Source organism: Podarcis gaigeae, assembly GCF_964106915.1.
Source record: "Podarcis gaigeae genome assembly, chromosome: 11".
NCBI classification, from domain to species: domain Eukaryota; kingdom Metazoa; phylum Chordata; class Lepidosauria; order Squamata; family Lacertidae; genus Podarcis; species Podarcis gaigeae.
In genome coordinates, this window is record NC_139687.1 from 52,431,418 (window position 1) to 52,503,506 (window position 72,089).

The following is a 72,089-nucleotide window of genomic DNA, read 5'->3' on the forward strand; positions in this document are numbered from 1 at the left end:
CAAAACAGAAGAGGAAGGTTCCATAAAAATATGTTAACTATGAAAGGCAGTGCAACTTCAGCAGATGACAGAAGCTGTATAATGAAGATGCTAGACACACTTCTATGTGGAGGGGAAAGCTATCTCCTGGTCTCCCATCCCCATAATTTCTGAAGGTGGCACAACTATCAAGAGAGCCCCCTCCATGAATCTTAACACCCAAGAAGATTTCACAAAATCATAGAATCATAGTTACTGTGATCAGGTTTATCAACATTAAAAAATAATAATAATCATCTGCAAAGACACCGATTTTGATCAAACAAGTGAAGTGGGAGGCGTGTTTAACTCCCCTCATTCTATTTTCTTTATCCAAATGGTGCTGTAATGGACAGGATTAGTGCATAGGGGCTGAGCGATGGATCTCCTTTGATTTCATCCTCTGTGTTCACAGCAACGATCTGTGGTTGAAAGAAACAAAGCCTCTACATTCAGTAGAATCACATGGCACAGTCCCTCTGAGGATGCACCACTTCAGAAAGTATTTGGGGAGGTCACATGATTAAATGCTGTCCTCCATCTTGAAATCCACAAGGCGAGGTGGTTGTGGGTGGCACAGAGGTCATCCCCAGCAAACTTTTCCCACTATATTTTTATATGCAGGGATGGTGCTCAGATTAGGCAGTCTCATTTCCTTTTCAGACAGACATAATTGAGTTTGGTCTAAGCACCCCTCTTCTTTCCCCCTCTTTCCATGTTGTATGTTGTGATCTCTCTCTCTGTCTCTCTCTCTGTCTCTCTCTCATTTAACAGCACCTGCATTCTGAAATGGTACAATTCCAGGAGGATTACACCATGTGGCTCTTCTGAAAGTTCTGGACACCTCATGGTTTCATCACCACCCACCTGTTTCTCTTCAGCTAGAAAGGCAGAAGAAGAACAGATGTTTCCCTCTATCTCTGTCATCTGCCTAGTATAGCTCTCTTGCTGCTTGGCAGGTGCTGCTCATACATGCATTGCTACTTCCTTTCCCTCTAGCAAACTAGATGTCTCACCATTTCGCTGCACCTGGCATTTACTGGTCTATAGTTGCTTCATCACTAAGCCGGTTTCTGTGCAGCTGGAAAGCTCCCATCTCCAGGGCCCAATTGCTGAGAACGTGCAGCCTAATACCAAAATCCACAACTGGAGCTCAGAAAGTTACCTTCCAGAAATGACATTCCACAGAAAACAAGCACTGTGTTGAAACTCAACCTCCAAAGTTTTCTAGCCTCGTAAAAGAGGCTTCTGTATTTCTACTCATTACAATTTCTTTATGATTTTGCACTTACCTTATCAATGCAAAGTGAGTTTCTCCAGTGCTTTACAAGTTCCCTGCCTGACTTTGCTTCCTGATTTGAAAAGGTTCCATGGATGGAGTTACCTATTGATGTTTCCCCCTGGGCTTAAATTGAAGCTCAGGAAGCCACGAAGACTAGTTACCAACTTGCTGACTTTTATTTTTAATGAAAGACTTCCATTTTATGCTAAAATATTGCCAAAAACTTTTTTTTTTGGGGGGTGGATTTCATTAAAAGTACAAAGATTTAGTTCTTTTTTCTTTTAAAGTCACTGACCTGTTGTCAGGAGAATGTCAGTCAGCCTTCACTGTTTCCCGTGCTTACAGGGTAGAATCTACACACATATTAAAAATGCTGTGCTAATGCTTTTTTTAAAACATTTTGAAAAAATACATTGAATTTGCCATAGCTCACTGTTGCCATCTAATAATAATAATAATAATAATAATAATAATAATAATAATAATAATATTTATACCCCGCCCTCCCTGGCCAGAGCCGGGCTCAGGGCGGCTAACACCAATAAAATCACAGTAAAAACATAATAGGGGGAAAGAGAGAGAGAGTGGAAAAAACCCCAATTTAAAATAGAGGTTAAAATGCAATTTAAAATGCAGCCTCATTTTAAAGTAGCTGATAAATCAAGACCATAAGGGGCATAGCTGTCAACTTTTCCCTTTTCTTGCAAGGAATCCTATTCGGAATAAGGGAATTTCCCTTAAAAAAGGGAAATGTTGACAGCTATGATAAGGGGAAGGAAACATAAGGGTCAGACTGAGTCCAAACCAAAGGCCAGGCAGAACAGCTCTGTCTTGCAGGCCCTGTGGAAAGATGACAAGTCCCGCAGGGCCCTAGTCTCTTGTGACAGAGCGTTCCACCAAGTCGGGGCCAGTACTGAAAAGGCCCTGGCCCTAGTTAAGACTAATCTAACCACCTTGCGACCTGGGATCTCATTGTGGACCTTAAGGTCCTCCGCGGGGCATAGTGTCACATTTGTATATTGCACTTTACAACACACTTAAAACATTTTATTTGCAGCTGTGTAGCTGGGCAGGTGGACGCGGGTGACGCTGTGGGTTAAACCACAGAGCCTAGGACTTGCCAATCAGTAGGTCAGCGGTTCGAATCCCTGCGACAGGGTGAGCTCCCATTGTTCGGTCCCTGCTCCTGCCAACCTAGCAGTTTGAAAGCACATCAAATTGCAAGTAGATAAATAGGTACCACTCCGGCGGGAAGGTAAACGGCGTTTCCGTGTGCTGCTTTGGTTCGCCACATGACCCAGAAGCTGTATGCCGGCTCCCTCGGCCAGTAAAGCGAGATGAGCGCCGCAACCCCAGAGTCGGTCACAACTGGACCTAATGGTCAGGGGTCCCTTTACCTTTATCTTTTTCTGAGTGGGCTTTGAGCTTCGAGTGGGGAGGCAGAACAGGAAGCAGCAGGAACCGACAAGGATCCTGAACAGGAAGGTGCAGTCTTTTCACCCAGAGCCAGGAGCTGCTGGGCAACTCCTGGCTCCCCAGATGTTGATGAACTACAACTCCCATCATTCCTGATAATTGGCCAAGCTGGCTGGGACTGATGGGAGGGCCACAGGTCCCCCTCCCCATCCCTGCTCTCAGTGTTCCCCTATTCTTTGCTGCACTGGAACTGCAGCTGTTGTTATGGCCTTATTTAACTGTCATTCGCGGCAAATTGGCAAGAACCATGGCAAAGCTTTCAATGGCGTGTGTTTCTCTGGGCTCCTTTCCCCTCCAAGACAATTCATTCTGCAATACATTTCCCTCACGCTGGTGTACAGAGCACTTTGGCTCTTGCGTTGTGAAGCCAGGCAGCTAACTTTACCTCAGGATTTAGGTCCCCAATAACGTCCGCAGGAGTATATGAATTAGCTTACTAGGTCAGAACAGTGGTTCACATCAAGTAATCTAATATCCCATCTTTGGCAGGTTATTACATGCGGCTTCAGATAATAGTGAAAGATAATGCTTTGTTGGTGAATAATCTTTCTCTAGGCAAAAGCTTCTCGGCTATAAATGTGATTTTCTTTTTCCAGGGTTGTGTTTTGTGAGATAGGAACAATATATTTGGGGGTGAGGGTGTGGATCGGTGAGATCAAATATCTTCATAGTTTCATATTAGCCAGGCTCCATAGAAATCTTTGCATTTGCAGTGGGGTAGCCATTGTTGACTTAGAATTAACCAAGGAGTTTGATTCTGTTTGTCTAAGTTTGATTTGAGACGATCGCTTCCGGTGCCACTACATATGTTAGTTAACATAACAAAGCAGAGATGATTGAGTTGTATCGCTTACTGCTGTTGCTTTTCCATTTTTTTGTTCTAATTTATATTTTAATCAACTCTGGGTTTTTTTTTGTTTTTGTTTTTTTAATGTTTTTACTGTATTTATATTCAGTGTTAGCTGCCCTGAGCCTGGTCTTAGCCGGGGAGGGCGGGGTATAAATAAGTTGTTGTTGTTATTTTAAATCACGTATACATTCCAAAACATAATAATTTTTTCTTTGGTTTTTTCCAACTTCCCCTCTCGTTTTCCATGGTGTTTTTAATTCCTCCCCCCCCTTGCTGCACCTTATATTCCCTCTTTTATATCACAACCACCATACAATAATCTTTAATTCCTTCTCTTGCTCATGGTTCAAATCCTGATCGCCAAGTCATCATGCTAACATTTCCTGCTGTTGCAGGTGGTCATTAAGGTTTTTCATAGAATTGTCAGACTGCATTTCTTCATCTGTCACCCCTTTTTGGCTTGTTTTCCCTTCCTACCCCCCCTCCCACAGTTGTGTTTTTTATTTTAAACCATTTGAACATAGCTGTCAACTTTTCCGTTGTCTTGTGAGGAATCCTATTCGGAATAAGGGAATTTCCCTTTAAAAAAAGGGAAACGTGGACAGCTATGCATTTGAAGCCGAAAGCAATTTACAGTGCATCTTTGTCACTGGAGACCCAATTATTCTCTGTGGCCGGGACTGCCTTTTACCAGCTTTGTTTGGTTCACTAGCTACAGCCAGCCATTCCTGAATAGCCTGATCGCAGGTGATGGTAACCCCAAGGCTAGATTGCTGCATACTGCTATTTGCTCTATGTGAGGCTCATACTCTCCAACATTCCTCAGATGAATACAGGGACATTTCTCACCCCCCAACTGACCCTCTGCGACCCCTCATTTTGTGTGTGTCCTCCCCACCCCACAGAGCATTTCATATCAGAAGAAGTGCGAGTGTGGCTGCCACTACACAAATGGGACCCAGCACACATACCTTCCACTGTCCTGGAGGGAAAAACCCACTCCTTAATCCCACTTTTATTTTATTTTATTCTTTGGTAGATCCACAAAAAGAAAAACACACACCAATAAAGCAACGGCAACACAGGGAGGAGAAATAGGGACATTTTGGGATCACATCAGAAGCTGGGGTGGCTTTTTTATTTCTGGGACTGTCCCTGGAAATCTGGGGGCACTTGGAGGGTACGCCACTCTGGGTTAGAATGTGATGGCTGCCATCATCTTTGTCAGCTGGTTCACACCTGCACTTGCAGTGGCGTGTGATCAATAGACTAAAGGTATGAGGCTAGTCCCCCTAAAGTAGGCATGTCCAACTTCAAGTAGGCTGTGATCTACTATCACACTATCAAAAACTGGCAGTGATCTACCGCACTGTCCCATTGTCATTCTTCAACAAGCTTTCCCTTCCCCCACCTCCCCGAAGTCATTTAAGTTTATGAAACAAACAAACACATTTCCATTTCATGGATACAGTTGTTATGTTTAGATATCATCATGATAGAGACAGTTACTAGACGGACAAGTACGGTAACTAAACAAGTGAGAAAAGTCAAACTATATTTTTATATTAGTTTACACCAGGGGTAGGCAACCTAAGGCTTGGGGGCCGGATGTGGCCCAATTGCCTTCTCAATCCAGACCATGGACAGTCTGGGAATCAGCGTGTTTTGACATGAGTAGAATGTGTCCTTTTAATTTAAATGCATCTCTGGCTTATTTGTGGGGCATAGGAATTCGTTCATATATTTTTTCCTTCAAAATATAGTCTGGCCGAACACATGGTCTGAGGGACCGTGGACTGGCTCACAGCTGAAAAAGGTTGCTGACCCCTGGTTTACACAGATCTGAGGAGCCAGTCGGAGCACGCCGGGCTTCTCTCTCTTTCTCTCAACCAAAATCAATCCCGCGATCAACTGGTCTATCACGATCGATGTGTTGGACATCCCTGCCCTAAAGGATCCAAGAGTGTTTCTGCTGCTTTCCCAAAGCCCGCCTGGCTTTTGGGAAGGAGGCAGCAGGGCTCCAGCGTTCTTTCAGAGGTTTGGTGTCTCCTTCCCAAAGTCTGGGAAGCATCTGCCCGGGTTAAGGAGGAAGGCGTGATGCTCACCTGTGCAATGTTGCCCCCACCAATAGCCCTCTCAAGTTGGCGTCTCTGGCCCTCACTGTTCCCCTACGAAAAATTTCACTGCATACAACTGATGTGTGAACTACAAGTCACAGATGAAGAGCAATGAATGGGTTGGCCACAGTTGCATTTCAGTCCACCTGTTTTGGTTGGAATCATTATCAAGAAGTTTTCAATAATCAGTGGAGCTATGTATGATCCAGGCTATGGGTGATCTTGATTTGATTCTTCATATGAAGGCTGATCGCTGAAGAATTGATGCTTTTGAATTATGGTGCTGGAGGAGACTCTTGAGAGTCCCATGGACTGCAAGAAGATCAAACCTCTCCATTCTTAAGGAAATCAGCCCTGAGTGCTCACTGGAAGGACAGATGCTGAAGCTGAGGCTCCACTACTTTGGCCACCTCATGAGAAGAGAAGACTCCCTGGAAAAGACCCTGATGTTGGGAAAGATGGAGGGCCCAAGGAGAAGGGGATGACAGAGGACAAGATGGACAGTGTTCTTGAAACTACTAGCATGAGTTTGACCAAACTGTGGGAGACAGTGGAAGACAGGAGTGCCTGGCGTGCTCTGGTCCATGGGGTCACGAAGAGTCGGACACGACTAAGCAACAACAACAACATGTGTGTCCCTGACTGTGTGTGTGTTTACTGTAGGTGAACAAATCTCTGAACGGAAAAGGAACACCTGGCATTGCATATTGCTTCATCTCTACTGTATTTATCATTTTGAGAAATTAAGTTACATTGTCACTGATAAAAAGCCAATTTTCGTTTCAATAATTATGGTTTATTAGCGGCAGCACACACCGGCTTTCTGATTGAATTAAACTTCACATGACAGGCCAATTCATTAGTTCTGCAATACAGGCAGTCTTAGAACTCCCTTCCTTGTGGAAAGTCTGAGTATACAAATCCCAGAACTTTACCAACGACCTTGCGCAAAAGAAATGTAATTATTATTTGGCACCCAAGTTTGACTTCTGGGGGCACTCGATTACAATATATATTGCGTGTAAGTGATATACTACTTGAAATTTACATTTCAATTATCAAAAGCATGACTCTGCGTTTATTATTTTTAAAAAGGTAATTAAGGGAGGCATTAAAAAAAGTTAAGTGTTTGACAGAGGTCTACAAAAACCATGAGAAGAGAGTAGCTAACCAGGTGATTTCCTTTCCTTTCTCTTTCAGCAGAAACCTTGATCTTGTGCCCAGATACTTTCTTGAGATGTCACCAAGTTTTATTTTTTTTATATAGAAGACTTGAATGGATATACTTTACATCAGGATAGATCTCTGCCTTCATGTAACTCAAATTAGGGTTGTTAATTTTTAACCAACTGGATTATGGGAAGCTCAACTATTGTATACATCAGTGGGGCAGTTTTTTATGGTCCTCAATGCTCTACTCCCAGGATGTCTAAAAGAGAGGTGGATAACCTGTGGTCCTTCAGGTGTTGTTAACCCCATCAGCCCTACCCAGCATGGCCCAGTGGTCAGGGATGATGGGAATTGTAGTCCAGGAATGTCTGGAAAGCCACTGATTCCCCATCCTTGGTCTGGCATGGAACTTTCCCAGCTCTCCAACCTGAAATCTTTTGAATCTGAAATGGAACTGGGGACCCGATACTGTCACAGCATTTGCTCTGCCTCTGATCTAAGGACCCATCACAGTCCTGTCCTTCAAATCCAATAAAGATTTTGTGTGTGTTAACCTTCAGACTTCATTTCCCAGTATTTAATCCTTTTATAAAGATCCAAGCTTATCTTTATTTAGGAATTACGGTAAGGTCTTTGGACTAAAAATGGTTGAGCACCCATGCATAGGTTCTGTTTTGAAGTTCTGATGTTTTTGCTGTCTACCATTCATCTATCATCTCTCTCTCTCTCTCTCTCTCTCTCTCTCTCTCTCTCTCTCTCTATCATCTATCTATCTATCTATCATCTATCTATCTAATCTATCATCTATCTATCTATCTATCTATCTATCTATCTATCTATCTATCATCATCATCTATCTATCATCTATCATCTATCATCTATCTATCTATCTATCTATCATCTATCTATCTATCTATATCTATATCAATCTATATCTATCTATCTATCTACAGATAGGTAGCCGTGTTGGTCTGCCATAGTCAAAACAAAAAAATTCCTTCCAGTAGCACCTTAAAGACCAACTAAGTCAGTTCTTGGTATGAGCTTTCGTGTGCATGCATGTGTATCTGAAGAAGTGTGCATGCACACGAAAGCTCATACCAAGAACTGACTTAGTTGGTCTTTAAGGTGCTACTGGAAGGAATTTTTTTGTTTTATCTATCTAATCTATCTATCTATCATCTCTCTCTCTCTCTCTCTCTCTCTCTCTCTCTCTCTCTTTATCATCTATCTATCTATCTATCTATCTATCTATCATCTATCTATCATCTATCTATCTATATCTATCATCTATCTATCTATCTATCTATCTATCTATCTATCTATCTATCATCATCTATCTATCTATCTATCATCTATCATCTATCATATCTATCATCATCTATCATCTATCATCTATTTATCATCTATCATCTATCTATCTATCTATCTATCTATCTATCTATCTCTATCTATCTATCTATCTATCTATCTATCTATCTATCTATCTATCTATCTCTATCTATCTATCTATCTATCATCTATCTATCATCTATCTATCATCTATCTATCTATCACCTATCAATCTATCTATCATCTATCTATATCTATCTATCATCTATCTATCTATCTATCATCTATCTATCTATCTATCTATCTATCTATCTATCTATCATCTATCATCTATCATCTATCTATCTATCTATCATCTATCTCTATCTATCTATCTATCTATCTATCTATCTATCTATCTATCTATCTATCATCTATCTCTATCTATCTATCTATCTATCTATCTATCTATCTATCTATCTATCATCTATCTATCTATCTATCTATCTATCTATCTATCTATCTAATCTATCTTTCTATCTATCTATCATCTTGCTCAAGGTGGTGTATATGGTTATATCCTCCTCTTCGTTTAATCCCCACAGCAACCGTGTGAGGTAGGCTAGGCTGAGAGACTGAGCCAGTGAGCTCATCCAGTGAGCTTTACGGCCAAGTGGAGATTTGAACCCTGGTCTCCCAGGTCCTGGTCTGACACTCTAACCACTACACCACACTGGCTCATGAGAACCTCGTCCCATCCAGTGAAGATCTGGGTAATGTGCATAGAAGTATATATAGGTCCATTGATCCGTTTAGCCTGCATCCCATTGTCCTGATTGAACCCTGCATCAAGGGACCTACCAATTGGGTGTTGTGGCTATCCAAACGTACCCACCCACAACACAGGGTTAGGTTGCCAGGTGCAACCACAACACAAGCCCTCTTTAAGGGAGGACCCGATTTATAGCCTGGCACAGGAGCAAATCTTATTGAACCCAAGGAGACTTATTTCCAAGTTGACAATTACAGACTCTGTGTAGGCTGGGCTGCTGTAATAAATATCTAGATGGCAGGCAGAAAAGGGAGCAAGAATGGAAGGCTAGGGAAGCAATTATATATACATTTCAGGGGTTTTGGAAACAACTTATGGTTTATATCCCTGCCTCTTTTGAGCCCTGGAAGAAGGTAAGGTTTCAAAAATTCACATGGCATGTTTAATTCTTTTTCTTAAAATATATATATATATATATTTACATCTGAATGTCCAAGGAGTGAGAATCTTTAGTTTCCTGCTAGATAGGTGTCGCTCAACAAAGGAGTCTGAAATTGGATGTTACAGGTCACAGAATAGTATTTATATATCCATTTCATGCTTCAGAAAATCGGTTCCTTAGAATGTATTTCTTGATTACAGAAAAAATGCCACGTATAAAAATAAATAAATAACACCGGAAGCCGCCCCGCCGCCCCCCCACCTCCTTGTAAGCAAGAAAGCGTGACATTCTAAATCAGCGTAGAAAAACACATTTGAAACATTGGAAGCTTTAATAAAACCACCAGCTTACTCCTTAATGGAAATAAATCACAAGCTGGTTTGTAAGTGTGTGTGTGTGTGTGTGTCTGGGTGTGTACACCTAAAGATGCATCATCTACAAAAATATTTGTCCTGCATCTGGCCTGTAGGCAAAGTAGAGGGTCAAAAATCCCCTCCCCTCCTCACCAGACAGTGCCCCTGGGTTGCCACCTAAATTGTCAGATATTTGAGGGTGGAGGGGAAGGCTGCAGTTCAGTGGTAGAGCAACTGCTTTACATGCAGAATGACGCAGGTTCGATCCTGGCATTTCCAGGTAGAACCGGGAAATACCCCTGCTGAAAACCTTGGAGAGATTCTGCCACTCAGTGTAGAATAGGACAGCCAACATGGTGCCCTCTGGATGTTGTTGGATTTTATGCCATTTACCTTCCCACCACAGTGGTACCTAATTATCTACTTGCACTGGCATGCTTTCAAAGTTCTAGGCTGGCAGGGGCTGGGACAGACAAATGGGAGCTCACCCCGTCGCGGGGATTTGAACCGCTGATCTTCTGATCAGCAGGCCCAAGAGGCTCAGTGGTTTAGACCACAGTGCCACCCGTGGCGTTTCTGTGCACTCTGGTTTCTGCCATGGTGTTCCGTTGTGCCAGAAGCCACATGAACCAGAAAGCTGTCTATGGACAGACCTTTTGCCTTTTAATGGAGGCACCATAGTGTTGAATAGGGTGCTGAGATTTCTTAAGAGAAGTCTATTTCCCTTAGAAAGCTACAATTGCAAGAGTTTCCTGCAATGAGGGATTGATTGTTATTCCACTCTGAGAATTGTAGCTCTCGGGGGGGGGGGGGTTAATGTCAGCTGATGGTGTTCCTTTATTTCTTGCTATATTTGCAAATGAAAATTTCTCAAAAAATAAAAGAAATTAACTCAATTGCACATGCATGGATCCATTCAACGTTGCATAGCTGGTGGTCACGCAAAGTCCAATTGCAGTAAATTCCAACAGCTTCTACATATAGTGAGAAACTAGAACCCCTTAAGAAATACTGGAGTGTTCTTAGTGAGTCCTGCATGACCCGAAAGCTTGCTTCCAACATAGTTCATACAGCCACGTGAAAAGATAATTACACGGAATGGTATTCAACTCAGCTTTCCTCAGAGAAAACTCAGTGAAATTAATAGGCATTATCAATTATTATTATTTATTAAATTTGTACAGCACCCTTCACCCAAAGATCACAGGGTGGTTCACATCATAAAAATAAAAATGAGAACCAAAAATACATAACAAAATAAAAACAAAGCAAAAAAACCCCACTCCCACAAACACATTTAAAGCCCCATAGAACATTAATCAGCAAAAGGCCTGGTTATAGAGACACTTTTTTACCTGGTGCCTAAGGATATGTAATGAGCTTAGGCCCATTAATTTCAATGAGTCTACTCTGAGTAAGATTTAGTTGCATGCATTCCACTGCATAAACATAAAGGCAATTTGACTGACATCCTACCCTAGCGTGTCGTTCAGCATAACAGTTAATTGAGCTTTGACATAGTTTCAACAGGAAAGAGTCCATTTGATTTTGGGGTGAATGTGAATAATATCTGCTGTTTCTTCTCCGCCGTGAATGTGAACATTAGACACAGAAGAATGGTTGAACAGGACATGAAATAATGCAGCTGTGATCCAGTAATGACTGGCATTGAATTAAAATTCAACCTCAATTTCCTGGAGGGGAAAGAAAAACATCTTTCAGCCAGTCTCACAATATGAGTTGGCATTAAAAACCCATAGCAGGCTCACTGTCCGGTGATGAAGCGTCTCGCCAGAGAGAAAATATCCTGCTGCCTATTCTCCATGCAGGAGAATGTGCCTCGGTTTCACATTAGCGCCTCCGTTCCTGCAAGAAAGGGGAGACATTGTTCAGCAACATTCTCACTGTCAGAGCCAATGAGCGATATCTTTGTCCCTTTTAATCAGAGACCCCTGTACATTTTTCACTTAGGAAACTAATAGACAGATAACACATTTATATGGGCATATTTTACAGCCGGAGAGGCACACGCAGTAATTTTTTAAAAAGCAATTCCAGCAGGCCCCTTGTCCTAGAGCCTGCCAAAAGAATAATCAGGGAACAAGAAGTTCCTCTCAAAACCTCTCTGATCCCAATCTGCAGAAACTGCAGACAAGTACAGGCTGCCCAGATCTATTTGCAGCGCCGTTTATTAGCGGATGTCATCGCTAGGCAGAGAGAGCTGCTCCGAAGTGCTGAACAGGACATTCAGAAGGTGCATTTAAACTCTCTGCCCCTGCCCCAAGACCAGGGAAAGAGAACCTATGGCCCTCCACAACTTGGGGTTGGGTAGTTAAAGCTATGGTTTTCCCAGGAGTGATGTATGGAAGTGAGAGCTGGACCATAAAGAAGGCTGATCGCCGAAGAATTGATGCTTTTGAATTATGGTGCTGGAGGAGACTCTTGAGAGTCCCACGGACTGCAAGAAGATCAAACCTATCCATTCTTAAGGAAATCAGCCCTGAGTGCTCACTGGAAGGACAGATCCTGAAGCTGAGGCTCCAATACTTTGGCCACCTCATGAGAAGAGAAGACTCCCTGGAAAAGATGTTGGGAAAGATGAAGGGCACATGGAGAAGGGGACGACAGAGGACAAGATGGTTGGATAGTGTTCTCAAAGCTAACAGCATGAGTTTGACCAAATTGCAGGAGGCAGTGGAAGACAGGAGTGCCTGGCATGCTCTGGTCCATGGGGTCACGAAAAGTTGGACACGACTAAACGACATAACAACAATAACAATAACAACAATAACAACAATAACAACAACAATAACAACAATAACAACATGTTTAGAAATGAGGAGACAGAGAAGAGATATGATAGCCACCTTCAAATATCTCAAAGGCTGTCACATGGAAGAGGGAGCAAGCTTGTTTTTCTCCTGTTCTGGAGGGTAGGACCTGAACTAATGGCTTCAAGTTACAAAAAAGGTGATTGTGACTAAAAATCAGGGGAAACTTTTTGACAGTAAAAGTTATTCAACAGTGGAATGGTCTCCCTCAGAAGGTGGTGGACTCTCCTTCCTTGGAGGTTTTGAAGCACAGGTTGGGTGGTCATCTGCCATGGATGCTTTAGCTGAGATTCCTAGATGAACCTCAGGATTCCTTCCAACTCTATGATCCTGTGATTCTATGAGTTGTTGGAATTCCAATTTCCATAACCCCAGCCTTGCTCAGGGATGGGATTTCAGTTTAGCAACATCTGAAGAGTCCCAAATCCTTTTCAAAGTCACCCAGGGTACAAATTCCCTTTAGCATCTTTCCACTTCTTCACATTTTGAATAATTTTTCGGAGCATTTGTTTGCAGCCCATTCACAACTTTGACATACGATCTGCACATATGATGTATCCTTGTCATAGATGACAAATTTGCATGGAAGGAGCTGCTTGCAATGGGCTTTAGGTTTGGAAGCTTTCCTCCAAATTAAAGCAACAGTGTCAAGAAGGACGCAACGCTGCCAGTTCAGTGCTTGGAATTTTGATTTCTGGACCTACTGCTTGATGCTGAGCCTGTATCTCTGTTAGTCTGAATAAAGATCTCTTCCTTTACTTTCGAGTAAGAGTCACTGTCATTGTGCTTTGGGAAAGAAGCCTGACAGTCACCAACTCAGATAGCTTTCAAAGGCGGTCAAATAAATTAATGGAGGATAAGATTATCAATGGCTACAAGTATACTCTGGGATAGCTCAGTTGATACCACATGAGGCTCTTATGGTTGTGGGTTCAAGCTCCATATTGGGCAAAAGATTCCCTTATGGTCCCTGTGGCGTCCATACAGAGCCCCCAGTCGTTTCACAGACTATTAACCTGTACACCACTGCTTTATTCTTCCGCTGCCACCAACCAGGTTTCTTCAGGTGAAATACTGAGTCTCGGTCAGGTTGTAAAGTCAACAACAAAGATTAAAGTTTGTTGAAGAACAAACAAGTTTTAAAGATGTTCAGAACGGTTTCTCAAATGCGTGCCCTTAACTAGATGTGGCACTATCTCACACTGTCACACTCTTCTCTCTCAGTTCTATCCCTGTCTCTCACTCTAACTTTCACAACCACTATGGCTGACTTTTTCTGCCTCTGTCTGACCCTCACTCCTCTGTCTCCCCATGGTAAATCCCTGGGCTGATCCTCAAAACCAGGTAGGCTCCGCCTCTGAGCTTTCTCATTGGTCAATCTACATTAACTATTTCCACCCCCCTGTACAAACATAATCACAAGGAATGAGCAAATGCCACATCCCCTTCCACTCTACAAGTCTGCTCACCCCTCTTGGTGTGGTGGAGTTGCAGGATGGTACTGGTGCCCCAACGAGGGAACTGGAATAGTGGTGCCCTTCCTGGTAGGTGGTGGGGGCTTAAGCCCCCTCCCTATTGGGAACCGTATCCTAGCCTGCACCCTGCTTTGGTGAATGGGGATGCAGGCTGGGGACTCTGGCTGTGCCAGGGGGCAGAGCCAACAGAGCTGGTAGGCTTCCCTCGGATCCACCCCTTGCCCCATTGAAGCTGCCCACACCTGGGGCACTACCTGTTTGTTCCTTCACCAGGTTTAAGCTGACAGTCAATGACTTTGCTGTGGCTATGGTGGTCACCACTCTTTATGGGGCCAGGTAGGAATTTGCCCACTGGGCTAATTGGCACTGATCCAGTGGTTTTGCCTACCTCATAGCAATCGTCACAACTGGTTGGGCATTGTGGCAATCCTGTGTTTTGGACGGGGGGTGTTGTAGTCTCTGCTTGCCCCTCCAAACTCTGGGTATCCTGTTAAAGTGATCTGGGGGGAGTGGCCATGTCCATGTGCCCATGGGGGGGGGCAGGGCCCTGCGGGCAGGGGTCACCCTATTTGATATAAGTCTTAGGAACCCCCGCCAGAAGTATTTGGATTGCCCCATGCCCAAGCCAAACCTCTTTCATCTGTATTCAATAAAGTTGTGGCTTGTTTTGACCCAAAACTAGTCTTATTGGTCTCTTATTTGCATGGGTTGGGGTATGGGGAGCCCGACGCCTAGACCTGCAAGTCCACGATTCTATGATTCTAAGTCATGGTGGCATTCCAGTTGCTGCAGAACGCAAGTGGGAGAGTGTTATCACCCTCATGTCCTACTTGTGGACATCTCCAGGAAGTGGGTGGCCACCGTGGATGATGGACTAGTTGGCCTTTGGTCTGCTTTTCTTATGCTAGTATTAGCAGTAGCCTGTCATGGGATGAAATCACTAGCCAGGTCTGTCTGCATGTAAACCTGGAATTAATTAACAGCCGCACTGAATGATAACAAACACTGTTTTGATTCTGCTATATTAGGGAATGAAAAAGGGGACAAAGTATTTTCAAAGGTCTGCCCTCCTAATAACAAGTCGTTGTTAGTTGTTTATTAAACTGCAAATTATCTAAACAATTAAATTGCAAGTTATCTTGAGTATTACCGGGGCTTTCGACATTCATATGAAGAAATGCAAGTTACACATTCTACCCGGAGCAGTAAATCTGTGGGAGCACAAGAGGCTTTGCCATATACTTCCAAAGTTCAGTGCTGGAAAGAATGCATTTACTTTATTCAATATCTCTATTAACTTTATTCCGGCAACAGAACTAAAAAGCAATTAATTCTGATCAACATTCCAATGAGAACACAAAATTAAATTAGAGCTGAAGCATTTCATGCGCGCAGGCACACACACACACACAAATATCAAGAAGACTACTGCTATGTTAATAGCATACATGACTTTAAACGAGCTCACTCCTCTGGTGGTATAAAAACAATGCAGTTTAACTGCCTTGCATTGCAGTTGAGATAGGCTCATTTATTTAATTTAAAAATAGTCCCACAACCTTTCTGAGCTTAACTGATAGACTGCACATATTTAGATATTATGTTCCTCTTCATCTGCGTTAGAGAGCAGAGTGTAAACTATGGCAGCTGTGGTCGGATGTTAGGAACACCTGCCTTAGACAGAAAAGTGATGCTCAGGCATCATACATCATGTTAAATCTGTTAGTATTTTGTTTTCAGCTTAGAATAATTAAGCACATTTTTAATATGCTAGATGAAAAACCAAGTGTCACCTTCCTCAGAGGATTAGTTGGGGCAGCTGGCCAGGCAGGCAGAGAGATAGTCCCTCACCACTGCAGTTTCTCATTGGCCTAGTGCCTACAGCCTAACACTACAAATCACATTCAGCCATTGCTGGCAGTGGCATGAGAAGAGAGGTATGCATAACTAGAGAGCAGCAGCCAGAAAATAATAATCATACTGTAATAATGAGATGCGGCAGCCTTTGGGCAGGAGCAATCAAACTGAGCAGTGAGATCTCAGTGTTTCTGAAGCGGTCCCCTGAAACTTTAAAGCATAAAGGTTGTATGTGGTGATCTGTAGACAGGGACGGAGACAGCTGGAGACCCAAACACAGAGAATGATAATGTTGCTTTGGTGAAGTCCTAGACAGACCTTGAAGTATTTCTACTCCTTCCAGGTCACGGGAATCAAGTGGGCAAAATCATCTGGAACCTAGGAACCTTTTACTGTCTGAGTTAAAATCTAGCCTGGATTCTTAGTGGTTACAGAAATTGCTTCCTAGTTGAAGTTCCTGTGGTTCCTCACAGAACAGCACCTCATGATCCATGGTACAAGTTTATGGGAGGGCAATTAATTAGCACAGAAATGGCTCGTTACACACTTGGCTTGTATGTGCAAGGGTACAGGGCAGAAACTATTCACTGTGGTACCCACAGTTTGGAGTGTGCCATCTACCTCCATATCTGCATATCGTAGGCAAGGAACGGCACTTTTATTTATGAATGCATGATTCTCTACATCCTCATATGTCTGTTGGAAGTTTGGGTTGCTATTCAAACTAGCGTTGCATTTCTGGCTTCTGGACCTGCGTGGCACTGTTTCAAAAATACGTTATCTAAGGGTCTGGCAACCCAATATGTTAAAGAAAATATCAAGCACAAAGACAAACAAGGCGATATTACTTCTGAAAGTGAACTATTTTGGATACATTTTCTGATCTGAGTTCATTAGGCATGCGCTGAATTGTTGAGGTTCTAAATGATTGCATATAACAGGCACTTCGAAATGTAGACATTTCTGTAGCACTCAAAATAACTGCAGTATTTTCATTTTGATAATCTAATTTTTGAAAAGAACTTACACTTAAATCAAATTATAGATGACAAGAAGACATCAAAGATTTGCTATTTGTCCTTGCCTCTGAAAATTTGCCTTGAATGTAACACACAACTTTACAGCCATTTGATTGAAAGCGACTTGCATGGCAATAGTTGTTTTTGCCTGTTTATTTTGTCATCTTTTCAGCTGAATTTATTTCTCTCCACTTCTTCCTTGTCTCAGCACCAAACTAAATATTGTATAAGTTTTGTCTCTAAGCTCCCTTCCCCTCTGCCCCACAACCATATTAGTGGCTTCTGTGGGCTTGTGACAGAGATGTGGGGGCCTGTGCCCCACTCCCTGCACAGTTCCTGGACTGTAACTCCCATCATCCATGATGCTGGCTGGGGCTGATGGGAATTGGAGTCCAACAACATTTGAAAAACAGCAGGTTCCCCATATCAATTTGATTGGGCCCATTTTTAACCCTTTTATTTGGCATCCTTGGATCTAGGTCTAAGTGGTGGGGGCAGAAAACGACAGCTGAATCCATCTGCTAAGTTCTTCCTAAGTTTCCAACTTTTTGGAAGGAAGGCTTCTGCCCATGCTTGTAGCTTCCATCGCAGGAAGGAGGCTTATTCTCATGTTACACTGAACACAGGTAAAAACTGCTCTACACAAAACCGCTTTTGTGAAAGAGGACACACTTGTTGATTTGTGCAGCCCAACCTTTTGTGTACGCGTGGTCATTGTAACAAGTCTCGTAAGTGCTGGTTTTGACCTGTACAACTCTATGCAGCTTGGGGTCTCAATATGTGATGGAATGAACCCTCCAGTAGATACCTACAGTGGTACCTCGGGTTACATACGCTTCAGGTTACATACGCTTCAGGTTACAGAGTCTGCTAACCCAGAAACAGTGCTTCAGGTTAAGTACTTTGCTTCAGGATGAGAACAGAAATCATGCTCTGGCGGCACGGCGGCAGCAGGAGGCCCCATTAGCTAAAGTGGTGCTTCAGGTTAAGAACAGTTTCAGGTTAAGTACAGACCTCCAGAATGAATTAAGTACTTAACCCGAGGTACCACTGTACTAGCACCTTGAAATCACCTGTGGAGGTTCTTCTCTGTGTCTTCTCTCCACAATCTGGAAAGGAACTTTTTAGTCATGGCTCCACAGCTATGGAATGTTATCCCCAGGGAAGCTTAAGAGATCCCTACATTGTTCTGCTTAAGACATTTGATCTGTATAGAGTGAGCACATGCTATTTGAACACATGTGCATATATTTGCTAAATTTATTATTATTATGATGGTCATAGGAAATGGCACTGTAACATCAGCCCCTGAAAAGTTGAAATCCATTGCAACTCCTTTCTTCACCATTCTGAGCTTCAACTGGGTATTTTCAACTCAAGTCTATTTTTGCATCTATAGGGACTAGAAACTTGCTGAGAATAAAGATGTCGAATTATATGTCCTATACAAGATTGCGTACCTGCGCACTGTCATGAAACACACAGAGCCTGTCTCTAATCTGAGCACTGGAACTTCAGGGTTAATTTGCTGTCAAATAAATAGCCGGTTCAGCTCAGCAATTGTATCATCCCATAACCCTCATATCATAACCTTTGCTTTCTTGCATCTCAAGACTGATCTTTGGTGATTCTGTAAGTTATAGGTTTCTGAACAAGACTGAGTGATGCAGCAGACTATATTTCATATAACCTCCTCTCTGAGTCGGCTGTGTGAATTTTCCGGCTATGATTTCAGGAAGCATAAAGCAGTCTTTAGATGGCAAAATAAGTTGTTTTATGGCATGCTCTGTGAAACTACCCCAATTGGTAGTATATATTTCAGCTAGACTGCAAATAGCAAATAAATAAATTTCTTCCCTTTCACTGCTGGAGCAAAACATCTCACATAGTTTTGCTAGACACTTAGAAGCATTCTGAGATCCCTGTGTCTTGCATTTAAAGTGGATAGAGAGCAGTAGTTGTGATTATTAATTAATTGATGGTAGCTGCAGTGATGGTGACATTTTAACCTAATCCTTCAGCCAAGGTGTTTTCACTGGTGCATCAGCTGTCCTCCAGGAAAGTCGGCCAGCAATTATTGATAAGATGTAACAAAAATGTAGGGTTCTGTGAAACATGTCTGGAAAAGCTGAGCTGAAGTGCATGTAGTGATGGGGAATAAATGCAATCTGGTTAGCCTTTAAACATGAACTCCCCTAATTCACACTTTCTAAAACAATGGGTGAACCAAAACACCGCCATCTTTTGAAATTTTCACTTCTCCGAATTTTGCAATGCAATTCTCCCACTGTTTAATGTGTAGAAAAATGCTTATACAATGATAATGTATCAATGAAAATAACATACAGAGTGCATCGCATTTTGGAAATTAGATAGGAAAAAAATGTGTACATTATGATACATTTGCATGAAAAATGTTGAATTCTTGTGAGGAGTAAAAAAAATTGCATCTCAATGTGGAAATATGTAGAATGGAACTTAAGATTGGGGGGGGGGATGAGAAATTAAGTGATCTACACCATGCACTTAAAGCACATCCAACATTTGAAATACTTGACTTTCCCCAAAGAATCCTGGAAACTGTAGCTCCCCTTTCACAGAGCTACAAATATCCGGAACCCTTAACCAATCACATCTCCCAGGATTTTGGGGGGATGTATGGTAATTAAATGTGTAATGGGTATGCTTTTAAAGTATGCTGTGGTTCCGCCCTGAGAGAAACTGAAATGGACAGGGTCACCCATCCCTAATTGAATGATACCTACAATCTATCTGGTTCATAGAATCATAGAATTGTAGAGTTCTGCAGTCCAACCTCCTGCAATGCAGGAATCTCAGCTAAAGCATCCATGGCAGATGGCCATCCAACCTCTGCTTACAAACCTCCAAGGAAGGAGAACCCACCACCTTCCAAGGGAATTCGAACAGCTCTTACTGTCAGAAAGTTCCTCCTGATGTTTAGTCGGAATTTCCTTTCTTGTAACTTGAAGCCATTGGTTCAAGTCCTACCTTCCAGAGCACATACATGGCGAGGAGCTAGAGTGCACCATGCTTCCCCTCCCCCCAAAATATGGCAGCACATCAACCCTTCCACAGACTGCCACATGAGAGGATAACATTTTCACAATGCCTGCCTGCACAAAATCTAACACATGCCCTGTCAATCCTGTAATTTTATTTGCAATTCCAACTGTGCAACCCAGGAACACGTGTTCGAGTGGGTGGAAATAGCCCCTGTTCAAATGTTACACCCCAAAGAAACTGACATATACTGAGTCAAACCATGGGTAGACCTTCAACATGGTGCCTTCCAGCTGTTACTGAACTACAGCTCCCATCAGTCCCTGCTGACAAAGCCAAGGATCGGGAATGATGGGAGTAATAATAATAATAATAATAATAATAATAATAATAATAATAAAAGGAAAGGTAAAGGACCCCTGGATGGTTAAGTCCAGTCAAAGGCGACTATGGGGTTGCGGCGATCATCTCGCTTTTGGGTTGAGGGAGCCAAGTGTTTGTCCACAGACAGCTTTCCAGGTCATGTGGCCAGCATGACTAAACTGCTTCAGGTGCAACAGGACACCATGATGGAAACCAGAGTGCATGGAAACGTTTATCTTCCCGCCATAGTTGTACCTATTCATCTACTTCCACTGGCGTACTTTTGAACTACTAGGTTGGCAAGAGCTGGGATAGAGCAACAGGAGCTCACCCCGTTGTGGGGATTCAAACTGCCGACCTTCTGATCGGCAAGCCCAAGAGGCTCAGTGGTTTAGACCACAGTGCCACATGTGTCCCTGGTGCCTCCATTAATGTTTAATTGATAAGTGCAGAATTCAGTGAGGTTCAGTGAGAAAAGATTGTGCTGTTACTTGATTGGCAGCCCCGTAAGTAATGTCAAAGTAGTAGCAAGAATTTCTATGCTGCATAAAAAGAAGTTAGATTTTGTGAACGAAAAACTATTGAGCTTCACTCAGTAGTTTTAATTCGACTTTTTAAATCCTTGACTCAAGTATCTTGAAGAACAAGCTAAGCAGAAAATTAGGCTATTATATAGCCAAAGAACTGTCCATAGTCTTTGCCAGAACTGTTTATTACGAAATGTACTATTGCATTCGCTTTGGATTTGTGGAGACAACCACAAGTTTGAAGCTGCGCATGGCGCATTATCCTTCACTAAAGTGTGAGCTCCAGCTGAATAATCACATTTAGTGTTAAGAGTTCACCGCCAGAACATTTGTCAAAAGAGTACAGCAAAATAAAGTTATCACACAGTACAACTCATTCCCTCCGGGATCCAAGTCTCCTTGCAGTTGCTTTGCACAACATGTTAACAAGCAAGATCTTCTAATCTTCTAGCATTTTATGTCCTAGCTATATTTAAAATGCACTGATACCAAGGCTTATGGATCTGTAGAATTTTATCTCTCTTTTATATAAATTTATACACTACCCTTCAATTAATAATGCCCCCGTGTTCACCCCCCCAAAAAAACCCCTAAAATTACAGCACGATGCTATGTGCATTTACTTGGAAACAAGTTCCACTTTGTTCAATGGTGTTTATTCACTGGTGAGCCTTTTCCCCATCTGCCCAAACCCTGAGATCCCTTATTTGAGGGAGATTCAGAGGGGGCAGGGAAGAGAGAACAGAGCTTTTCTGCAGTAGCCAACTTTGTTATCAGATTGGTGACAGGCTAAGAGAGTTGCAGGTCTCAGAAATCCTTAACAAACCACAGTGCCTAAAATTCTTGGAGTGGGGGGTTGTTCAAGGTATAGTTTTCATGCAGCCCCAGCTTAAAGAGCTCAGCACTCTTGCAATTCAGAAGAAGAACAGCACACATGCCACTGCAGTAGTAGTATGAGTCAGCTTTGTCTCTGAAAGTGCCTAAAAGCATATGCAACTGCTTTATGCAGAGCCAGACCACTCATCCATCTAGCTCAATATAGTCTACACCAACTGGCAGGGTGTCAGGGACTGTGCTGAGGATGGCTGCACTGAGGAAGAGTGGTGGGAGCTACCCCCTCCTCTTGATCCTGATCCTGAATCTTCCCAGGAGCAGGAGGACAGTATAGATTTGGAAGAGTGGTTTGCAGAGGGGCATAGTTCAGAAGGCAGAAGCTGGGAAACACTGGATGGGGAACAGCTAGGAGAAGAAACACTGGAAGAGAGAGAGTTATCAGATTCACAGTTTGTGGATAGTATTCACCCCCCTTCTCCAAAGTCACAGAGAGCTCGGAAAGTGTTAGAACAGAAAACGCAGAGGGCACAAACTCAGATTACAAGATGTAGGAGTGACGTAGATTAACAGGAATGGCGGGAGAGTAAGCCTTAATTGGGAGCACCGCCATTTCTCAGTAGAAGTGTTCTTTTGTCTCTCACTGTGATTATTAAAGCATCTAACTGGGCTTTAATGGGGGAGGAAGCTGATTCCCCAAAGCCTGACCCAGGGGCTCTTGGGGTTTCAGAGAAGGGTCATATCTACCTGGAGATGCCAGAGGTTGAATCTGGGACCTTCTGCATGCAACCCAGATGCTATATTGCTGAATCGTGGCCCTTTCTACAAGACTGCAGCCTTCTCTGCACCAGCAGCAAGGGTGGCCAATGGAGGCAGTCTCCTCCTGTCTGCTGCTGGCAGCACAGATTGCAAAGCGACACAGCCTCTAGGATTTTAAACTGGCCCAGGCAGGTGGTGTTCCCTGCAACTGGCTAAAAAGCACACACACACACACACACACACACACACACACACACACACAAACACAAACACACACAAACAATGGGTTGTTATTTTTTCATCTCCAGGGGCAACTCCAATTGCCATTACCATCTCTATTTGGGGTCTCAGTCTACTTTCCACCATGGGCAAATGCACGTGCTAAAATTCACCAGAAATAAAAGAATAGCCCCCAACTTCCTCTTTTGTTTTTTTCCTGCCCCATTTTGGGGTTTCTTATGCTTTTTTTGAAACCGATGTTCAAGCTTCTAGCTGCGAGAAAGCCCTCAAGCAGTACATCTCCCCTCTCTGACAAGTTGCTGAGCAACTAAAAGCTGTTTTTGCTATATTTAAAGGTATCTCGGGGTCTTTATTCAAAATTAAATCCAAGCAGTGCTGCAGCCTTTCTGTCAAGCATAGAAAAGGCAAAACCCGCACATTCCTATATCGTGTAAAGTTTGATCTTCCCATGTCAAGTTGGCTGCTCTTTGGTACAAAGTCCTGTGCAAAATAACAACAAATAGCTTTCATATTTGAACATTCTGTGGTGGTGACTGGAAGGTACTGTAAATGAAATAAAATGTGTGTGATTTTTACCCACTTTATGAACAAGCAGGTGGCAAATGAAGGTGGTCAAATGTGGAGAAAGTGAATAGGGATTTTTTCTTCTTCTCCCTCTCTCAAAATATTCGAACACGTGGACATTTGGGACAGAGAAAAGAAAGTACTTCTTTTGTTCTCTTCTGAAAGAAAATTATACAAAAATAATGCATAGATGATATATAACACCAGTACAGATAGCAAAAAATGTATAAAATGGGGTCAAACACATGTTGGAAATGTAAAGAAAAGGAAGGGACTTTTTATCATATGTGGTGGGAATGCAGAGAAATTTAAAAATTCAGGGAAATGATATATAATGAGTTGAAGAAGTTGTTCAAAATAACATTTATAAAAAAACTGGAGGCATTTTTGTTAGGGATTGTAGGACACGACCTGCCAAGGAAAAGAAAGAACTTATTTAATAAGTTAATAAGAATATGCAAAAATGAATTGATAATGGATGAAAATATAGAGTTATAATATGTTAAGATATAGAGTTAAGATAAATGAAAGAGGGCAAGGATTTGCTGATTTGGTTATGTAAAGGGGAATACAAAAAGGGGAGGTGTGAGGAGGTCAAGGAAACAAGCTAATAAGTTTAAAGCTATAAAAAATGGATTTGTTTTTAATTCTTTTTATCTATTTGTTTTTTGTATTTTGTATTTTTCTTTTTCTTTTTTCATGTATTTTGTATGTTTTCTTTTTCTATTTTTTCTTTTCATATGGTTTTTTTTCTTTGTATTTTGTAAACCTATGTCTTTGTAAAATCTCAATAAATATTCTATAAAAAAAAGAAAGAAAGAACTTATTTATGTATGCAACAATAGCGGCAAGAGTCTTGATTGCACAAGGATAGAAGAATGAAGAAACCCCGACAAAAGAACAGTGGCAAGAGAAACTAATGAACTATGGAGAACTGGCGAAACTGACATGCAGACTACAAGACAAGGACAACTGTGACTTTAAAGAAGAATGGGAAGAATGACTCCTTGGCAGGTTTTGAATAAACATACACAAATTTACTGAGGGTTAATATAGTAGATAGATAATATAAGGATGTATACAATTTTATAATATGCAGAAGTTAAAATTGGTTGAGAAATCAGAGAGAGGAGATGAGGGAAGTCATAGGGGGGAGGGAGGGAGGGCTTGTCGGGGAGGTGGGAGGAGGAAATGGGGGTAAAATAATGAAGATGATTTGTTTGAATAATTTGTTATGTGAAAACTGTTAATAAAAAACTTTTAGAAAGAAAGAAAGAAAGAAAGAAAGAAAGAAAGAAAGAAAGAAAGAAAGAAAGAAAGAACTTCTTTACACGCCACATAGTTAAACTTTGGAACTCGCTGCCACAAGAGGCAGTGACGGCCAACAATTTGGATGGCTTTTTTTTAAAAAGGATTTGACAAACTTATGGAGGATCCAGGTATAAATGGTGGTTGGTCACACTAGAATAAAGAGCAAGATTTCAATGAATTAAATAAATAGTAATGAGATGACCACCCCCTTGCCCCTCTTCCCTCTCGGAGGCACACAGAGTGTGCCCTAAAATAGAAAATCTCAGGGATTGGACTCAAAGGGATGAGATAGAAGAGGAATGGTGATCACCCCCTGCCCTGTTCCCCTGATGCTGCAGGAGAAGAGGAATGCCACAACACACATGTAAGTAAAGTAACACAACATTATATATAATAAAACTGTAGTCTGATCATCATATCAAAAAATTGCAAAGCACTATTCCTGATGGCAATAACATATCATGTTACTATTAACCTTCTGTATGTTTTCATTGCCATAAAGTCCAAGGATAGTCAAGTCCAAAGATTGTCAAGTCCAACAATTACAACGTACAGTTCCTGTTGGCAATGCCATTTCATACTGATATCTTCCTTCTGCATCGTCCTATGTCTTAAAAGTGTAGCAAACAAACTTGCCTTCTGCAATCTTTGGACTTTGCAAATTTTTGATATGACAGTTAGATTACAGTTTTATTATATATAAAGTGGTACCTCGGGTTAAGAACTTAATTCGTTCCGGAGGTCTGTACTTAACCTGAAGCACCACTTTAGCTAATGGGGCCTCCCGCTGCCGCTGCATCGCCAGAGCACAATTTTTGTTCTCATCCTGAAGCAAAGTTCTTAACTTGAAGCACTATTTCTGGGTTAGCGGAGTCTATAACCTGAAGCGTATGTAACCTGAAGCATATGTAACCCGAGGTACCACTGTAATGTTATGTTACTTTACAGCCAGTTACATGTGTGTTGTGGTATTCTGAACATGTTTTACGTAATGAGGCAATTGGAGAAGAGGAATGCAGCATTGATTTACAGCAGGGGTTTGACGGGTTTGAGGAAGGTCACAGCTCAGAGATAGACAAACAGAAGAGTTGGGAAGTGTTAGAATAAGAGGGCAAGAGACAGAAGCAGGGCAGCCAGCTGACACATTGCCACTGGAGAGTATTTGTGATCCCCCTTCTCCCAGAACTTGGTGTTCGTTAAGAGCACAGGAACAAAGGACTCAGAGACAATTGGCCTTGGCCATGAGTGGCCACCATAAGGGGAGATGCTGTTGCTAGGAAGGAAGGAAGGAAGGAAGGAAGGAAGGAAGGAAGGAAGGAAGGAAGGAAGGAAAGAGAAGCTCAGTTGGAGTGACACCATGGTCCGGGCTTGCTGCGTTCTTTTGTCTCTCGCTATTATGAATGAATAAACTCATTAAAAAGGACTCTACCTTGTTTTCTCTGCTCTTGCTGCAACCGGGGGAGGAAGAGCTTTGCCGAAGCCTTGAAAGAAAACCAGGATGCTTGAAGAGCCTGGAAACCAAGTCCAATGAGGAATAATTGGCAGAGCTGGTTATGCTTAGCCAGGAGAAGAGGTTATTAAGGGTGGAAAAGAGGGGGGCAGCAGCTGTCAGAGAGAAGGTGGCTTGTCCTCTGGTGTTCCAGAGTGCAGGATTAGAGCTTCGGCATTGCAGAAAAGTCGAGTTTGGCTAATCCTTAAGGGAGAGTAGAAGAGAGAGCACTGGGAATTGCTGATCTCTCCTTCACCACAGGTGCTTGAACAGAGGCTTTCAGGGCTGCTGTAGTTGCTGAAACATTCATGCACTGAGCAGGGGTGACTGCAAGGTCCCTCTAATCTCTCTATTCTTTAAAAAAATATCTTGGTGAGCCCCCTTCAACCCTGGTGCCCCAAGCCAGTTCCAGGGGTGCTTGCCCCCAAATCAGTCCCTGAATACTTAAACTGAAGTTCACATTCAGGCCTCCTGCTTTTCTTAGTGCTCTCCTTGGCAAAAACCCCACAAAAAAACTTGTCTCACTTTTGCCGGAAGGTCCCTATTAGTCTTGCTGGAAATTGCCCTTCCTCTGCTTGATTTAAACGAGAGCTGTGGCTAATTGTTCATCAGTATTGCAAACCGACTCGTTAAAGTTCATGAGTTGTCTGCCATTTGTCACCAGGCGTGCTCTTCATCATGATCCTGAATTTGCCCATTAGGCGTACTGTTAGAAATGAGCCTAAAACAACCATCAGAAATGTCATTCTCTCCCCCCCCCCCCCGCTTTCCCCTAACAGGCAGGAAATGATTAAGCAAACAGATCTGCCGATTAATGAGAGACAAAAGGGGATATGCCAGAGTCAGAAGTGATGAGTGGCGGAGAATGCACAGGGGAGGGGAGGAGATAAAAATGTGAGGTCATTGAGCAGGTAGAGTTGGCTGCACATCTTATCAAGGTTAATTGGATGATCTCAGCATGGTGGTACTGACTGAGCTCACATCTAATATCACCTGAGTCACCCAGTGCTCAGGTCAGCCTTTGTCAACCTATCGTCCTCCAGATGTTTGGGACTGTTTATTTAGTTATTTTATTTAGGAGTAGCTTCCCACACAGCACCCTGAAGTGAATTACAATATAAATACAGTGGTACCTTGGGTTACAGACGCTTCAGGTTACAGACTCTGCTAACCCAGAAATATTACCTCGGGTTAAGAACTTTGCTTCAGGATGAGAACAGAAATCATGCAGCGGCGGCACAGTGGCAGCAGGAGGCCCCATTAGCTAAAGTGGTGCTTCAGGTTAAGAACAGTTTCAGGTTAAGAACGGACCTCCAGAACGAATTAAGTACTTAACCTGACTTACCACTGTATAATAAAAACACATGGAAAAGCAGTTACCTATACAAAAAACTTCTATATACCTGTTGTTTTTGTCCATGGAGTTTTTTTGGCAGGGATACTGGAGTGGCTTGCTGGTTCCTGCTCCAGGTGGATCACGTTTGGTCAAAACTCTCCACTATGACCTGTCCATCTTGGGTGGCCCTGCATGGCATAGCTCATAGCTTCTCTGAGTTATTCAAGCCCCTTCACCATGACAAGGCAGTGAAGGAGAAAACTTCTATATGCCTGTTGTTTTTGTCCATGGAGTTTTTTTTGGCAGGGATACTGGAGTGGCTTGCCAGTTCCTGCTCCAGGTGGATCATGTTTAGTCAAAACTCTCCACTTTGGCTACCTCGTGAAAAGAGAAGACTCCCTGGAAAAGACCCTGATGTTGGGAAAGATTGAGGGCACAAGAAGGGGACGACAGAGGATGAGATGGTTGAACAGTGTTCTTGAAGCTACTAACATGAGTTTGACCAAACTGTGGGAGGCAGTGGAAGACAGGAGTGCCTGGTGTGCTCTGGTCCATGGGGTCACGAAGGGTCAGACACGACAAATATAAAATACAGTTAAAACAATTACATATTTAAAATTTATTAACACCCACCCGCACATATAGTTTAAAGCAGGGCTCCCCAAACTTTTCATGTCACCACCCACTTTGTTTCATGAACTGCTCCCCAGTGCCCCCTACCCTATAAAAAGCACTATGCAGAATTCCAGCATCCTTCTGTCTTGAGAGACAATGGAATGCACCTCCAGGGGTGAAGTCAAACTGCAGTGTTTGCTGCACTGAAGTGACCTCCCTGGGGCGCAAGCCTGGGCAGTGGTTATGGAGGTCCTTGCCCCGATGACAAGACCCACTTCTCAGCCTTGCTGATGTGGTCCAAAAGAAAGCAGAGCAATATGTTTGGCACCAGCTTGGCTCCAGCTGTTTCTTCCATTGAAGGTACATTTCACTCACACTGAATCTGCCAGTCACTCTTCTTCCCCTGTTGCTCCAATCATCTGAAAAACCCACCCATGTCTTCCTACTCTGTCTTTTGGTCAGTGAGTGCTGATTCATGTCTTTTCCTCCAAGAGCCTCTAGAGCATCTAAATATAGAAGGAACACACCAGTTTCAGCCGATGAAGCAGAAGATTGATCTGTTATATAATGCAAACTCTTTGCCAGACAATAAATGTTGGAAATGTAAGGAAAATGAAGGAACATTCTTTCACCTCTGGTGGACTTGTCCCAGGGTGAAGGCCTTCTGGGAAATGATATATAATGAGCTGAAAAAGGTATTTAAGTATACCTTCCTTAAGAAACCAGAGGCCTTCCTCTTGGGCATTGTCGGCCAGATGGTGCCAAAGAAGGATCGAACATTCTTTTTGTACGCAACAGCAGCAGCAAGGATACTTATCGCTAAGAAGTGGAAAACTCAAGATCTACCCACGCTGGAAGAATGGCAGATGCAGCTGATGGACTATATGCAACTGGCTGAGATGACTGGCAGAATTCGAGACCTGGGAGAAGAGAGGGTTGAAGAAGATTGGAGGAAATTTAAGACTTATTTACAAAAATATTGTGATTTGGTGGAAAGTTAAGTAGGATGTTTGATCATAAATAATTGGCCACCACAAAATCGGATTGGAATGGGATGTAAAGCGAGATTAAGAGAAATAAATTTGCAGAGGACTATATTTAAATAAGCGGTTATAAAATTTGCAAACTAGATGATAAATTGCATGGAAAAAATTTATGATGATGAAAATGGCAGCGGGAGATGTGAGGAAGTCCAAAGAAGTTATGAAACTCTGTTGAGATAAAAGTAAGGTTGTTTATTGTCTTTGTACTCTATTCTGTAAAAACCCCTAATAAAAATTTTATTAAAAAAAAAAATATAATGCAAACTCTTAAACATCAGAGGACTCAGGTGAACACATGAGACGGTACAAATGCCTCTTGTCAAACGAGAGCACATTATCTCTGCTCCTCTTGTCCTACAGGAAATTAATTTCCAGACCACTTTGGTCAACGAGCAATTTGCAATGGATTGGTTTTGCCTGAATGTTCATGCCTGCCACAGCGTTTATGTGCAGAACGGGAGGCGGAGGGGTAAACAGTATCTGAATGACGAGAGAAGGAGGACACCTTTGGCAAATTGGTTTGGCCAGTTGCTTGGCTTCAGGTTTGCAAAACTGTTGTTTTGCAGCATTTAAATGTGACTCATCTGCAGTGTCTGGTTAAAAAATATAGGGTTGGGTCTAGCAAAATAGTTATGCAAGCAGGAGCCAGTGCAATGAATAATAGAATCATTTTTACAATTAGATTTATATACCATCCTCAACCTGAGGATCACAGCATGGTTTACTGTGGAAAAGAAAACACCCCACAAAATGCATAATAACAAACAAAACAATAACACTCCCCTTAAACTGTTTAATTAGCCAAACAACTAGGAGAAGAAGAATATTTTCGCTGGGCACCTAAAGCTATGTAATTAAGGCACCAGGCAAGGTTACCTGGGAGAGAGCATTCCACAAATTAAGTGCAGAGCTGGAAGGGACCCAAAGATCATCAAGTCCAACCCCCTACAATGCAGGAATCATGTCCTGCTAACACAACAGGGTTTCCCACCATCCCCCACAACCCTCCCAAATTGGCTTGAGGAGACTCAAGAGAACCCAGAACAGTTTGCAGAGGAAGAGGAGATCATTCCACCATGCAAGCAGAAATGTTTGTGCTGATGGTAAAGTAAAGCTAAAGGACACCTGGACGGTTAAGTCCAGTCAAATTTGACTATGTCACTATGGGGTTGAATAGTCATCTCTGCAATCATCTCCACTTTCAGGCCAAGGGAGCCGGCGTTTGTCCACAGACAACTTTCCAGGTCATGTGGCCAGCATGACTAAACCACTTCTGGTGCAACGGGACACCGTGACAGAAACCAGAGTGCACAGAATCACCATTTACCTTTCCGCCACAGCGGTATCTATTTATCTACTTGCACTGGTATGCTTTCAAATTGCTAAGTTGGCAGAAACTGGGACAGAGCAATGGGAGCTCACTCCATCGCGGGGATTCAAACCTCTGACCTTCCAATCGGCAAGCCCAAGAGGCTCAGTGGTTTAGACCACAGCGCCACCCGCGTTCTCCCTGGCTGACAGAACAATCCGATTAGCATGACATTGAATTCCACCCTATTGGTATCAAACAGCAGAGTAAAAAGATGTATCAGTGTGTGCGTGTTTAATTTCTTTTATAGGAGCAAAATAATGTATTCATTCTGCATGTTCATTTGAGATCAGAATGGATTTTGTATATAGGGCAATAAGTCCAGCACCAGCACCAGGAACATCTAGAAGGCTGGCAAAAAGAACTCACCTTCCTAGGGCTCCCCTTTTGCTGCTTTCAGACTCTGGAGGAGAGATGAGAGAGCCAGCTATGGGAGAGAGCCATCTAGCTTGGTGAGAAGGCCCCTTCAATTGTACTGAAGCTCCTTTGCATGCACTAGACAGGGGTCATCAAACTTTTTCAGCAGGGGGCTGTGCCACTGTCCTTCAGACCTTGTGGGGGGGGCAGACTATATCTTGGGGGGGGGGGAATGGACAAATTCCAATGCCCCACAGAGACCCAGAGATGCATTTTAAATAAATGGACACATTCTACTCATGTAAAAACACGCTGATTCCTGGACCGTCCGCAGGCCAGATTGAGAAGGCGATAGGGCCAGATCCAGCCCCCGGGCCTTAGTTTGCCTACCCATGCACTACCACCAGGAACTTTATTTATTGGCCAGTAACTTTCTATTTTGCTCCGTGCTTATGCATTTAAAGCTATATTATTACTATTTTGCAATATTTATTTTATTCTGTGTTGGCTCAGTTGTAAGTTTTTGTATGATTTGAAGGTATTGATATGTTTTGTAAGCAGCTTTCTCCCTCCACCCCTTGCCCAGTTTCTTGCATTTTGATATTAAGTGGATGTTTGCTGTAAGCAGCTTTAGGCACTCTGCAAAGCTAGCTTATAAATAACCCCAATCAATCAATATGCACCATTGGATATACAGCTAGATTATTTGTATGTACTTTCCTGCACTGAAATTGTTATTATTACTATTTTACAAAAAAAAACACCCAAATTGTGCAGCTTGGGAATTTAAACTCATTGAATGAGACACGTTCTTTATTCAAACTAAAATAGAACAGCATGTTTGAATTCAGCCCAGCCACCTAGGCAACTTTCTGCTTCGTATGACCGATCTGAACCAAGAACAATTTCTCTAATAGAAAGTCAAGAGGGGCTTTTAAACGAAGATGTTATGAGCCTAAAGCTAACCTCTGATCCACAGCATAGCAAATGCAAAACAGTGTTCAAGTTACTGAGGGCAGCACCTTAGCTCTAGCCTTGCTCATCTCTACGCACATATTATTGAATATGTCAATTGTGATTGCTCCCAGTTTCTCCATTTTCCAGTCTCAAATTTCAGTTCTCCACATTTCTATGCCAGTGTGCATTTTTGAAAAATAGTCCTCATGAAATTTCACCAGCATTTTAGTGCAAATTTGTCATAATTCATACATTCATTAGTTTAAGTTCAGCAATATTATGACACATCTTCCACACCATGTCTGTCTTGGCTCTGAATAGAGAGAGAAATTTTCTCTCATATAAAGCTGCCTCAAGCTACTTGTCCATCAGGTCCTGTATTATAATTTGACTAGAGTGTTTTTTTCCATGGTTATCTGACACTATGGTCAGACATTGTGCCCATGAGTAAGTAGAATAGATGAGCAGGAAGGAGTGGGGATGAGTGTCCTAGTTTTGCCCCCTAGTTGCCATCTCCCCTTCCACTACTTGGAGGGTGACCATCTGCAGTGGGGAGCCAGCTGTGCTTGAAGGGCAAGAGATATAGCTCTGTGGTAGAGCATCTATTTTGCATGCAGAAGGTCCCAGGTCCAAACCCATCCCCACAGCTTCTTTTGGAGAGCATCTACCAGTCAGAATACTAAGCTAGGTGGACCAATGGTCTGACTAAGAACAAGGCAGCTTTCACTATTCCTTTGGAGACATCCCTCAAGTAATGCAGGAACCTGATTTTCAAGGGTTCCACATCACACAAAGATCCTACTTTAGTAGAGCAGGCTTCCTGTTGAAGATGGTAATGCTCCAACTCAGACTGGGGACTGGGACTGGCCACCTGGACCATATAACACCGGTCCTAAAATATCTGCATTGGCTCCCAGTAAGTTTCTGAGCACAATTCAAAGTGTTGGTGCTGACTTTTAAAGCCCTTAATGGCTTCAGCCTTATATACCTGAAGGAGCATCTCCATCCCCATCGTTCAGCCCAGACACTGAGGTCCAGCTCCAATGGCTTTCTGGTGGTTCTCTCACTGTGAGAAGTGAGGTTACAGGGAACCAGGCAGAGGGCCTTCTTGGTAGTGGTGCCTGCCCTGTAGATTGCCCTCCCATCATATGTCAAAGAAATAAACAACTACCAGACTTTCGGAGAACATCTATCTGAAGGCAGCCCTGTATAGGGAAGTTTTAAATGTTTGATGTTTTACTGGGCTAATGTGTTTAATTTGTTGGAAGGCAAATAATAATAATAATAATAATAATAATAATAATAGATGGTGATGGGACCGGTAGTCCAGCTACTTACTGATCAACCTAACAACTAAGTTGGACTAGCCAGATTAGAGGACCTCCCCATCACTTGACCAGTTTAACTGGAGATACCAGGGACTGAATCTGAGACCTTCTGTCTGCAAACTCTGTGTTCTACCACCAAGCAAAAGTCCTCCTGATCCTACTACTTTGCCTTTAATTCAAGCAAACTTCATTAAAACAACGATAATAAAAATAACACTATCAAACCAAAGCAAGTCCTCTAGATATGAGGGTGGGAATCTTCAGCACACAGGCAAGACAGTGGCGGCGGCTGCACACTAGAACCGGTAGGGTAGTAGTAGTAGTAGTAGTAGTAGTAGTAGTAGTAATAATAATAATAATAATAATTGTACCCCACCATCTGGCTGGGTTTCCCCAGCCACTCTGGGTGGCTTCCAACAAAAAATAAAAATACATTAAAATGGCACACATTAAAAACTTCCCTGAACAGGGCTGCCTTCAGATGTCTTCTAAATGTCAGGTAGTTGTTTATCTCTAGGACAGCAAGCAAGGAGCCCAACAGTAGGTGGCGCCAGAGCCAGTTATAGGCAGAGCCAAGTAACTCTAGTTCCATCCCCACTCTGCTGAGTTCTGCAAGGGCAACACAGAGGCTAAAGAGAAGGAAGCTGATCTGCAGTGCCGACCCCTGGACTAGTAAGAAAGAAGGCAGACAACTGGAGGCTGGTTGACAGGAGACTGAAGTTGGTGGGGCAGTGCCCCCTTCTCCTTACTGAAGCAGCCTCCACTGCTGCAAGATGTCCTTTGAAGTCAATGATACTAAAAAGTGACTAACATTGGCTGGGTCCCACTCTTATTTTTCAAGTTTTTCTAAGGAACAAAAAAAATAAACAGTTAAAACATTTGACACTACAATAAATTGCCGTAGCTTAGTTTCCATGGTTATCTTGCGAGGGACTATTCTTTGGTTAATTATAACGTCAGTGAGCTTATCAAAAGGTTTTGGTGAATCAGACGCTCTGGATGTTCCAGCTAGAGGACTGCAGGACTGACCTTTGGGTCAGAATATTTGTTTCTTTAACAATGCATATCTGATTTGTACCGATAAGTTCCCAAAGGTACTGCACATGGAAGGTTTTGCTGCTTGAAAACCAGCACCACACATTCAACAGGGAAGATGTGGACTTTCTCAAGTTTTGTGGTCCGCAGCAAAGTCATCGGACTTGCAGAATTCACTTTAGCATGCAAAGCCTGGCTTTCCAGTGGCACTTTGTCCATGGAAAAGCATCTCAGACCAGGAGCAAGACTTGTGGGCCTTGCCCTGATTTCCTGTGTTATTGGGGTCACCAGAAGTAAAGGTAAAGGTAAAGGGACCCCTGACCATTAGGTCCAGTCGTGACCGACTCTGGGTTGCGGCGCTCATCTCACTTTATTGGCCGAGGGAGCCAGCGTACAGCTTCTGGGTCATGTGGCCAGCATGACTAAGCCGCTTCTGGTGAACCAGAGCAGTGCACGGAAACGTCGTTTACCTTCCCGCTGGAGTGGTACCTATTGATCTACTTGCAGTTTGACGTGCTTCCGAACTGCTAGGTTGGCAGGAGCAGGGACCGAGCAACGAGAGCTCACCCTGTCGCAGGGATTTGAACTGCCGACCTTCTGATCGGCAAGTTCTAGGCTCTGTGGTTTAACCCACAGCGCCACCCGTGTCCGTGACTGTGGGGTCACCAGAAGCTTGTGCCAATTCAGGCTGCTAGTTAATCTAGTACAGTACTGCCTACACAGACTGGCAGCAGCTTTCTGGGGTTTCAGGCACTCCCTGGAGAGGTTGGGGATTTTACGTGAGATCTGCCACAGCCCTTGTTCAGAGAAGAAGACTTTAAGTAGGGATGGAAGTAATATAAAGCAAATTCAAAACCCAACAAGAAACTGTGGCTTCAGATTGTGAACAAACAACCATTAAGTTGGTGGAAAGGTTTGGATGACGCTTTCATCCAACTGCTTTCATCTGATTACTGTACCACGGACTCAGCTACGTTAGTAAAAATTAAACGTTATAAATGTGTTGTAACACTGTGACACCAGATGGTGCTGTAGAGCTGAAATCAGAGCTCTATGAAATTTAGCATTGTGAGCTTTAAAACTTTTTTTTTTCAGAGCGTTTTTTATAGCTGTGTAGATGCAGCCCACGACTGGGTTTGCTTCTGTTATATTTCCCCTTTGTTGTGATGGCTCTGTACCTGGACCTGTTGTTGTGACTGTTGATATTATTCTTTGTTCTCGTCTCTCCTTCTTTATATCTAATTCATTTGTAACTGAAAATCAGTAAAACACAAATTAAAACAGCAACAACACATGGCTTAGTGCTTGGTGCAAACCAGGCCTTTAACAACCACCCCCAAATGTTCACATAAACAGTCTGCTTCTTAAGGAAATTTCCCTAACTGAGGTGCTAAATGATCTTCTTGAACTTCCAAACATAATGAAAGATAAGAGGGGAATCTGTCAGAATCTTAACAATGCAAGGAAGTTTGCTACTCATTCTATTATGATGATGATGATTATCAATCAGCCTTTTAAGATCAGCTCCATAAAGAACAAGCGAGCCATTAAAACATGCCGGCTATTTGCTTCCCAGTTCCCAACTTGGCACTGGGTAGCAGCTAGGCCTAGAAACTAACTTGAGGGGCTGTAATTTCTGAATGTCGATTAGGCTTGATACCATTTGGAAAGTGAATTTACGGCTTGGACGAGTTGTGAGATCAATATACCCTTTGGAGTTATGGGCTGGGCAGCCATGCCAGAGAAATTGCTATGCAAAGCCAAGGGGCAGGTAACTTTTAGAGCACTGAAAAGGGAGAGGTAATTAAGGCTGATCCTGACAAGACCGAAAGACAAATGAGGAGGTGCTATTTCATGTCAACGGGAAAGTTTTCAGATGAAAGCAGTAAGTCTTCTGCAGAAAACCAAATTGGATACTGCTTGAGCGAACAAGGATATTCAGCTTGCTTTGTGTTGCCTAAAACAGATTTTCTGGAGATAATGCCTTGTTTGGCTCTTGGAGTGTCCAAATGTGGCCAACAGTACATCTATCTCACTCCATATCTAGCTATCCATATCTAGCTATCTAAGATGTGATAAACTAACTTATTGGGCAAGGGCCATTGCTCAGTGGTGGAGTGTCTGCTTTCAATGAATATGGTCACAGGTTAGACCCCTGATCTGACTGTAACATCATCATCATCATCATTATTATTATGTGCCTTTAGTAGGAGAAAGGAGCTGAACTACCAATGTTTGTTACTCCTTTTCTGCATTTAAATTAGCAGACCTGTACCTAAGAATGTAGGGACGTGGGTGGTGCTGTGGGTTAAACCACAGAGCCTAGGGCTTGCCTATTAGAAGGTCGGCAGTTCGAATCCCCATGATGGGGTGAGCTCCCGTTGCTCTGTCCCTCCTCCTGTCAACCTAGCAGTTTGAAAGCACGAACTGCAAGTAGACAAATAGGTACTGCTCCAGAGGGAAGGTAACCAGCATTTCTGTGCTGGCCACATGACTGGGAAGCTGTATGCTAGCTCCCTTGGCCAGTAAAGCAAGATGAGTGCCGCAACCCCAGAGTTGTCAGTGACTGGACCTACCTAAGAATATGGAATTTGCCAGGATTTGCAGTCAAAAGCATCTTATAGATGGTTGTGGTGGGGGTCTTTTACCTTTGCAGAAGGGGATAGAGATAACAGCGTCTGCTTAGGCTGGCAGGAAGGGAGATGCATGCTTTCACATGAGACTACTTTAGAAGGGGAAATCGTAGCACATAAGAAAAAGGCAGAGTTGCACCTGGGAACTGCAGTGAGGCAATTGCTAACCCACTGTGGTAATGCTGGTGAATGGATTTTGGAAGAGAATATGTGCAAAGAATGTGGCACAATCCTGTTAGATGGTGAGGGCAAACTTTGGAGCTTGATTGAAGCACTGAGTTTTACAGATTTGTTCTTTGCATCAGTATGTGCTTGTGTCTGAGGAGGAAAACTAGAAACATAGGGAACTGCTATTTTCCCACACGGAACTTTGTGGGCACAGAGAATGAGGTGAGTTGTAGGAAGTTCAATGAAGAGACACCCAAACAGGGTGATTGGTGTTGCCTGGAGAGAGGAGGTATCAACTAGAATCATAGAGTTGGAAGGGACCATGAGGATAATCTAGTTTAGGCATCATCAACCTGCGGCCCATGGGGCAGAAGTGCCCCACACAGGCAGTTTAATCGATCCATGAGCTGCCCCAGAACCGAGCCAGCCGTTTGGCGAGTCCCTGTGCCATGCCGCTAACCGGCGCGGCGTGGGGACTCGCTTCCATGCCATCGGAAATCACGTCTAGATGCTGGAAATTGCGTCTGGGCATGTGCAGACTCATGCAGACTCCAGAAATCAATGGCGCCCACACGCACTCGCTATCCAGCCCACTGAGGGGGCTCTGCAGGACTGATCTGGCCCAGGCAAGGTAAACCTTGCTGACCCCTGATCTAGTTCAACCCCCTGCAATGCAGGAAGATTTTGCCCGCTGTGGGGCTCAAATCCATGACCTTGAGATTAAGAGTCTCATGCTCCACCAACTGAGCTATCTAGGGTGAGTTCAGAGAGCCAGATAGGGAGGCTTTCAGGGCTGCATTTGGCCCATGGGTCTGGGGTTCCTCACCTCTGTCCCACTGCATGGAAAATATATCCAGGCAGAAAATTGTCACATGTGTTGCAGCCTTGAGCTTATTAACTACAAATCGCTTTCCTCCCTAGCCTCATCATCTTCCCCGAGAAGCTCTTCCTTGACATCTTTATGGGGCTTTTATTTGCACAAAAGAATCCCAAGGTCAGGCTTTAAATGTGAAAGATACTCCCTTCCCTGGAACATTTGATCACTCAAAAAACAGGATCGCAGCTGATGTCTTGCCATTCCATCTCTGTAAAGTGCAGCTGTATTTCTTGATGGGACCCATATGGGCATTATAAAGACAATGCAAACTGTTTCTCCCCAATGCTCCAAGCACCAGCTTTCAAATCCAGGTTGTGGTTTTATGGACCCCGTAGATGCAACATGGTAAACTGTGCTTTTGTCTGCCAGGTTTCAGCTGATGCTATGCTTAAATAAAAACAAACCCCCCTCGAGCCAGAAGCAAGATTTGCCAGCTGTTTTCACAATGTTTACTGCACGGGTCTGGGGCCAGGAGTATTTGCATGGCATAATTTATACACATCCAAAGATAAAAAGATAAAACATAGCTGGTAAAAATGGAAGAAGTATCTGAAGAAGTGTGCATGCACACGAAAGCTCATACCAAGAACTGACTTAGTTGGTCTTTAAGGTGCTACTGGAAGGATTTTTGTTTTGTTTTGGTAAAAATGGAGTTTAATATGAAAAGCATATCCATACAGAGATGCCACATAATTCAATTCTGTGCCTCCCTAACAATTTTGAATTCAGTGGCATCTAGAGTTGCCTTGACCAGAGTCAGATGATTCTCCCCTCTCTTACCCATGTGTGTCCCAATGTCCCCAAATCAGCTCCGGAGGATTGGGAGAAGCCCCAGAACAGATTTAGCGATGTGCATGGGTGTATGGGGAAGGGAGTCCCTTTTCACAAGGTGACCATGTTGTCCAGTTAGCACTATGTTAAATTCCACCCAATAATAAAAAATAAAAGAAGCAATAGAAATACAATAGTTCTGGATAAGGGTACACACTCACTGAAGGAGCAAGTATGTAGCTTGGGGCTGTTCCTTGAGCCATCTTGGTCCCTGGAGGTCCGAGTGGCCTTGGTGGCACAGAGTGCCCATCACCAACTTTGTTTTTTGTTTAGTTTTTATTAAATTTTCAATTTTATCAGAATCACAATTCCAATTACATAATTCCATAACCCAAAGCATTGCTCAAACTGAGCACTGACCTCCCCCGTCCCCTTTTCTGACTTCCCAAACATAACTACTTAATTCTTAGCATTTCTATAGCCACTTTTTTACCTTCTCTCTCTCTTTTTGTATTTTCCCTCATTAAATGTAAATCAGTTCCTTATATTCAGATTACAAAACATTTCAACTCAAACCTACAAACGTCTTCAGATGCTTACAGTGTTCTTTCATATATAATATCGGCAGCACATATACTAAAATTGGAACGATACAGAGAAGATTAGCATGGCCCCTGCCCATCACTAACTTTGGATGCAGTGACATCTACACCCATTTCTGAACAGAGAGAACCTGGCTACTGTGGTCCATTGTAACCCTTCAATTTGACTACTGGAATATATTCAATGTGGAGCTTCTCTGTGCTTGGTTCATAAACTACTGCTAGGGTGTTTAGGGACACAAATATGGTGTTGAAATAACTGTACTGGTTACCTATAAGCTATCAAGCCATGTTCAAGGTTTTGCCATTGGTACACAAGGCTCTAAACATGTTGTGATCAAAATATGGAGCTGGCAGCTCAGATCTTCAGAGAAAGCCATGATGGCTACACCCTGATCAGTAGAATTCCATCTTACAATATCTAGGAAGGTTCCTTCTCAGTGATCTAAGGCCCAAGGCCCTCCAAATATCCACAGATATCCATATGCACCAGACAAAGACCTGAAAGGAAGTGTTCTCCATCTAGGAGAAGTAAAACTCTGTTCCTAAACCTCCACTGCTTTGTAGCTTTAACCATACAAGAGAAAGCCTTCAGGAGTAAACCCTGAGGAACAACCTGTATCTGCAGGAGAAGAAAAGGCTAAGGAGTAAATCCTATACAAATCTGGAGTGAAGTCCCTAAGATGGATGGTGCCTTGTATTCCTCCTTCTGGCAACTCCTACAGCCAACCTGGAGTCAAATGTATTGCTTTCCTTTCCTTTGGACCACATCAGCGAGGTCAATGGTCGTCTGGGCAGTCCAGGAGCTCTATGCACACTGTCCAGTCCTGCGCATCATGGAAGGTAATTTCAGTGCTGCTAACGCAGTGGTTTGACTTCACCTCCGGAGGTGCACTCCATTGCCACTCCAGACAAATGGATTCCAACAACAAAAATAAATATGTACTTAATGGCAATTATTTTATTATTATTATTATTTATTAAATTTATACAATGCAGGAGAATGGACAAGGAGGGTGGTGATTAGCCATGTCCTGCAATGCCAAACACTCCCTCCACCAGCTATTTCCTCCCCCAGTCAGGCTTTAACTTCCTTCCGCAGCGCCTGTAAGACAGAACTATTCCACCTGGCTTTCAATATGAATTTAGCCTGTTCTTTTATTCCCCTTTCTTCCCTCCCCCTCCCCTTTTTATGAAGATTACCCGCTCTGGGATCCCACAGCTAATTCTCCCCTGGTTTCCTTGCTGGCCCAAATAGGACTAATTTAGCCAGCTAACCCTGGTGATCATCTAATGTTTATTAGATGGATTTCCCCCCTAAATTGATTTTTGAATTCTGAATTTATTGTTATTCATGTTTTATACTGTATTTTATGCTGTTTTTTTGTTGCATCAATTGTTTTAAATTTGTTGTTAGCCGCCCTGAGCCTGGATTTCTGAACAGGGAAGGGCGGGGTATAAATAAAAAAATATTATTTATTTATTATTATTATTTAAGACTGGAACCAAGCCTGACCTAAGAGATGAAACAGCTATGAGAGTAGGCTATGGGGACAGCTGGCGATTGGTGGTAGGGTTAAGCACGCCCCCGCTACTGACTCCTCCTGCAAATTCTCCCTTGCTTCTGCAATAGCCAGCAAACATAACGGTTTCTTGGCTTCTTCTTTTTCTTGTAATGGGGAGATGTGCACTGCAGAATAATGTGCTGCTCCTTCCTTGGTAGAAGAGAAATGCCGGAGAACGCCAACAAAACAACTGGTGATGAATAGCTGCGAAGGGAAGCAAAGAGGGAGCCTGATTAAAACAAAACAGGGAATGAAAGAGAGAAATAGTCAGAGGGGGGTGAGGGAAACCAGGGACCCTGCAGAGGTTTAGAAGACAGCATGCTACAAAGCAAACCATCAATCCACAAATAGCCCTGTATGGACGCCAGATGCCTGGTCTCTCTCTCTCTCTCTTTCTCTCTCTCTATTTATTCTCACCAGTGGTGCTAACAACTAATAAAAAAAACCCCAGGTGCAAAGTACCCAAGTAAATAGATTCTAGAATGGTCGAGGCAAAAAACAAAAAACAAACAAACCAGGAAATAATATAATAAGCTTCCTGCTAATGCATGTTAGCTCCCGTTGCCCTTTATTGACAAAGCAATCCGATGGCTTGTTTCCACAACCTTCCTCTTCAATGGAGTAAGAACTTCTGGGGTAAAGAATTGATTCATGGGCTCACAGCTGCTCCTTGCAACCCATTCCCCCCAGTCTGAAACAATTTATTTCTCTCTTTCTTTATGACCCCTGTCCCCAGTGCATAATTAGCGGATGGAATTCCTGGCCGCAGGCTTCAATCATTTTTACAAAGGGAGTCAACAGATGTGTGGTGGTGAAGGCTACAGTGGAACTTCCATGTGCAAAGGCAATGAATTGTATTCAGCTAAGTCCTACGCAGAGTAGACCAGTTGAAATTAATGACTGGGACAGTTTAATCCCTGGCATCTCCAGGAAGAACACAGAAAGGATCGTGTCTGAAATCCTGGATAATTGCTGCTACTTATTGTAGACCAGCCTTCCTTGGTCTGGCACTGGTCTACAACTCCTGTAACCACTGGCCATGCTGCTGTGGATAATGGGAACTGTGGTCCAAAACATCTGGAGAAAATCAGGTTGGGGAAGGCTGGTGCAAACAGTTTTGAACTAGGTGGGTCAATGGTGTGACTTGGTATAGCACAGTCCCCTATGAAGCTCCTCAAAGCTCACCTCTTTTATGAAGACCTTCTGGAACTGTCACAACTTACTCTCACCCACTTCTTTTTTCATTAACCCCAACTGTTCTCTATCACTTTCACCCTTAGCCTCCCAAAAGAGTGTTCAGGCTCAATCAATCAACCAGTTATCTCAACAGGAACTGACCTGGATTCTGCAATCATCATCTGAGGTCCTTGTTCATGTGCCTCCTCCACAAGAGGTCCAGACGGTGGCAACAGGAGAAAAGGCCTTTTCTGCAGTGGCTTCCCATTTGTGAAATGCTCACCTGGTGCTTTGGTTACATACCATTAGGCATCAGGCAAAAACAGTCCTCTTCTCCCAGGCTGTTGGCTAATTAAACAATGTATGACTTTTTAAACTGGGGGTGGTATTATTTATGTTTGCAACTATGTTATGTATTTTTGTGTTCTTATATTATAAACCACTTTATGATCCTCAGATGAAGGATGGTACAGAAATTTAATAAATCACCCTCCTCCTCGTCATTTTATATTCCTCTTTCCTTGCTCTTAAAGTCACTTACAGTTAAGATCCTGTGACCTGTGACCCCTTGGGAGGTGACCTGGGGGCTACATTTGTCCCTGGCTCTGAAGTTTCCCATCCGTACCCAGCAGGTAGCCTAAATAAATACTTCTCTCCCCTCCCACCAATCTCCCTCTACATAAGCAGTCCTTTTGGAAAGTTGGCAATTATTATAATAAACGTGAACCCCACATTTCTGCCTTCTGCTCTGCAAAGCAGAGGATTGATTTAAATGAGCGATTCAACAGATATGCAGCCTGCATTCTTTAAAAAAAAATTGAATTAAGCTAAGGAGAATACTTTATTCATTTTCTCTTTCAGTCTCGCTTGCAGGGCTGTCGGGAGGGGGGCGCTGGTGCTGCAGGGAGGTAGTGTACACAACTTGGTAATTACGAAGCCAAGCATGAGGAATTATCTAAATTACAGACAAGACATGTAAGGAATAAAGAACAAAGGGTTCTATGGATGATCATCTTCTAGTAGCTAGCAAGGAATAATGCTGTGAAGTGAGGGAGCGGCAGGGAAGAACTGCAGGAAAATGGGAGAGAGGGAAGGGAAATCCAGTAAAGACATTAAAATGAACATGCCTAGTCAGATCATTGGGTCCATCTAGCTACATGTTGTTTACATTGACTGGGAACAGCTCTGCTTGATTTAAGACAGGGAACATTCCCAATCCAGGGATCGAACCTGAGACCTTCTGCATGCAAAGCAGATCCTCCACCAGCTGAGCTATGGCCCTTCCACTGAACAGGATTCATGCTGATTTTGGATTTCTTCTCATGGGAAACCAGAATGGCTCAAAGGAACCATCAATGTGTATGTTACAGAGTATAAAGGATAAAAAAGGAATTGCTTGAAAAAACACAAATTGAAATATGTTGTTGTTGTTTCGTCGTTTAGTCATGTCCGACTCTTTGTGACCCCATGGACCAGAGCACGCCAGGCACTCCTGTCTTCCACTGCCTCCCGCAGTTTGGTCAAACTCATGCTAGTAGCTTCGAGAACACTGTCCACACACAGTCAGGGACACACACGTTGTTGTTGTTGTTTAGTCGTGTCCGACTCTTCGTGACCCCATGGACCAGAGCACGCCAGGCACTCCTGTCTTCCACTGTCTCCCACAGTTTGGTCAAACTCATGCTAGTAGCTTCGAGAACATTGTCCATCTTGTCCTCTGTCATCCCCTTCTTCTTGGGCCCTCCATCTTTCCCAACATCAGGGTCTTTTCCAGGGAGTCTTCTCTTCTCATGAGGTGGCCAATGTATTGAAGCCTCAGCTTCAGGATCTGTCCTTCCAGTGAGCACTCAGGGCTGATTTCCTTCAGAATGGAGAGGTTTGATCTTCTTGCAGTCCATGGGACTCTCAAGAGTCTTTTCCAGCACCATAATTCAAAAGCATCAATTCTTCAGCATTCAACCTTCTTTATGGTCCAGCTCTCACTTCCATACATCACTACTGGGGAAACCATAGCTTTAACTATAAGGACTTTTGTCGGCAAGGTGATGTCTCTGATTTTTAAGATGCTGTCTAGGTTTGTCATCGCTTTTCTCCCAAGAAGCAGGCGTCTTTTGGAATATGTTGGTATCTAAACAGAAATGTTTGGAAGGCTGAAGACTCCAGGGTTTGGCTCCAGGTCTTCCAGGTCCCCTCCAAAGCCAGGCCAAATAGAAACATCTCAATTCCCTCAAGAAGGAACTTGGCTAGGCTAGCTTCCCAGCAGGTGGGTTATTGTCACTTACTGGAAGGGAGCGAAGGAGAGGCAAGGTGGCAGGGAGCTTGGCACAGTGCAAAGGGGCTGGCAGGAATGCCAAATTAGCTCTGCTGTTGTGTTGCACAGCGCTTACCTCCCTACCACCTCCTCTTCTCCCGGTAAACAACAGTGACCCACCTACCAGGAAGCTAGCACAGTGACTCTGCTTCTGCTTTTAACTCCTGTAGGTTTGCCAAATGTTCTTCTTTAGGTTTGCCTTTAGCAGTGGTTAAAAATGGAGAAACTTGCACGCAAATCTTTTCATGGAACGGTGGTAAGCAGCAGTGGGACAGTCTATCCGTGTGGATATTACATGACCAGTTGCGCTGTCCGCCAATAAGCTCCCAGGCCAGGCTTCCAGGCTTAAGGTTTTGGTGTAGACATATAAAACCATAAACAACTTTGGGACCAGGATACATGAAGGCGAGCATTCAGTTATTCAGAGCATTCTCTGTACCTGGGGTGGGGAATCTTTGTGACGCCACAGGCCAGATCTTTATCAGGAGTAGCCTTATGGTCCACATGGACATCCCTGGTAGCATTTGGTACATCTCGGAAATATAGGAGTCTTTAACTCGTCTCTCCTCCCCACCTCCCTCCCCAACTGATAGAACAAAAAGGTTCAATCTCCAGGTAAATTTGTTGGCAGTCCAGCGAATTCTGTTCTCAGATCACCTCTCTCTGTAACAAAGAGGTGAGATATTATAGTTCTGGACCGTTAATGTTAATGGTCAGATCTTTATCTGTTGCTCCGATTAACTTCCCACAGTGCATTTCCATCACTAGAAATTAGACAGTGTTAAAAAGGCTGTCAGGAACAACAGAAAAATGAAAGGCAAAAGGAAGTTGCAGCCTCCACTATTTCTTATCATGCTTTATGATTCCCCATTCATTCTCTCCAGTTTCTAACTCTGGTCCTTATTTCGTCCACAGACCACCGCTTAAGGTTTGTGTTAAGAATGCAGGCTGCTTTAACAGCCTGTTCTGTGATTCTGAGGAGACAGTTGGTTGGGAAGGAGTTAAAGAGGTAAACAGGAAAAGGGATGTGTATAAACAGTCTGATGAGCTGGCCAAGGTAAAAGAAAAAGAAAAAGCAAATTGAACTGTGCTGCACAGTGATTTATCACTCTGACTCTCACATTTTCCTCCCAAGGAACTCAAAGCATCTTATGCTTATCTCAAGTAGTCTCCCATCTGGACGACTTTTGCAGAATGCCCTGCCCTTGCAGAATGCCAGACAAACCATAAGAATCCAGACAACTTTTATGGAATAGCCTTCTATAGGAATCTCCCTTGGCACTAGCAATTAATCATTTTGGTACCCACTTCCAAGCTACAGCAGGTCTGGTGAGTTTCCCAAGGGGTCCCAAGAGTGGCAAATAGAACACCCCTCAGTTCACAGTTCTTTCTCTAGCCTCTGGCCACTCCTCTTCCTGGTAATGGTGACATCTTCTTCCCTCCCTCCCTCCCTCCCTCCCTCCCTCCCTCCCTCCCTCTCTTTCTTTCTTTCTTTCTTTCTTTCTTTCTTTCTTTCTTTCTTTTTCTAATCAAAGTTGAGAATCTAAGGCTCAACTCTAGTTTGATCCCTAGTATTGGTTTGGCATTACATGTGAATCCAGCACCCTTCCTTTTGGTTGTATGAGTGGCCCACCCCAAACCCTTACCAAACTATGAAATAGCAAAGGCTGGAAACAAATCCAGACTTTGGATAAACAAGGCATGGTTTGTCTGATTGTCTATGGGGCAACTCATGGTTTCTTAAACAAACCACAGCTGAGCATTACACGCAAACCAGGAATCTGAAGAACAGTGAATCTTCACAATGTAAGACAGAGGTTTTTCTTAGCCCTGCTTCCTGCCTAGCCAAGCTTCATGAGAACCTTTAGCTGGAGATGCCAAGATTGAATGTGACCTTCTTACCCTGGAATGTGGAAGCTTTGCTGGAATGCAGAGTCATACCAGGAGGATGCCTACAAAACCATCAGAAGACTGCTTGTAGTTAATTAAATATTTGACTTCTTCCTCCTTCCTGTGCAGGGGTGCCCTTTAAAAATACAAAAATAGCATGTGATAATTTCATTGGAAATGATCATTGTCACTCGATAATGATGATCTCCTGCTGCAAAGACAAATGCCACACATATATATTTTAAAAAGAAAATAAATATTACAGAGATGCTTAGGCATTTTGATTGCAAGGAGAAGGACACCCCCAATTCCAATTTCAGATAGGATGTTAGCTGCCTGCCAAGCCAATTACACCAAAACAATATAAGAATAATTAAAAACCCAATGTGGAACAAGTCTAAGAAGCAGAAAACAAAGCTGGTCATTGTAATGAGTCACTTATATACCAGATGCCGAAAAGTCCACTATCTAGCAAGCTGAAAGGTGCAGAGTGAGGAGGTAAGAGATGTTTTTCTCCCTCTCTGATAATGTTAGAACTTGGAAACACACTACTGAATTAAGAGCATAAGAACACATAAAGAAAGTGGCCAGCATCCTGTTCTCTCAGTGGCCAACCAGGTGTCCGTAAGAAGTAATTCCTTTCCTGCAGTTTCCGACAATTGGTTTTCAGAGAAGCATGCTGCCTCTGCCTGGGTAGGTAGAATATACCCAACAGTAGCCACTGATTAGTCTTAAATCCATAGTCTTTTTAAGACTTCCAAGTTAATGGTCATAACTGCCTCTTGTAGGGATGAATTCCATAAATTTGTACACTGTGAAGAAGCACTTCCCTTTGTCTGTCCTGAATCGCAATGTAACCTGCAACTCAGTCTAAACACATGCAGCAAAAACTCACAAACCACTTCCCTGCTTAACCCTGCCTCCTTTTCCTCCCCCTTCCCCTGTGAAGGGATCCAAAGGTCCCAGGATTCTGCAGTGGAGTTATGATCCACCTGGATTGAATCAGGTGCACCTGCTTTGGAATCCATGTTCTGAGGATTCTCCCCAGATCCCTCACCCTTCCAAAGCCAGCACAAATATAGAGATACATTTGTATTCCCCCCACCAGTCAGAGTGGGTGTCGGAAGCAGAGAAACAATAAGGCACAAGGTGACAGTGAGGTTAATTATTTATTCCAAGAAACAATACAGCTCAGGCCTAGTGAGCTCAGCAACTCTTCCCAGTAGAGACAGTTGCAAGGACTGAAGGTCCATTCCACAGCTGCCTAAGTCTCCTCCCCCAGGTCCTTGCCAAGCAATCTGAGACTCTGCCCCCTTGTCTGTTTCTGCTCTGTCCTCTGCCTACCTCTTCTGGTTCTGGGAGACCAGGGTGGAGGGGAGCTGGTCACAGCAGGAGGGAAGACTCCCTGACTTCTTCAGCATCCTGCTTCATCTCTGCCTCTTGCACCCCTCCTCTCCAGCCTCTGCTTCTGGACTGCTCTCTGCCACAGCCTCTTCCTGCTCACTAAGCCCTGTTCCCTTTTCAAACACCTCCTTCTCCCAGTCTGATCCCTCTTCTTCCTCTGAGCACTCAACACCAACCCCTGGCTTTGAGCCTTATGACACCCCCCATCCCACTGTGTTCATCAAGAACCAAGAAGACAGCTTTAAGCATAAGCGCATGCACCACTGCGCATCTCTTTGTGAACTGCACATTACCTGTTATTATTTCAGCCCCTGGCAGATTTTCTGATCCTATTACTTTGGAAATGACTAAGAGAAACAGTGATATCGGCTGCCCCCCTCCTTTCTGCAGTCCTATTGCCATCAGTAGCCAGCAAGGGAGCAGGCAAAATGGAGGACTCAGAGGAGAGTGGCGTTCTCTGCTTCTCGTCCACTGCAGTCAAGGTGTTTTATATGGTCATTTGTAGTTTGGGCCATAAAAACAATGGAGCATATAATAAGGAGTCTCCGTTTCATTGAACGAGACCTTGAAGCTACTGTGAGGAAGTTCTTTTGGAACATTGCTGTGATGCAGCGATTACTTTTGGTTAAGCGAGTGAGCAATCGGGGAGCAGGGATGGGCTCATTGTCGAAGTGCACCAGTGCCTTTGGCCTACTTTTCTCGGTACTTTGGGCAGCTAAAGATCCCTGCAACTTTCCAAGCTGAAAAGGTTCTTGATAAATGCCACTCTCTTTTCCTCAGCGTGTCAGCAAGTAACACTGTTGTTCCACAGTTTCTCTCTCTTCCTCTTAGCCATCTGCATGTCAGTCGCAGGGTTCAACAGCATAGCACCTGTTGGCATCAATGTGCCTATCCGTTCTTCCTCTGGCAACTTGAGCATGGTTTAACCATGGATGGGTGACTTACAGATAATCAATGGGGATCAGTGCCGGATTTACGTATAAGCTAAACAAGCTATAGCTTAGGGCCCCACTCTCTTGGGGCCCCCAAAAAAAATTTAAAGGAAAAAACCCTGGATGTACATTTCCAAAATATATGATAAAAAAACAGATCAAATAAAACCTACATACATCAACAGTGTTTTGTGTTGTGTCGGCTCCTATGGTGTAAGCCTGTTAGCCTGCTCCCTAAAATATCACTTTGATAAAATACATATTTTGTTATGTGCAAATGGCTTTAGATACCTATTAGGTCCATAAATTATTATGGGACGCGGGTGGTGCTGTGGTCTAAACCACAGAGCCTAGGGCTTGCTGATCAGAAGGTCGGCGGTTTGAATACCCGTGACGGTGTGAGCTCCTACTGCTCTGTTCCTGCTGCTGCCAACCTAGCAGTTTGAAAGCATGTCAAAGTGCAAGTAGATAAATAGGTACTGTTCCGGCGGGAAGGTAAACGGCGTTTCCATGCGCTGCTCTGGTTCGCCAGAAGCTGCTTAGTCATGCTGGCCACATGACCCGGAAGCTGTACACCGGCTCCCTCGGCCAGTAAAGTGAGATGAACGCTGCAACCCCAGAGTCATCCACGACTGAACCTAACGGCTAGGGGTCCCTTTATCTTTAGGTCCATAAATTACCATATAGCACATATTCAACACAAAAAACCGACAATTTGTTGTTGACAAAGGACAGCTGGACATATAAAGGGCCCCATTACCTTCAGTAGCTTAGGGCCTCATCAAATCTAAATCCAGCCCTGATGGGGATGATGATGGCACGATCAGGGAAAATCAACAGACTCTCTCTTTTTTAAAATGTATTTTTATTAAAGATTTTCTTGATTTACAAAGGTATGCGCAATGTCTCTCTCTCATATTCCCCCCCCCCCTGTAACATTTTTTTACAAATCGGTTTCATTTGTTGAGACATTAGGAAGAAAAGGGGGAAAGAGGTGGAGTGGGGGGTGGGGTGGGAGCCTGAAAACCAGCACAGTCCCCTTTGACCTCCACTCTGTAACACTGACCAGATCCCCACAAGCAACTTTCGCATGCAGATCCTGAAGTTCCAGTAGTAGTAGTAGTAGTAGTAGTAATAGTTATATCCCACCCATCTGCCTGAGTTGCATCAGGCACTCTGGGCAACTTCCAACACATATAAAAACAAAATAAAACATCAAACATTAAAAAAACTTCCCTATGCAAGGCTGCCTTCATGTGTCTTTTAAAAGTCGGATAGTTGTTTATTTCCCTAACATCTGAAGGGAGGGCGCCACTGCTAAGAAGGCCCTCTGCCTGGTCCCCTGTGACTTCACTTCTCTCAGTGAGGGAACAGCCAGAAGACCCTCGGGGCTGGACCTCAGTGTCCCCAGTCTCCACCTCCATGATGGGGGTGGAGCAGGTCTTTGACAGAATAAAAATGATCTGTGTAATAAACTCAACCATGTTCCAAAAGAGCTCTTGGTAGAATTAAAACTGTTATATTTCATCTCACAAAGAATCCATTGGAATGAGTCTTGTGGACCTCATTTTGGAGGGGGGAGGTATTCCACAGGGCAACCAACCTGTCCATCTCATGCTGTCATTGAGGCATCTAATCATAAGCCTGCATTTTTTATCAAAGCTTATATATTGCAATCAAGGCTTGTATTTAAAAATGAGCTTAAAAAAAAAAAAAGGATTTTCAAATGTTTCATGCCAGGCAGAAAGAACCTTGGCAAGAGGTTTTTCTCCTAAGACAAGGGGGCCCCATTGATTTATAGTAGAAAAACAATTCTCAAAGTCATAAAAAAGGGAGAATTACATATGCTGCCCCAAGGCTGAAAAAACACAATTAAAGGCAAGGGTAAATAGTAAAATAATACCAATGTGCCTCTCAGTAAAATGAGCCAGATCTTCTTTCCAAGGTTGAAAGGCCAAGAGCAGTGAAAAAGGCAACTGGCTTGGCTAGAAGAAAAGAGAGCATTTTTGGGAAATTTTCTAAAGCTGTTGGGAAGAGCTAATGGGAGAAGCATCTAGCTGGCTGGGAAAGGAGGGGGAAAGGGGGGAGGTGTAAACTGAAGAGGCTTCTTTTTAAAAGCTGTTTTTTACTGAGTTCCTTTTTACTTTACAAAGGCTTTATTCTTTTAAAAGGCTACCTATGATAAGTGAATGAAATATATTAGCTTAAATATATTGGCTTAAATGTAATTATGCAAAGGATTTAAGGAATGCTAGATTCTTATTTCATATGGTTGTAAGAGTTGTATTTATCCTGAAATTAAGTCAGCCACCAGCCTAGCCCCCCTGCTAGACAGAAGACGCCATCCAAGCACTCTTGATATATATGGTTGTCAGGCATTTGTTTAGAAACTTTCAAATGAAGGAAATCTTTCAATATTGATGTGAAACTCAAGATCCTTGACATCTGTTGAACATAAAAATGTAAGATTAAACATTTGTTTTAGAAGGCAATAGGGCAAGGAGGGCAAGAGGTGAGCTGGTAATTAAGATTCCATGTAAGATATATTATTACTTATTTGTCATTTATATATAGCTCTTTGTCTCCCTTATAAGGGCAAGGAAGTGGGTGTATCTTTTGTGGGTGTATCTTTTGTGATTGGTTCTACCAAACAGCCAATAGGAATTTCAACCAGGCTGATTGGACAGAGGCAGCCACAGGAGGAGCAAAGGGGGCTGGATTAAGGGAATATAAGTGCTGGCCAGGATGGCAAGAGGCCAGGCCAGAGCTTGGTAACCATATACCACTGAGCCTCTCATTTATTTGTCTGACAAATAAATTATTATTTTAATTTCTCTATTGCTGCGTTGAATATTTCATTCCAGCTAAGCGTTAACCACAAGCAGGGTGCTACATTTTATGGTGCCACTGTGACTCGGATAAGTGGTCTGCTGGAACGCAGCCCCTTCGCCCTACTGGGCAGGGTACAAGAGAGAGGACCACTGCTTACCCAGCGCGCACTGGTAAATTTTTCCAGGGGGAACGCAGAAGACTCGTCTGTCTGATACCCTGCTCACTGGCGGCGACGGACCGGGGGAAACAGGGAACCAACCAAGGGTAAGTGCACAAAGGGATTTTTGGCCCTCCAATTAATTGGGAGGAAGAGAAGTCTTGATCAAACTTCTGCGTCTCAGTAAGGGGAAACTGAGTACGCTAGGTGGTTGGGTACATCAGATGTTGGTCTGGTGGAGGAAAAGGGAAAATTGGGAGGTAGAGTGTGGTGAAGTATCTAGCGCATTGTATGTGTGAGAAAGTACAGAGCAATCTGTAGCTGACCTGAGTGTGGAGTGGGCAGTACTTCGGTTCCTAGTAAGGCGACTTCACTAGGCAAGGAAACCCACAAAGCGTGTGTGTGAGTGACTGAGTGGATACTTCACAGGGCCATACAATGGGAGTTGGGGGTTCAAAGGGGGAAAATACACCTCTTGAGTGTATGTTAAATAATTTTAAGAAAGCCTTCTCAGGGGCATATGGAGTCAAAATGACGCCAGAGCGCTTGAGAACGTTATGTGAACTAGAATGGCCGAAACAAAATACTGAATGGCCATCTCAGGGAACTTTTGATATAAATTTAGTAAGCAAACTTTGGTCTAATATCGCCAAAGAAACTGGAGGGTGCCCAGAACAATTTCCATATATAGATTCCTGGCTGAGCACATTAAATAAAAATCCTCCATGGATAAGGGAATGCAAAGTCAAACGATGCAAATTATTGGCTGTAAAAGCTGAAGCTAGGAAAGGAATCTTGCCAAATAAACTCAAACCCATTTTTGAGGGACCAGAGGAAGAGGTGCTTCCACCTCCACCCTATGCTCCACATCGAAGGGAGCTTAATTCAAACACTCCGCCAGTTGTAACCCCAAGGCAAGAAAGTGGAATGAATAATGGGAGTGGAGTCACAGAGCTTGATTCCTTGATAGATTATGATAAATATCTTCAGGAGGCATTGGAGTCCTATAATAAAGCCCAAGCAGAAGTGGTTATTCCACCTGTGACTCCTAATAGACCTGCATCTACAGTCTCCTTTAGTGGAACAACTGATTGCCCACCCCAAACCCCTGTACATCCAAGTCCTAGAGAATTATTACAGAAGTTACAGGGAGACCTTAATCGGTCAGCAAGCAATACAGCCAGGCGTATAAAGCTGCTAAAAGAACGCCTTGGGACAAATACCATCCCCTATGATTTGAGGCCCCTAGAGCAAAGCGAAGAGAAAGATCACGTAGTAGCCCCTCTTAGAAGAGTATTTGATGCACTTGAGGAGCCTGCGCTGGTTAACGGGCAACCCGGACCACGGCCACCTCGAACTTCGACCCTGCAATATATTCCATTCACAACTACAGATTTGATGAATTGGAAAACACACACCCCATCTTTTGCAGAAAAACCTCAGGCTATGATGGACTTGGTGACTTCAATAGTAAATACTCATAGCCCTACTTGGACAGATTGTCGCCAGCTCCTAAATACTCTTTTCACCACTGAGGAAAGGAGAGACATAATTGAAAAGGCACAGATATATTTGCGTGAGCAGGCCAGAGTGGGAAATATTTTTAATATTGACCGTCATCTCCAAGATAACTTTCCCTTGGAAGATCCTAATTGGGATCCAAACAATGGAATTCATCTGGCCAGACTTACCACCTACCGCCAGACGCTTGTGCAAGGTATCCGCAGGGCATGCCAGAAGCCCACTAATATGTCTAAAGTCTCAGAAGTAGAACAGAAACCAAATGAGAGTCCAGGAGACTTTTTAGAGAGGCTGCAAGAAGCCTATCGTATATGGACTCCTTTTGACCCTGAAGCCCCTGAAAACAGCAGAATGATTACTGCTACATTTGTGGCCCAGTGCGCTTCTGATATTCGTAAGAAAATTCAGAAATCAGAAGGATGGGAAGGGATGCTGATGAGCCAAATTATGGCCATTGCACGCCGAGTTTATCGGAATAGGGATGAGGCTGAGAAGCAAGAGAAGAAGAAGTGGCAGAAGGAAAAGATGGTAATGCTAGCCACAGCAGTGAAGCAAGACCACCGCCCCTTAAATGGAGGGAGAGGGCGAGGAAGGAATCCACCACTGGGAAGGAATCAATGTGCAAATTGCAAGAAGGAGGGTCATTGGAAGCGGGAGTGTCCTGAACCCCTGAGGTTGGAAGAAGTACGCCCAGGCCCAGGCCCAGGCCCAGGCCCAGGCTCCGGCCCAAGAAACCAGGGACGGGGACGGGGAATGATCCGAAATGGAAGATATCAGAGACCAGGACAAGGACAGAATAGAGACAATTTCATTGGACTGGCAGAAGAGGATTTTACTCAAGACTAGGAACGACCGGACTCCATAAAGTTAGGCTTCCAGGAGCCCACGGTCACGATTCAATTAGGGAGCCATTTAATAGACTTTATGATTGATACTGGGGCTGAATACTCAGTACTCCCAGAACTATTGCAGAAAAAGGCATCCAAAAGTGTAGTCATTAAAAGTGCCACTGGACAGTCAGCTAAGAGGTCTTTCCTCCAACCTTTGGAATGCCAGATTGGGGGACATCGTTTAACCCATCAGTTTTTGTATATACCTGAGTGTCCAATACCTCTCTTAGGCAGAGATATGCTGTCCAAATTGCAGGCCCAAATCACCTTCACTCCTCGAGGTCCAGAAATGAAACTGCCATCAAAAGCAGCAGGAATAATTACCCTCTCAGTACCTAAGGAACAATCATGGCGCCTAATGTCAGCCCTGCAAGTCCAACCCACATTGGATACAGAATTAAACAAGCTCCTCCGAACTCTACAGGTGCCACCAGGAGTATGGGCCGAAAATAGCCCACCAGGAATGGCTAAGAATATAGCTCCAATTGTAGTAACCCTAAAACCTATGGCTACCCCCGTATCTGTAAAGCAATATCCCTTACCCCGGCGAGCAGCAGAGGGCATCCAGAAACATTTGGACCGCCTATTAAAATATGGTCTGCTTAAGCCTTGCCAATCAGAATGGAACACACCCCTTTTGCCTGTTCGAAAACCTGGGACAGATGAATACAGGCCAGTGCAGGACTTGAGGCTCGTAAACCAGGCTATCGAGACCTTGCACCCAAATGTACCAAACCCATATACCTTGTTGAGTTTGATCCCACCAGAAGCAACATTTTTTACTGTATTGGACTTGAAAGATGCATTCTTCTGTTGCCGGCTGGCACCACAGAGCCAACCTATATTTGCCTTCCAGTGGGAAGACCCTTTGACAGGAACAAAAGGCCAGCTAACCTGGACAAGATTGCCCCAGGGATTTAAAAATTCCCCAACTTTATTTGGCACTGCCTTGGCGAGGGATCTAACAAGTTACCCCTCAATACCGGGAGAAAAGGTGGTTCTGCAATATGTAGATGACCTTATATTAGCGGCAAAGGATTTTAATACCTGTAAAGAAGGGACAGAGGAACTGCTCCACTTGCTCTGGGAAGCTGGCTACCGAGTTTCCCAGAAAAAGGCACAGTTATGTTTAGAAAAGGTCAAATATTTGGGCTTTGACATCTCACACCAACAACGAGCATTGAGACCAGAGAGGAAAGAAGCTATTTGCCTTATCAAGGAACCTACCACAAGAAAACAACTTAGAGGATTCCTGGGAACAGCAGGGTTTTGTAGACTATGGATACCTGATTTCAGCAGTCTGGCCAAGCCCTTACATGAAAGCACTCGAGGTGCAGAAAAGGACCCATTCGTATGGGGACCTGAGCAGAAACAAGCCTTTTTAGTTATCAAACAACGACTTATGGAGGCCCCAGCCCTTGGATTGCCTAATTCGGAAAAACCCTTTCAGCTGTATGTACATGAACAGAATGGGATTGCAGCTGCAGTCCTGACCCAGAGATTAGGAAGTTGGAACCGCCCAGTAGCTTATTTGTCTAAACAATTGGACTCAGTAGCAAAAGGATGGCCTCCATGCCTAAGGGCAGTAGCGGCCACTGCAAGCCTTGTCAAAGAAGCTGATAAATTTACCTTCGGCCAGACGATGTATGTGAATTTACCTCATGCTGTTCTGACACTCATGGAATATAAGGGTAGTTATTGGCTAACGAACCCAAGGATGGCTAGATACCAAGGCCTATTGTGTGAAAATCCCAGGATTCATCTACGAGTAGTGAATATGCTCAATCCAGCGACTTTGCTGCCCCTACCAGAGGTAGATGATGAGGAATCACATGATTGTCTCCAAGTAATGGATGAAGTTTATTCCAGTAGACCTGATCTGAAAGATGAACCATTGAAAAATCCAGATGTTGTATATTATACGGATGGTAGCAGTTACCTTCATGAAGGTGCCAGACGAGCAGGATATGCTGTGGTCACCAATGAGGAAGTTGTGGAAGCTGAAGCTTTGCCTGCTGGCACATCAGCACAAAAGGCTGAACTTATAGGCTTAACTAGAGCTCTGCAATTGGCAGCTGGATGTAAGGCAAACATCTATACTGATTCTAAATATGCCTTCTTAACCCTGCATGCACATGGAGCTCTATGGAAAGAAAGAGGTCTAATAGGAGCCCACGGGAAGGCCTTGAAATATGGACCTGAAGTAGAAATCCTGTTAGAAGCAGTATGGGCTCCAGAACAGATTGCTGTAATGCACTGCAAAGGTCATGGACGAGGAAGGGATCCAATAACCAGAGGAAATCATGCTGCTGACAAAGCAGCCCGAGAGGCAGCCCAAAAGCCTGTGGGAGGATTTATAGCAGCCCTCATACCAGAGGTAGTTCCAGAAGAAGTTAAACCTCACTATACCCCAGAAGAGAGGAAGTGGGCTGAACAGGAAGGAGCGGTTATGAAGGACGGTTGGATGATCCTGCCGGACAATAGGATTTATGTACCTCATCATCTAGCAGGCACAATTGTAAGAAATTATCATGAATCTACTCACCTTGGCGGTACTGCAACCAGAGAGAGTCTCAGTCGGAAGTTGTATATTATTAATCTATCACAATTAGCAACTTGCATTTCACAGAAATGTGTTCTTTGTGCTAAAAACAATCCCAGGCAGGGACCGGTACAACCTCCTGGAATTCAACATGTGGGATATGTCCCCATGGAAAGTCTAATTGTGGACTTCACAGAGCTGGTCCCTTCTAAGGGATTCAAGTATCTCCTTGTGTTTGTAGATACTCTTACCGGATGGGTTGAAGCTTTTCCCACCCGAACTGAAAAGGCACGAGAGGTAACTAAGAGACTCCTCACTGAATTGATCCCAAGGTTTGGATTACCTAGATGCATTGGAAGTGATAATGGGCCAGCGTTCATTGATCAAGTAGTACAAGATGTATGTCGAGTCCTACAAGTAAAATGGAGACTGCATGCAGCATATAGGCCTCAGAGTTCAGGGAAAACTGAAAGAATGAATCGGACTCTGAAAACCCAATTGGCAAAATTAACCCAGGAAACGGGATTGGGATGGGTAGATGTGTTACCCATAACACTGTTTCGTGTTCGGTGTGCACCCACAAAAAGACTTAAGTTGTCACCTTTTGAGCTCCTGTATGGGAGACCGCCCTCCTTTGTTCAGGATATTCCAGCTGACCTTAAACAAATAGGAGATCATGTGACACAGGGACAAGTGCAATCTCTCTCCCGTGTTTTTGTTTCTCTTAACAGGTGGGCCCTCGAACGCACGCCGTGCAGCATTGCCGAGCCGATTCATCAGTTCCAGGCTGGCGATAGCGTATGGGTGAAAGAGTGGAAACGTGATCCACTTGCACCAAAGTGGCGTGGACCTTACACCGTCTTGCTCTCTACTCCAACAGCGGTGAAGGTAGCTGAGGTGACCCCCTGGATTCATCACTCTCGTTTGAAGAAGTCCGAAGGCAGTTGGACGTGCAAAGGTGACCCCTCTAATCCTTTAAAACTAACTCTCTCCAAAAACCCCTGTATCTAGCCCTACCGGGAACGGGCTAGGTCACAGGCAACATTTGACGACTGGCCTGCTGCAGCCACAACCTGGAAGCTGGCTGACCTGCGCACACCTGAAGCTTGAGGAGCGTCTGAACCAGCGACTGTGAACGGAAAGATTCTCTAATACAATTGATTGACTGCCCCCTTGTGGAACAATTATCAGAGATATTACTCATTGGGGATCCTCGGGATATATGTTTTGGTCTTGGTGGTTCCCCATTTCTGTCACTGGGGGAATTATATTGGGGCTAATAATTATTTGCTATCACAATAAGGTAATCTTTTATGGAAGGAATGCATATACTAGACATCAACATGATTTTATTATTAATCCTGATCCCTTGGGAAGGGGAAGGGTCCTTGAATCTGACCAAATTGGCTAAATATGGATTCAGCCATGACCACAATATGTGGGTAGGCTTAGCTGAGATGGTAGCCAATGTTGCAAATAGGACCAATTGCCTTGTTTGCTCTCTTGGGCCAGATGATTCAGAGGGAGGTATGCCCTTATTACCGATACCATTAGATGCCATTGGTATGGTAAGCGAAATGCCACACCAAACAGAAATACAGAATTTCCCCGGATGGAACTCAACTAAACCATTACGAGTTATACCTGTACAAGGGGAATTCTGTGTACATAAATCATCAGATGCAGCTGATTCTCCCATGATAGGCTCTTCTCATTGTCACTATACTTGGGATTATATTAAGAATAGTCATACCTGGGCACACGGTACTACCTATCGAACTCGGAATACCTTGCCCTGTGCACCTCCTTTTATTCACGCATGGAAAGTGGTGTGGAACATAACTGTGACAGAAAAAGGCAATCTAACATACTGCACTGTGAACTCTCTACCTCTTTTGGTATTTCGCCTTCTGTACTCCACGTACCAAAAACCTCAGACCCGATGGTTGTGGTGGATATGTGGAGAATGGGCATACAAAAAGCTCCCTTCCAAATGGAGTGGGACTTGTTTCTTGGGTTGGGTATTACCACCAATGTGGATTATGCCCACTAGTTCGGCCAGGCGAACACGAAGGAATGCTGATATTTCTCATATAGCAGGAGGAAGTACCCAAAGTTGGAGCGGTACTGATGATTGGCCGCCAGAGCGCATTATAGCCTATTATGATCCTGCCTCCTGGAATCCTGGTGAGCTCATACAAGGGGCACGGGATCCTATTTATAATCTAAACAGAATAATTCGATTGCAAGCAGTAGTGGAACTTGTAACCAATGCAACGGCCCAGAGTTTGAGACTTATTGCACAACAGTTGGATGAAAGTAGAGCCGCCATTTTGCAGCTGAAAATGGGAATGGATTATGTACTTGCCAGGCAGGGAGGCCTATGTGGAGTCTTGAACTTGACAGGGAATGCCTGTTGCTTTAACATTTCAGATAATGGTGAGGCAATCCGTGTGTTGGCCACAAAGATGGAGAATATAGCACATGTCCCAGTACAAACATGGGAAGGATGGGATATGGGATGGCTCACCAATTGGTTACCTAATGTCACAGGACTCAAAGGGATACTATTGTCTTGCTTGTTTTTCTTGACAGTAGTGGTAATGGTTTTGTGTATGATGCCATGTATCATTTCATGTTTTAGAAGTACAATTAGCAAGATGGTTTCAAATGAAACTCTACCTCATATCATGGCCCTATACAGAGCTTTACCTCAGGAATATGATGAAGGTCAAGCTATCAAGGACACTTGGGATGAAGGTCCTTGAGCTTGAAAGGGGGGAATGAGGCATCTAATCATAAGCCTGCATTTTTTATCAAAGCTTATATATTGCAATCAAGGCTTGTATTTAAAAATGAGCTTAAAAAAAAAAAAAAAGGATTTTCAAATGTTTCATGCCAGGCAGAAAGAACCTTGGCAAGAGGTTTTTCTCCTAAGACAAGGGGGCCCCATTGATTTATAGTAGAAAAACAATTCTCAAAGTCATAAAAAAGGGAGAATTACATATGCTGCCCCAAGGCTGAAAAAACACAATTAAAGGCAAGGGTAAATAGTAAAATAATACCAATGTGCCTCTCAGTAAAATGAGCCAGATCTTCTTTCCAAGGTTGAAAGGCCAAGAGCAGTGAAAAAGGCAACTGGCTTGGCTAGAAGAAAAGAGAGCATTTTTGGGAAATTTTCTAAAGCTGTTGGGAAGAGCTAATGGGAGAAGCATCTAGCTGGCTGGGAAAGGAGGGGGAAAGGGGGGAGGTGTAAACTGAAGAGGCTTCTTTTTAAAAGCTGTTTTTTACTGAGTTCCTTTTTACTTTACAAAGGCTTTATTCTTTTAAAAGGCTACCTATGATAAGTGAATGAAATATATTAGCTTAAATATATTGGCTTAAATGTAATTATGCAAAGGATTTAAGGAATGCTAGATTCTTATTTCATATGGTTGTAAGAGTTGTATTTATCCTGAAATTAAGTCAGCCACCAGCCTAGCCCCCCTGCTAGACAGAAGACGCCATCCAAGCACTCTTGATATATATGGTTGTCAGGCATTTGTTTAGAAACTTTCAAATGAAGGAAATCTTTCAATATTGATGTGAAACTCAAGATCCTTGACATCTGTTGAACATAAAAATGTAAGATTAAACATTTGTTTTAGAAGGCAATAGGGCAAGGAGGGCAAGAGGTGAGCTGGTAATTAAGATTCCATGTAAGATATATTATTACTTATTTGTCATTTATATATAGCTCTTTGTCTCCCTTATAAGGGCAAGGAAGTGGGTGTATCTTTTGTGGGTGTATCTTTTGTGATTGGTTCTACCAAACAGCCAATAGGAATTTCAACCAGGCTGATTGGACAGAGGCAGCCACAGGAGGAGCAAAGGGGGCTGGATTAAGGGAATATAAGTGCTGGCCAGGATGGCAAGAGGCCAGGCCAGAGCTTGGTAACCATATACCACTGAGCCTCTCATTTATTTGTCTGACAAATAAATTATTATTTTAATTTCTCTATTGCTGCGTTGAATATTTCATTCCAGCTAAGCGTTAACCACAAGCAGGGTGCTACATCATTATGATGTCAGATGATGGCTTCAAAGGGGTTCAGTCTTAGTGCCAGTTGAGGGTGAGCTCATTTGTAGGTGTGCTGTCAGTGCTAATCAGTGGAGGGGCGTTGCTAGAGAGCCCCTCCTGAAATTCAATTGCAAGTGCAGTTCAGATTGAACTTGTGGCTGCAGAGGCACGCCTTCCTCTAAAACAGCTAAAATAAATTGGGCAGTGTATAGCTTGCTTGGCTGGCTTTGTGATATCTGCCTGTCTCTTTCTAGATGTTCTGCATGCAGTTGTCTCGCCTCTGATTAGGCCTCTGCCTCTCTGACTTGTTTCACTTGTGAAATGCCCTCATTTTACCTTCAAGCAGAAAGGCCATTGGCAATGCATAAGGCGCTGAGAAGAATGTGCAAACACAAGTTTGAATGAATCCATCACCAGAGCATTTTGATTGCTGAAGTGCAGGCCAATAGCTGTATGCAAATGTTAAGTACATTATTGTTGATGGAAAACTTTGAGACGAGCGGCTTGTATTTTTATCTTGTGGTCCATTTGCATCATAGCCGAGCAGCTTTATGTCATTTTTATATGCGAATTTGCAGACGGAAATGCAGGACAGAAAGCTTCTTAATAGACCAAAGTTCTGTTATTGTTTCATCCTTGGATAACACAAATCCTGAAAATACATAATTAAGTTGCACAGATTCCTTGGCTATAAAATGTCTGGGATCTGTTAAATGCAGAAGCATTATAGTGATATATTGATTGTGGTTCCCACCGCCCTTTTTCTGTGGGTTTTCAATATCTACTGGTCTTCTAGGCATTATACCATTAAATACATATGGTGTGGTAGATTGCAGATATGAATACAGTGGTACCTCAGGTTAAGTACTTAATTCGTTCCGGAGGTCTGTACTTAACCTGAAACTGTTCTTAACCTGAAGCACAATTTAGCTAATGGGGCCTCCTGCTGCTGCCGCGCCACCGGAGCACGATTTCTGTTCTCACCCTGAAGCAAAGTTCTTAACCCAAGGTACTATTTCTGGGTTAGCGGAGTCTGTAACCTGAAGCGCATGTAACCTGAAGCGTATGTAACCCGAGGTACCACTGTATTATGCAGCATGAAATGACTGGATGCATAAGAGTTCTTTTGAAAATAAAGCATTTCTGACAGTATGATCTGTTTGACAGTGGAATGGTCTCCCTTGGGAGGTTTTGGACTCTCCTTCCTTGGAGGTTATTAAGCAGAGGTTGGATGGCCATCTTGTCAGTACGCCTTTCAAATGATGTGCAGCGACGGGGCTCAATAACTGGTTCTGCCCCGACTGGGCTAGGTGACTGGAGCACTTTCAGAGACCTTCCAATCCTGGAAAACAGGTCCCAGTGCACTGGACCCACAACTGTGCATTGTGAGCACCAGACTCAGCAGAGTATAAATAACGCGGAAGCTAGCTGTGAAGCATAACTCCTTTTATTTCTAATAGCTACTACAAACTAAAAAACAAGACCCGGAGCTGACTGTAAAGGTCCATATAGTTAAAGCTATGATTTTCCCAGTAGTGAGGTATGGAAGTGAGAGCTGGACCATAAAGAAGGCTGATTGCTGAAGAATTGATGCTTTTGAATTATGGTGCTGGAAAAGACTCTTGAGAGTCCCGTGGACTGCAAGAAGATCAAACCTATCCATTCTGAAGGAAATCAGTCCTGAGTGCTCACTGAAAGGACAGATCCTGAAGCTGAGGCTCCAATACTTTGGCCACCTCATGAGAAGAGAAGACTCCCTGGAAAAGACCCTGATGTTGGGAAAGATGGAGGACACAAGGAGAAGGGGGACGACAGAGGATGAGATGGTTGGACAGTGTTCTCGAAGCTACCAGCATGAGTTTGACCAAACTGCGGGAGGCAGCGGAAGTCAGGAGTGCCTGGCGTGCTCTGGTCCATGGGGTCACGAAGAGTCGGACTCGACTAAACGACTAAACAACAACTACAAACTAAAGAACTACTGGCTTGCTTGAGTGTTACATCTCCCACTCAGCTATCTAGTCACTACATAGAGAAGGCTCTCTCCACACCCAGAGTCAGGCAGTCAGTTAGCGGAAGAGTAAAAGAGCAGTTTCTGCCCCCTCCTTTCTCAAAACATCAGATCAGGAGATTCTTGCAATGGGAGGGGTGAAAATATCAACACATCTGTCATGGATTCATTGCAGGGGGTTGGACTACATGACCCTTGAGGTCCCTTCCAACTTTACAATTCTATGATTCTATAGGATCAGGTCAAGTATGTATGACTGATGGGACAGGCATACACCTAGGAACTCAGAGGAGGGCGAGCAGCAACAGAGGAGGCTGCAGCACTTCATCCCACTTGCCTAAAAAGAATTCAGGAGCACCTTTGATTTCTGCTTCCATCACAGGGGACGGCAGGCTTCAGTGCCATTTTTCTGAGAACCTTCTTTGTTGGCCTTTAAAATAATTCCCTACTGAGGAGCTAAAACATGGAAATGCTTCTAGCTTTCTCTTTTCAGACATCACAGACTTTGTAAAGTGGAATCCCACTGAACATTGCTAAAAAAAGTTGTGTTTTTATTCATGTTTTCTATCAAAGTCAAAAGAAGTGACACCCCAGCTAGGTCCTTACAGTTGTCATCTTCCTGCAAACAAGCTGGTGTTCAGGATGACCAGATTTATTTATTTTTTTAAATCCAAGGATGCATAGCAGGAAAAAACCCAGACAAACCCATAGCTTATGACTCTTCTAGATTTCTAATGCCCATTTATCTGGGAGTAGTGATGTACCTCATTTTGCTAATAGTAGTAGTAGTAGCAATAATAATAATAATAATAATAATAATAATAATAATAATAATAATAATAATAATTTATTTATACCCCGCCCATCTGGCTGGGTTTCCCCAGCCACTCTGTGCGGCTTCCAACAAAATAATAAAATACAGTAGTCTGTTAAACATTAAAAGCTTCCCTAAACAAGGCTGCCTTCAGATGTCTTCTAAAAGTCTGGTAGTTGTTCTTCTCTTTGACATCTGGTGGGAGGGAGTTCCACAGGGCGGGTGCCACTACGAAAAAGGCCCTCTGCCTAGTTCCCTGTAACTTGGCTTCTCGGAGTGAGGGAACCGCCAGAAGGCCCTCGGAGCTGGACCTCACTGGAGGGGGGATGCTCCTGCAGGTATACTGGACCGAGGCTGTTTAGGGCTTTAAAGGTCAGCAGTCGTATCTCAGGGAACATCCATCCCTCAGTGTTGTTTATCCAGTTATCTCCAGTTGTACCTTTATGTGTTGGTTGATCTTTATTTTGTGTAATAGTTTACATTATTATTATTTTTTCATTTGCTAGTAATATCTCAGCTCTCCAGTTTATCAAGATAACATTTGAATCATGACTACAGACTTCTTATCACGTGAAGAAGAGGAGCATGCTAGCATGTGATAAAGCTTATCACTTGCTAAGCTAGCATATGAAAGGACCTTTGGAAACTACCCAAGTCACAGACCCGGGAGAGGGATTCTCTGCCTTTGGCCAAGTACATTTCCATGCTAAGATCTCCCTCTGTAGTCATGTCCCTTGATAAAAGATAAATCAAGGTATCTCTCTCACTGTCTCTCTGGTGTTTTCCCACTTCCTGTGGCTTCAAACTGGAGTCACTGTGGAACAATGGTTTAAGAAATGCCATGTGCAACAAGTGTCAGGGAAGAAGAAGAAGAAGAAGAAGAAGAAGAAGAAGAAGAAGAAGAAGAAGAAGAAGAAGAAGAAGAAGAAGAGTTTGGATTTGATATCCCCCTTTATCACTACCCTAAGGAGTCTCAAAGCGGCTAACATTCTCCTTTCCCTTCCTCCCCCACAACAAACACTCTGTGAGGTGAGTGGGGCTGAGAGACTTCAGAGAAGTCTGACTGGCCCAAGGTCACCCAGCAAGCTGCATGTGGAGGAGCAGAGACGCGAACCCGGTTCACCAGATTACAAGACTACTGCTCTCAACCACTACAGCACACTGGCTCTGGAAAGCTATTGTGTCTCCCATTTCCGACTTTCCAGGTACTATTCACCCACATTAGTGCTGTGCTGAACATTTCTTTGTTTTGACCATTCCATCAATGAATGGAAATGACATTTGAAAATTATCAAAGGGGAGAGAAAATTTGACTAGAATTTTTATCGGCGGGGTGCAGGGTTTCTGCTGTCCTTTGCTTCCTTTGGAAAAGACTGAGAGGTGTTTGTGACTCTTCTGAGTGTCCTTTCATTCTACAAATCCATTCTATAGAGGTCTATGCTCAGCAGCATTCCTGGTTTCCTGTACAGTGGTACCTCGGGTTACATACGTTTCAGGTTACAGACGCTTCAGGTTACGGACTCCACTAACCCAGAAATAGTACCTCAGGTTAAGAACTTTGCTTCAGGATGAGAACAGAAATCGTGCTCCAACGGCGTGGCTGCAGCAGGAAGCCCCATTAGCTAAAGTGGTGCTTCAGGTTTAGAACTGTTTCAGGTTAAGTACAGACCTCCGGAACGAATTAAGTACTTAACCCGAGGTACCACTGTACTTCCACAAAACTCATGATGTCAACAGCTGAACAAGAAGGTGGGCCTACTCTGCACTTGGCAGCTTTTTTTGTTTTTTGTTTGTTTTAGAAAAAGTGAAGTCTTTTTACTCTTAAAGAAATAAGTGGGGAGAGATCTTTTAAACAAGGCAAAAGGACTTCCCTTTCAATAACAAACTCTGCAAATGTACCTTCCTGCACTTTAATTAAAGCTCAGGGGAAGGCATCACAAGGAAGCACCCCTGGGCATTTTCAGATCAGGAAGCTCTGGCAGGCAAAGTGACTGCAGAGCAATGGAGAAAAGTTTAATGGAAATGAGCACATATACACAGTCTCTGTGCTCAGCAAACTATTTGGAGGAACTTTTCTGGATAATAATATTGATATTTGGGGATGAGAATGGAAGCAAGAGTGCAACAGCAGGGAGTAGGTTATTCCCTCAGCTTCACCAGTGACGAAGGTTCCCAAGGAGGTCAATATTGTTTTGCATAGTGGAAATAAATATGAGCTGGATTCTGCAATACCAGATTTTGTTATCAGTACTACTAATGGTGCTGCACCCTATAAGAAAAAGGTAAAGTTGAGGTGAACTCTAGCTCCTTCTGAGCTTGAGGGTGGAGAAGAACCAAGGAGTTAGAGGAGACTTTTGAGGAAGAGATCATAGCCTTGGCCCAGTATACCTGAAGGAGCATCTCCACCCCCATCGTTCAGCCTGGACACTGAGGTCCAACGCTGAGGGCCTTCTGGTGGTTCCTTCGCTGTGAGAAGTGAAGTTACAGGGAACCAGGCAGAGGGCCTTCTCGGTAGTGGCGGCCAACCTTGTAGAATGCCCTCCCATCACATGTCAAGGACATAAAAAACTACCTGACTTTTAGAAGACATCTGAAGGCAGCCCTGTTTAGGGAAGTTTTTAATGTTTGATCATGTTTTTAATAATCTGTTGGGAGCTGCCCAGAGTGGCTGTGTAAACCCAGCCAGATGGGTGGGGTAGGTATAAATAAATAAACGAATAAATATTCTAGAGTGAAACACGAGTAAAAAAAAAAGTGCAGACTGCCTAGCCCTAGATAGTTGACTGAGCCTGAAAAGCAAGTTTTGGGGAAGGTGTAACGATCTTTGGATGCTGATAATTTACACAAATTGTCTAGTTTTGTGTGGGGTCATAGTCACTTGCCGAACAAGATGTAGTAGATATAATTTCAGTTTGTGCTCCAGATGTTGGACAGGTTATAAAAACAAAACAGGAAAACAGGAAAGGAGAATGGGCAAATGGTGGCCATCATGGAATAGCATTTGATACTGTCTGATGCTAAATAATAATAATAATAATAATAATAATAATAATAATAATAATAGGATTGCCAGATTAACACACACCACCAAAGGTTACCATGTTGTGACATGATAAGAGTAATCCCACATGGCTACCTCTGTATTGGATTGTGGCCATAGTCAGAAACCTGCAAAGATGCTTGACAAGAGTCCATAAATTCTTTGCCTGCTTGCTCCAGTGAATAACTCTGATTAATATTTGCTCATGGCTAGTAGCATGTGGGCAAGATAGGACATCATATCTTTCTTGCAACAGTGTTGAATTGCAATGATGCTCCCTCTTTTATTAATAATAAACACTGAGCCTGTTATTATAGTTCAACCAACCGCCACACACAATGTACCCAAAAGTTTACTTTAGCTGGTTTTTTGTTGTTGTTGTTTGGTTTTTTGAATGTCAGGCAGCTTTTAGAGGAAGTCTCATAGGCAGCTCAAGTAGCACTGCTTAGATTTACTTTTATGTTTTAAGAAAATTTCCCGGCGGGGCTCCAGCTGCTGTTCTTACCAGTGGATTTGACTCCTGGCCCCTGCAACGTCGGGTTTTCAGCAAATGGGATTGGCTCTAATGAGCTTATCCTTGCTTCAGATTTGGGAAGAATGTGCCTCCTGCCTGGGAGACAACATCCTAAATAAGCAGCTGAATGGCTTTATGGGATTCCGACTGTAAAAGGGACCAGGACTAACTCATAGGCATAATGGTGTTAAAGCAAATTCTCCCCAGGCTATTAATTTCTGAGCTGCATATCAGGAGAAAGCAGGGAGAGAAGAGAGCATACTCTCCTGAAAAGGAATGTGAATTCAAAAGAAATCCCCTTATAGGAGAGGAAGAACTCAAATTAAGTAGGATGAGAAATTCTGGTCATGAACTGAAATATCTCATAGTCTGAGAATGCTGGGTGTTTGCTTATTCAGTTCTTGCATTAGAGAGCAGCCAGGGCTTGGGATCAGGACCACAATGCAGGAAAGGGTTTCTAAAGCTGCATTCATATGGCAGCTTATTCCATTTTTTCAATTTCCCCCTAACTGTTAAACTCTGCGTTATACTTGAGCCTTCACACAATGTAAGAGCCATTTCTGGGGCTATTGTAGAACATAGTGCAAGTTGAATGTTCCTTTCCCATTTTCAAATAATGCAGAAATGAGTGCTGAACTTAAGCTATATATTCCACTGTAATTTTGCTGTATGCCACTTCTACATCATGTGAAAGCTCAAAAAGAATGTGGAAATTGGTGGTTAGGGACTGTGATCCTGCCCCCTACACCCCAAAAAGAGAAAAGTACCTCCCTGGTTGCTATTTGCATCAGGTTGCAAGTGGGTCTTTGTTCAGGTGATTGCTCGCAACAGCTTTGGGAAGATGGCAATTTTCATTTGGACCACAGTATGACAGGGAAAAGGGGACGCAGGTGGCGCTGTGGATTAAACCACAGAGCCTAGGACTTGCCGATCAGAAGGCCGGCAGTTCAAATCCCTGTGACGGGGTGAGCTCCCGTTGCTCGGTCCCTACTCCTGCCAATCTAGCAGTTCGAAAGCACGTCAAAGTGCAAGTAGATAAATAGGTACTGCTTTGGCAGGAAGGTAAACGGCATTTCCGTGCGCTGCTCTGGTTCACCAGAAGCGACTTAGTCATGCTGGCCACATGACCTGGAGGCTGTACGCCGGCTCCCTCAGCCAATAAAGCGAGATGAGCGCCACAACCCCAGAGTCGGCCATGACTGGACCTAATGGTCAGGGGTCCCTTTACCTTTACCTTAGGGCAGGGAAAGGCAGAAAATTTCCTCCCAGCCTTCACAGTGATCGTTATCCTGATTCCTCCTCCCCCATGGCTGCTTTTTTCAGTTTTAAAAAACAATGCCAAACTACTGATTTAGTGTAATGTTACCAGACATCCCCGTTTCCTGGGGATAGTCCCTGGATTTTCAAATCAGTCCCCATACAAAATCCACTGAAGTTGAAAAGTGTCCCCGGATTCATTGAAAAAAATTCTGGTAACCTTAATTTAGTGTAACATGTAGTTTGGCCCCGATGCTAAACTACACCTAACGGCCAAATATATCATAACATGGCATATTATGCATGTATCTGTCATGTTCAGCCAGAAAGATGGTGAGATCTATTTCCTTCCATGCAATAAAGGCTATTTGGGTGAGAACAGCTAAATGTTCCCTCTTGTTTCAGGTTGTTCCTTGATGTAAACTGGCTAAAGCATCTGTTTTGCCTGCAGAAGATTGTGGGTTCAATCCTAGACATGTCCAGGTAGGTCTGTGAATGTTCCCTTTCTGGGACTCAGGAGAAACACAGCTAGCCAGTGTCAACAAGACTGCATTGGATGGAGGAATGGTCTGAATCACTGGTGGACAAAGTGGGGGGCCACCCCTGCCCTCTGGGATGCTCTCTGCTCTCCATGCACCCCTGGGATGCTTGCCACTTGCCGTGTACCCCCGACGCATGCAATGCCCTCGCAGGCAGTTCACCACGCCCCCTGGGACGTGTACCAGCCACACCCCCGGATGTACGCCGCTCCCGGTGCCTGAGCAGGTAGCTTTGCCACTGGTCTGAATCAGTATAAGGTGCCTTCCTATGATTTTGACACTCTGACTACACCACCACACTTTTTAAAAGGTCCTGGGGACTGAAAGAGCTTCCCTGTAAGCAGAATGCGTACTTCTAATTACTTTACCTGCAAACAAAACGGTAACTTCAGTGCAAAAGCAATCTTTCTGATAAATGTACAAATAATTTGAGACCTGAGACATTCTAATAGCTTTATTTTCTCTTCCTTCCTCCCCCATATTGATATTGTGTTTGGAAATTCCATCGACTTAGCAGCATAAATACATTAGCGTGGAGTGAATGCATTCATTTGGCTGCTGTAATACTCTGCTTAATACTATCTTTCCTTATCTGATCTTCATTTTAAAAGGCTTTCCCTCCAAGTGTAAGAGATGTCAAAATGTGTATGGTATAAATATATTAGAAGACTGATGTTTCCATGTGACATTCCTTTTATCTGAGTTCTGCAAGCTCAATAGCATCCAGTGAAAAGTACAAAAGAACCAACAGTTGTACACACATCGTTTCTGCAATGTAAAATATTCTCTCTACTTGCAGAGAAAAGTGTCGCACATTCGTACCCATATAATTAGCACGTATCACAGTGCTCCTCTTGGCTTATCATCTATTGCAAAAATAGGTGAGAGCACTTTGGAAACACTCTTTTCATGACAGGAAATCTGGCATCTGTTCTGCAAATCGTGCCCCAGGACTTTTAAGCAATATCTTGGGCCAGCTTCAACTTAAAAAAAAAGGTTAGCAATCATAATAATTTAAATTTATTAGCCACCCTTCACCCTAAGGTCCCAGGATGAGTTACAAAAATTTAAGGCAGTTTGAAAACTGATAATTTAAAAATGGAATCACAAAAGTTAGGGTGGATCTTGAAAGTGTACATCACAGGTGTCAAAGAGGTGCGGCTTTGGCACCAAAAATTATATAATGAAGTTGTCAGAAACATCTGTGTGGGGAGGGAGTTCTTCAACTTAGGGGCTGCCATAGAGAATGTCCTCTTCTGGGCCAACAATAGAATAGCCTCTGCCAGTCTTAATACCCAAAGGGAGTCTGTAGGGAAGAAGGTGGTCTTTCAGATATGTGGGGCTTGGGTCAATCAGGGCTTTAAATACTAATGTGAGCACCTTGAATTGGTCCTGGAAATGAACTCGAAACAAGTGTGGTTGTTTTAAAACTGGGGCTATATGTGATCTAAATGCATGGGTAGGCAAACTAAGGCCCGGGGGCTGGATCTGGCCCAATGGCCTTCTAAATCCGATTGGTGGACGGTCCGGGAACCAGTGTGTTTTTACAGGAGTAGAATGTGTGCTTTTATTTAAAATGCATCTCTGGGTTATTTGTGGGGCATAGGAATTCGTTCACCCCCCCCCCCAAAAAAAATAGTCCAGCCCCCCACAAGGTCTGAGGAACAGTGGACTGGGCCCCTGGTGAAAAAGTTTGCTGACCCCTGTCTAAATGTAACACTTTCCGCTGCATTTTGAACCATTTGAAGTTTCCAAGTTGTCTTCAAGAGCACCCCAAAGAGGAGTGTATTGCAATAATACAATCTGGAAATCACCAAAGCATGGAATACAGTGTCCAACTCATTTGTATCCAAAACAGCCATAGCTGGTGAACCAGCCATATGTAGGAAAGAGATCTCCTAGCCATTGAGGGACCCAGTGCAACCAGTCCCACTAGCATCCACACAAATTGGCCCACAAGAACCCCCAGAACACTGCTTTTGCCAATGCAATGATCATATTAGAATCATTGAATTGTAGAGTTGGAAGGGACCCCAAGGGTCATCTAGTCCAACTCCCTGCAATGCAGGAATTCTTTGCCCAACTTGGGGCTTGAACCCATGACTCAGAGATTAAGAGTCTCATGCTTTACCAACTGAGCTGTCCCAGGTCCTCAAAAAAGCAAGAAAGATTGTGTATAACTCTGGTCGGAGTTTAGAGCCTAAAATGGACTTTGCATTATGTTTCTGGATCTCATAGAATTGTATCCATAGAGTTGGGAGGGGTGATCATCTAGTCCAACCCTCTACATTGCAGAAATCTCAACAAGCAGGTCCCCATCCAATTTGAAACCATACCGGACCCTGCTTAGCTTTGTAAACATGCTTGCAGTTTTATTGCTGCACCACTACGAGGATAGTCACAACGTTACATGCCACCCGCTGTGGGATGTGTAATACAGTTAGACCTCTTGTTATGTTTGCTTTAGGTTGCGTGTCTTCAGGTTGCATCCCACAGTGACCTGGAAGTACCAGAAAGGGTTACTTCCGGATTTCGCTGCTTGCGCATGCGCAGACATGCAAAATGATATCGTGCGCATGCGCAGAAGTGGCGAATCCCGATCCGCAGACGCAGGTTGTGTTCTGCTCATGTTGCAAACTGGGCTCCGGAACCACTCTTATGGTGGTTAGGCATTGTTTGATCTTGTGATGGGGGAGAGGAGGTGTGGCCATCATCTGTCCTCCAAGCTTAAGGGTATTCCGTTAAAGGAATCGGGGTGTGTGTGTTGATCTTGCCTGAAACCCGAGTTTGGGGCTAGGGCCATGACACGACCCCGACGGGAACACCAGGGGGAGCTCGAGTTGGTATGCATTGACAGGGCTCCCCCTTCTAGTGGTTTACCCTTACCAGACTTCCTGTGCATCAAGCAGGAGTCAAATATAGTTGGGTCCAATCAATGCCTAAGCCAATACCGCTCACATTCTGTAATCAATAAAGTTGTGGCCAAATTTGCCCAATAACATTAACCTAATATCCGTGTCCTTGTGTGAGTTATTTTCCCAACGAGGGGTGGCTACGGGGTCTTGACATACAAATGTTACATTGTGTTGTAAAAACTGTAAAAATCCAATAAAATATTAGAAAACGGAAGTGTGGAGATTGGTTGCACTCAGGCCCTGCTGATGGGCTTTGCTAAAGCATCTGATTGGCTTCTGTGAGAACAGGATGCTGAACCTAGATGGGCTATTGGTCTGATGTACCGAGGGAGAGAGTTCGTGGAGGGCGTCTTGGCCAAAGACCCTCACAGACCTGCAGCTGACACTGGTATCAAATATTTCAGAATGGGAATATTGGAACCTGTTGGAAATTAGCAGGGCTCGGACGCACTCTGGAAATGCTTCTGCCCCAGCCACGAACCATGGATCTGGCCCAGTTCCAGTGGGACTGTCTTATCTCTGCTTCCCAGGTACCCATTTAGTGAGAACCGGC